Source organism: Haliotis asinina, chromosome 9 (assembly GCF_037392515.1).
Source record: "Haliotis asinina isolate JCU_RB_2024 chromosome 9, JCU_Hal_asi_v2, whole genome shotgun sequence".
Lineage (NCBI taxonomy): Eukaryota > Metazoa > Mollusca > Gastropoda > Lepetellida > Haliotidae > Haliotis > Haliotis asinina.
The window spans coordinates 45,702,085-45,774,173 of NC_090288.1; the positions used below are offsets into that span (position 1 = coordinate 45,702,085).

General features: G+C 40.6%; 4 protein-coding genes across 5 annotated transcripts; 3 read left to right on the forward strand and 1 right to left on the reverse strand.

Annotated features, from left to right (window-relative positions):
- The first annotated feature begins 266 nt into the window (after nucleotides 1-266).
- Nucleotides 267-17,632, forward strand: LOC137296758 (uncharacterized). Of its 2 annotated transcripts, XM_067828603.1 has the most exons (8): nucleotides 267-461; nucleotides 1,815-2,480; nucleotides 2,989-3,057; nucleotides 5,799-5,936; nucleotides 6,487-6,595; nucleotides 7,105-7,190; nucleotides 8,558-9,392; nucleotides 15,122-17,632. In XM_067828603.1, exons 1-8 carry the CDS (start codon nucleotides 423-425, stop codon nucleotides 15,166-15,168), a joined length of 1,989 nt encoding a protein of 662 aa, XP_067684704.1. In that variant the 5' UTR covers nucleotides 267-422; the 3' UTR covers nucleotides 15,169-17,632. The 2 variants fall into 2 exon arrangements, with proteins under 2 accessions (XP_067684704.1, XP_067684703.1); XM_067828602.1 differs by lacking the exon at nucleotides 15,122-17,632 and having other exon boundaries at nucleotides 285-461; nucleotides 8,558-10,869.
- Nucleotides 17,633-20,058: 2,426 nt separating this feature from the next.
- Nucleotides 20,059-28,066, reverse strand: LOC137296480 (mesencephalic astrocyte-derived neurotrophic factor-like). The gene is made up of 4 exons (XM_067828269.1): nucleotides 27,632-28,066; nucleotides 26,742-26,866; nucleotides 24,134-24,275; nucleotides 20,059-23,173 (listed from the first exon to the last, which is right to left on the reverse strand). Exons 1-4 carry the CDS (start codon nucleotides 27,735-27,737, stop codon nucleotides 22,983-22,985), a joined length of 564 nt encoding a protein of 187 aa, XP_067684370.1. The 5' UTR covers nucleotides 27,738-28,066; the 3' UTR covers nucleotides 20,059-22,982.
- A 37-nt stretch (nucleotides 28,067-28,103) lies between these two features.
- LOC137295754 (heat shock 70 kDa protein 14-like) lies at nucleotides 28,104-45,202 on the forward strand. The gene is made up of 14 exons (XM_067827286.1): nucleotides 28,104-28,197; nucleotides 29,371-29,451; nucleotides 30,542-30,673; nucleotides 31,229-31,334; nucleotides 31,873-31,963; nucleotides 33,277-33,381; nucleotides 34,147-34,308; nucleotides 35,171-35,326; nucleotides 35,904-36,006; nucleotides 36,600-36,728; nucleotides 40,710-40,802; nucleotides 41,251-41,424; nucleotides 42,099-42,157; nucleotides 42,882-45,202. Exons 1-14 carry the CDS (start codon nucleotides 28,141-28,143, stop codon nucleotides 42,955-42,957), a joined length of 1,524 nt encoding a protein of 507 aa, XP_067683387.1. The 5' UTR covers nucleotides 28,104-28,140; the 3' UTR covers nucleotides 42,958-45,202.
- A 3,605-nt stretch (nucleotides 45,203-48,807) lies between these two features.
- Nucleotides 48,808-54,144, forward strand: LOC137296256 (uncharacterized). Its single transcript, XM_067828004.1, has 4 exons — nucleotides 48,808-48,907; nucleotides 51,406-51,541; nucleotides 53,171-53,284; nucleotides 53,753-54,144. Exons 2-4 carry the CDS (start codon nucleotides 51,406-51,408, stop codon nucleotides 53,998-54,000), a joined length of 498 nt encoding a protein of 165 aa, XP_067684105.1. The 5' UTR covers nucleotides 48,808-48,907; the 3' UTR covers nucleotides 54,001-54,144.
- The last annotated feature ends 17,945 nt before the right edge of the window (nucleotides 54,145-72,089 follow it).

Below are 72,089 nucleotides of genomic sequence, written 5' to 3' on the forward strand. Positions count from 1 at the left end.
TTTTTTTGAGAATGTGCCTCTTCGGCTCTTCCAGCCACTATTTTGATACAAGATATCATTTAAACAGTCTTTTATCAAATAAGGTTTAAAATACCTGGACTTCACTTCATAAATTAAGTCACGAACGTTCAAACACGTGTTTGTAATGTACCTCTCGGAAGATTTGACAATTTAATAGTGAATTTTTAACTACCAGCGAGGCAAAACTGTGGAGGAAAGATTTTACGAGCGCTTTGTGTGTTAACAAGAAGACCACACAAACTGATGACGTAGTGATCAGTGTTGACGGTCCATGGCGGGTTTACGAAAGAGCAAAATTCGTGTCAGCAAGCGTCGTCAACTTCATATTACATTTCGTATCAATTAGTTGCTGCCTATGTTTGTGTTAACACGAGTGTTTACCATGAAATGATACAAAGAAGATGTTTGAAATACCTGACGACGATGACAACTTTTGGGAGGTAGGTTTACATATCGCTCGCCTGTGCAGATAAGACCCAAAACGGCAACACTCGACATCATGAAGATCATTTCGCCGTAAAACGTGGTGGAAAGTAAGCCATGACAGTGACGTATTTTCTTTTGGAAATCACGCTCTGTACTGGCTTCCGTGCTTAACATTGTGGTAATTTGAAGGAGCACTGGGCGGGGCATAGGGGACTGTGGAAGGTCACCAAACCTATTTCTGTGCGGAGGGGAGGGTCAAGCTCAGCCTCAAAGACTAACGCATAGTCCCTGAATATGTATCGTTTTGATAGTGACAGATGGACCCATTTAATTTGAAAGTGCGACCCATTGAGTCCAGAATCTAGACTTGCTTCATTTAGGGCTTTAGTTTAGCATTGGCAGTGCTTGGCATTAGGGACATGATGTGGTTCAGGGACTGTGAGTGTGAGACACAACTAGGGAGAGTCATAGAAACTAGCATTGTATCAGAGACGAGGGTGAGGAGATCCCTGTTGAAATGACGATATTGCACTTAGCCTTGTTGACGGAGCTAAGAGAATTCACTGCAAAATATATCTTGTCAATGATCATGCAGATACTTCAGGCCCCCCTAAGTAATTGTTGTAAATGTAAACAACCTCCAGGGGCATGACTTGTGACACTCTTCTGTAGTGACAGTCTTTTCCGAAAAAAATAAGCTATAGCTCCAACAACACCTCATACCTAAATGCATTCAACAAATTAAGGGTGGACAAAGATGGATAAGTATAAAAATGTAATAGCAGGAACTAAAAACAAAACTCACGGAGACGGGTGCTTCTTCGAACGATGCCATGTTTTGCTGCGTGAGTTTCCGTTCACGACCGACAAATCACGGATGTGAGCCGAAAAATCTCCGAGGACGGCCGAGTGTGTTTCAAGTATTACCAACATTGCTTCCGATATGGCCGATGTGTTTCAGTTATTACCGCTAAATTGCCGATATGGCTGCAATTGTTTCGCGACTGTCATATGTTATTATGTGTTCATGATCAGTTAACAAATAAACAAACAAACATCTTTTGCAAAATGTAATTGAATGGTGCATAAGTGAGATTACATCTTCACTACCCTTCACTGAAGATCTGAGTTAGAATTGGTCTTCAGTAACCCATGCTTCTGAGAGGCGACTAACAGGATTGGGAGGTCAGCCTCACTGACTTAGTTGACCCATGTCATCAGCTCCCAAATACGTACATCGATGCTTATGCTGTTGATCACTGGGTTCTATGGTCAAGAATCAGTTATTTACAGACTGTTTCTGGGAAATTGCTGAGTGCAGCGTTAAGCATTAAGCCAAAATTTCTTATTGCATGTTATGTCTTCAGAATCTCCCAATGGAAGATATCACGAACACCACAACAGGAAAAGTATGTGGTAGTGTGACAAATTCTACAACAAGTGGTCAAGGTCAGAAGAGGCAGTTGGAATGTGACTCAAATATATTGCATCCAGAATCATATTCCACTTCAAGTAAGAGACTGAGAATTAACACTTTCATCAAAAATGACAACCATTTGAAGTCAAGGTCAAATCAGAACCTATCTCAGACAAACCTGCACAATGCTGAGTCAAGTACTGACAACAGAGGACTACATCATGGTGCTAAGGAGACTTGCAGGACGGACTGTAACAGTAATAATACCTTTGGTAGAGAAGAGAATCTTAATGTAAAAAACAAAGTACTGAATAGAAACGCTGTGCCTGAAACAAGTATCATCACACAACGAGCTGAGTCTGGTCAAGGAGTAACCATTGTTGGGAATGACAGATTGACGAGTTCAGATACAGTTTCCAATCATGTATCACAGCAAGGGGTGTCTGGGCCTGGTGTAGCCAGTATAAGGAATGACATATCAATGAGTTCAACTACAATTTCCAATCATGTATCACCGCATGAAGTTGAGCCAGGAAGAAACAGAAGGAATGAAACAACACCCAAACAGCGTCACAAGAGAAAATTCCCTGGCCCTGCAGGCCTGTTGCCAAAGCTGGTAAGTCCTCATCCTGTAAGTCAGTCAAGTTGAAAGAATGCAAAGAGCAAAATTCTCTTGGGGTTGTCACTATATATCTCGTCACACTTCTGTGAGAAACAATATTGCATTTCTCTCATTGATGCTAACTATCTGCTCCAAGAGAGGCACATTTGATTCTCTCTGGAAAATATATGTGAAGATGACAATATAGAAGTTTGAACGAAATAATACAACATTCCATTAAATCGACTCCTGCTCCTTCTACTGACATTAATTCCAGTTGAACCTTACTCAGACAAAGTTGCCGATATCATTTCGTTATAGCTACTGACCTGGAACCAGTGAGTGGGCAAACAATGGAATATTATCATAGAAAATTTCATAATTTCACCACCTGTGTCCAGTGCCATATAAGATTTTACTCCATGATGCTCATTGTATACATTACTAGAGTCATGGTTGTAAAGTGTACCATAGTGTTGGTGCTTGTGAACATGATTATGATAAGTATGTTGACATGTTTCAGAGTCCCGGACAGAGTATTGCAAATGTCATCATCACTGGCATCGCCAGACAAAATCCCACAGAGTCGAAGGTATGTTACAGTGAGGATCTGAGCTCTGAATATTCTGCTAGATCGCCAGCACACATGTGGAAGTCACGTTGGCTGAGCGGGCTAGGCGGCTGACTTTGTGTGCTGGCGATTAGGTGCCTGACTCTGAGGGTGCAGGTTCGAATCCCAGGTGGGACTCAGCCCCGAAAAGTACTAGAATTTGTACTTTACTAAGAAAGTGAAATCCCAAATATGACATATCTTGAATAGTAAATGGTTGATGCTTTATCATGTTTATTCAACTAATGCCACTTTATTAATTTGATATATGAAGAAATATGCGGCAGGCATGAGGTTGGTATAGTGGTAAACGTTAAAGTGGTAAACATTTGTGAGTGACTCACACATGCATGTCTCATTGTCTGCACTCAATCACTAGACAGTGAACACAGTAATGCATACAAACACATCTCACCGATGATAATGTAGGACATAAAGCGTGAAAGCTCCACTTCTTCATTCATTTGATCTGCACGATATATTTTTCCTTATTCTGAGTCATGGCTTATTATGCATCCTTCTATGCGAAGATAGTGGAACATATGAAATCCCTTGAAGTTCCCTTCTAATTGAAGCGGACGTACAATACACTCACGGCACACAGCTCAGTTATCACCATGAAATCAGACTGACTGAAGTACCAGAATTGTTGGCCTTACTATGCTCATTCAAGCAGGAAGACCAACAACACAGATTTAAGGCTTCGGCTTGAGACTTGAATGTAGTCCTGCAGCACCTCAATAGTGATGTCTGCAAACCACTAGACAGGCCATCACTTGAATTATTGACACAGAAAATGCTGTGTCTACTCACCCTAGCAGCAGCAGCACCAATGTTAGAAATACATGGTCTGGACTTAAGTCACACACAATTTGACTCCAGTCATCGTGAGATAATACATCTAGGACTGAGATGGGATTTCATCACCAAAAATCAACTGCCTGGACAACCGGACAGACGATTCCACAACCTGTTATTATCTACTGTCCTCGGGCCACATGATACACAGGGTTTATCATTATGCCCAGTCAGAGTGTTGAAAGTATATCTCTAACGTACTAAGACTAGGAGACAACGTTTCAAGCACCTATTCATCCCAATATCTACTGAGACACCTACTTAAGTATCCCGCAACACTGTATCAGCATGGATAAGAGCCGTTATACTTGGCATCAACACTTGCTCTACATGGAAACTGCTCGCTATCAACTATAGTGGAGGGCTGCTTTTGGAAATCAAATAATGTGTTTGTCAATTACATCCCATGGAGGACATCACTTGCATTCACCAGTTTGGGCCACATGTGGTTGCACAACAATTAACGGTTCCTCGAAGACACAAGTTTCACTCACTCTTTTATCATTTGACTTGTAGAGACAAAAAGATGCTCTGCACATCTTGAACGGGTTAGCTTGAGTGATTATGACCCTCTGCTCGTAATGAAGATCCTTGTACTTGAAGAAAGGTTTGGTCTCGATTAGGAAATCTTGACATACAGTTGCATTAGACAATAGCAGGACACTAGGGGATCTGTATATCATCAAGTTCCAGTCAATGACTGCTTCAAGAGAAGACAAGTTCGACTGGATGTGATTCCCCCATCTCACTGATGAATATTGGAAGAACAGGACCAAACTTATATGGCAGTCAACAGAGTCCAGGCTGGCAAGATGAGGAAAAATGTGCAATTTTCTGAGTACAATTTATATTTTATACTTATCCTGACACATGGTGTAAAGCCCTTGCAACCGTCACTCACAGGCACACTGAATTCCCAGTAATTCTCGTGTCGGGCTTACGAGATTCAGAGAGAGTGGCAAGCAGGACTGGTCATGTGACTGTAAAGGCAGGATAGGGAGGCTTCCAGTGGGTGAGTGTATTGTTCATCCACTTCAGTTACAAGGGAACTTCTAGGGATTTCAAATGCATAATATTTAATAAGCCTTGAGTCAGGATAAGTATAAAATGTCCGTTGATAATATGATCAATATTGAATGCAACCATCCTTGACTCACAAGATAATGTATGCAATAATGCATTCAAACACATTTCAGTCACAAGATGATGTATTCAATAAATAATGCATGCAAGAATCTTTCATTCACAGATACTCAATAATGAATGAATGTATGCAAGCATCTTTCCCTAACTAGATAGTATATTGTACTCAATACTGAATGCAAGCACCCTTCACTCACAAGATAATGTACTCAATAATGCATGCAAGCATCTTTCCCTTACTAGATACTATACTGAATAATGAATGAATGAATGCATGCATGCAAACATCTTTCCCTCACTAGATAGTATACTCAATATTGAATGCAAGCACCCTTCACTCACAAGATAATGTACTCAATAATGCATGCAAGCATCTTTCCCTCACTAGATACTATACTGAATAATGAATGAATGCATGCAAACATCTTTCCCTCACTAGATAGTATACTCAATATTGAATACAAGCACCCTTCACTCACAAGATAATGTACTCAATAATGCATGCAAGCATCTTTCCCTCACTCGATACTATACTGAATAATGAATGCATGCATGCATGCAAACATCTTTCCCTCTCTAGATAATACACTCAACATTGAACACAAGCGCCGTCCACTCACAAGATAATGTACTCAATAATGCATGCAAGCTCCCATTACTCTTAAGGTAACAAATTCAGTAATGCATGCATACACACACACACTCTGTCGATGATGTTGCAGGATGATGGTGTCATCCTGTCTTCCCAGTCCTCAGACGATTTATTCAGTGACCAGCCCTGGTGCTCCCTGGTGGACGACCTGCAGCAGGAGTCACAGGACGTTCTCACCAAGTACTCCATTCTGTCCAGTCTGCAGAAGGTACTGGCCCATCTAGGATTTGAATCCACCCCTCAGGGTTAGGCACTTAATACACGTGGAAGTTGCAATGGCTGAGCAGGTTAGGCTGCTGGCTTCACATGCTGGTGATTAGGTGCCTGAGGGTGTGGGTTCGAATCCCGAATGAGACTCAACTGAAAAGAAGTATAGAGAAAGTGTAATCCCAAAAATAACACATTACGTTTAACCACTTCTTGAAATGGCTCTGTGTTATCAAAGTATGAAATGTATGCCAACCTCAATTCCAGTCGAGCTGTTGAAATGTTTGTTCATCAAACTGAAAACCCAGGTTCCTTTCCCCGCATGGGAACAATGTGTGAAGATGATTTCTGGTGTCCTAGAATATTGCTGAAAGCAACGTATAACTAAACTCACTCACTCACTCACTTAACATCTTTGCATTTGTGTATTGTCAACTAGTAATATGTATCTTGTTCGTATATTTACTTGGTTTATATCTATACAGATATTGTGAAATGAATAGGAATATTGAAGCATCAGGTCACAAAGAATTCATTTGTGGATTGTCTAGGCTGCCAAAAAAATGCTCCCTGAAGGCAAGGTGGCGCTGATGTTTGCAGTCCTAGAGAGTGTCGACATCCAGGGTCTTGACGCCAGTGTCACTCTTAAAGACAGAACAGGTGAGGAAGTCAGCATGTAGGTGCTGAGACTGTTCATAAAGTGATAATAGCACGACAAAGGTTTAAGTCTATATTAAAGAATGAGGTTATGATAGTTGTAGCACTATCATCACCTCGTGAAACAGGCCATCAAGTAATGTCACTGAGTGTGATTTCATTGTTTTCCACTACCTGCAACCAACTGAATAACAGTAATTAAGTAGCACATATTGTGTGTTCCATGTCTAGGGGTAAGTGCAGATTTACAGTCATGTGCATCACACTGACTAACCATCACCATATTAATTGTCTGTCTGTTTTCTGGTACATATGAATCCATGAAGTTGGACTTCTCAAAAACAAATCTGTGTAATATTGTGTTGATGTATCTGTAATTTATCCGCATGTGTATGACTTGTGGATCCAGAAGTGCTAGCAGATCCAAATTTTAATGTGTAACATTTTCCTTTGTGATGAAATCATAGAATTATTTTTTATCCAGCTTATATGGCGTTTTGAATTTTGTGTAGGCAAGATCTCTGGAACTGTTCACCGAGACGTTGTCAAGGAATTTGCTGCCGATCTCCAGCCTGGTGTGGCGCTGGTTCTCAAACAGGTGATGTTTAGATATCTTTCCTTGTGCAGGAGAACTTTACTATATGTTATGTTATAATAAAATTAAGAAGGATATAATTTCACAGCACTGAGTGACTTGCTGAAAGATCACCATAACATTTATGTTTGTGTGTGCATGCATGTGTGCATGCGCGCACACACACACAGACAACATTAATGACAGTGGTAGTGTTGGAATCGGTATGTTTTTAGTCCAGATACAAAAACAGATTTCGTAGGTGCACTCTTGAGGTTTTAATTGGAGAAAGCTCCACTGTGAAGGTGCTACATGAGAGGAGGATCGAGCACAAAGAGAAATCAGTTAATATTCTGGTACAGTCAGAAGCAGTTGGTCCGCAGATTGGAGGTTTTTAAAGGTTAGTATTTGACAAGCATCTGAAGAAAAGCAGGGGCAGTGTTGTGAAGAGACTGGTAAAATGGAGAATGAATCTTCAAGTCCTGGGGCAGTGGGGTAACCTAGTGGTTAAAGTGTTCGGTCGTCACGCTGAAGACCAAGGTTCAATTCCCCACATGTGTACAATGTGTGAAGCCCATTTTCTGGTGTACCCCGCTGTGATATTGCTGGAATATTGCTGAAAGCAGCGTAAATCTAAACTAAACTCACTCACTCACTCACTCACTCACTCAAGTCATTTCTCTCGAATTCTCGGCCAATGCAGTGACTTTGGGGGTTCTTAAAGTTATGATGGTTCTCACAGTGGTAGGTAAACTCTACCAACATCAGATTCTCCAAAAGTATGAAAAAGTCAGGCTGGGTACTGGCATTCAAGGTTTCACACGTTTCTGTGTGCACCTGCACCCCTTATGCTTCCCTGGACACAGTGATTGTGGGCTTAAGTCCAAGCTGCCCTGATGATGTTTTCATGTTTATCAGGACCATTCCCATGCTTGTAATTGTCATCAAAATAGTGACTATCAAAAACCTGGGTCACTACGCGCTTTATATATGTGGAAATCGTTTTTAGTCAATCAGCCAGTCAGTCAGCCAGTCAGTCAGTCAGTCAGTCAGGTAAGTTTGAGACTTCGGCAAGGGAGTTAACTGACTATTAAAGTTGATTTTTTGCTCTTCTTGAACACAACCATAAAGATCCAGGAAAGAACTGCTCTGCAGGAGCAAGAAGAGATAAGGATGGGGTGGTCAGACTGGCTTACTTTGTTCACACGTCATCATATCCCATTTGCATTGATCACTGGATTGACTGGTCCAGAATTTATTATTTACAGACCGCAGCCATGTAGCTATAGAATTGCTTTGTGCACAATTAAACAACAAACAGAAAATGCTCATAAAGCAAACTTTAATTTACTGCAAACATAATAAATAATAATAATAATAATTGTTTTCAGGTGAGTGTAGTCAGCCCAACATGCAGGACACATTACCTGAACATTACCTCAAAAAACATTGTCCATCTTTATCCACATCGAGCAACTACATTGCCGGACAAGGTTTGTGAATATCGAGCTTGTCTGAAAGACATCATCCAGTCAGCTAACATGATGGCACTGCAGCAACCAAGTACACCAAACTTGCACAGAGTGTCTCCTGAAAACAAAACTGTACCTAGAATGCAAGGAAGTGGCTGTTCCACACCTCAATGGTCAAGTGGACATGCCACGCCAGGGGGGACAACTCCATTCCGAACTCCATTGCATGGTCCTCCTATGAGACAGACCACCCCTTCTAGACAGTCATATGCTTCTCTAGTGAGTGTGAGTCATGGAGTTGGTGCTGTTAAGGGAAGACCGTGTGTAACTGCTAACAGTAATAGTGCTGGCTGTCCAAATAATCCAGTGACTCCAACGAGGAAATTTTCTTTTAAGAATGTCAATAAAAGTGTCACTGATTCACCAGGCCTTGGAGCAAGTCCTCAGTTAAGTCGGACAAAATCTGCTGTTAGTGATACGAGTCAAAGGAACTCTACACATGCTGGGTCTGTATTTCCCAACTGTAAGACTTCAGGCTCTGGCAATAGGGCATCTTGTTCAACGATGATGTCAAGTGGGACAGCTAACAACATCCACGACCCTGGTAGTGGGGTAGGTTCAGTTACATCTAAGACAGTGACAGCTCAAAATTCTTCTGTTCGAGGGAAGAAAAGTAATGGTTCCAATGGAGTTACCTCCCTTGGTGCTGTTGGCAACCCTGTGAAAGTGGATGGTTCTGATTTGTGGGGTGAAGGTAAGTATCCTTCAATGACCACAAACCAGTGTGTCTTTATGTACTATATATTGAATGCGTATTGTTCATTTGTTCATGGTGTCTTTTAGGTAAGATCTAGGGTTGGCTAAAATGGTCAACAATCAGAAATATCGTCGACAAATAAAATTACTAATGACTACCAACATGAAAATTGTGTCATCAGTGTTGTACATTAACTTTTTATGGTAAAACAAAAGTTTTCCTTTCTAACACAAAATTCAAGTTTAGGACTTCATTCATGGTCTGTATGGTAACCTAGTGGTTATAGTGTTCACTTGTCACCTGGAAACATGGGTTTCTATTTCTGGTGTCCCCCGCAGTTGCTTGAATATTGCTAAGCTCAGAGCAAAACCATACTCACTCACCAGTTGCGCAGATCAATTCTCATGATGATTGTCACTGGATTTTCTGATCCAGACTTGTTTATTGACAGACCCAGTGTTCAAAATTAACTTTTTTTAGCTTGTAGTGCTTGAATTTTTTACAGTTAATCATGTTTATGTTGTTAATATCTGTATGTTGCATCATACATGCATTGTGCTAACTCTGCAACATTTTCAGAAATTAATGCATCTTACTGAGGTTACTGCTGTTTAATCTTAATAATGTGGAAACAACAAATGATTTTTGCCTTCATTATTGCTTTTGTTAATGTTTGTCCCCTGCCACAACATGGAACATGGGACTATGTATTCAGCGTCATGTGTGCGTATGTACGTACTTATGTTCCGATTCTTGTTAACGCAGTATCTCATTTGGTGTACCCAATATCTTCAAAATTGTTGACAGCCTACATTGGGGGATTACGTAGACACCATTCAGTTTGGATGGCCTTGACCTTATTTTCAAGGTCACCATCACCCTTTGGCCACTTTCCAGGTTCTTGTTACTGCGATATCTCATGAACTATTCTACCCAATATCTTCAAATTTCAAAGCCTACATTGGGGGATTACGCAGACACAAGTCAGTTTTGGTGACCTTGAACCTATTTTCAAGGTCAGTGTTATTAGTATTTTATTGTTCTTTAGCAGCGGGGGACATTGCCATATTTGTAGCAAATACTTGTTTTTTCAAAATAAACTGCTGATACATTTTAGCATATGAAAATCAATACAGGTGACGTGTTAAATTAGTGGTGGCTTTTTGTGGAAACTTGCAAGAATTTACTGAGAGTGACACTCTGATGTTTTGATAAGGACCCGTAGCAGCTGTTGACATGGAGAGAATTCTAAGACATGTTTATCATGTTTACATTGCAAGCTTCTGAATCATGTGCATATATTGACTGCCCCAGCCTGCCCATGTAACTCATTCCCTTATTGCGACACATTCTGTTACTAAACACCATAGAGGGAAAACCTCCCTGAATTTGAAGAAAATAGATTTGGCATTTTTCTGTTATCATTCAAGAATTCTGTCACATTATCATGATTATGGACAAATGAAAATGCAAAGTTTGTCATTTTTCTTCACTTGATCCACACAATAATGACTGCCACAGCAAGTGCAAGGGTACTGCCACAGTACCAGGTGAGCAAGTGTAGGGACCTGTCTTCCTTTGATTTTCACTCCTACCTGTGTAGATGTGAGAGGAGGAATAGTTGCAGACGGTTTAAATCAAGGTCCCCAAAAAGTGGTCCACTGTCTGTCTGGAAGCCTGAGAGATGTGTCATCTTCCATGCCAAAGTACAGCTACTGCTAAAGCACCGCCATCTGTTCCTATTTGGATGAGGCTTCGACTGCTTTCCTTAAAGATGATTTAATGCCGAGAGGTTCATCCAGGCAAATGTTCCTGGTTGTTGTAGCATCCCTAAAATCCTCTGTTGCTGCTGGAGAGTGAATGAGTGAGTGAGTTTAGTTTTACGCCGCACTCAGCAATATTGCTACTGGAGATAAAAGTTTTGTCATATCATTGGAGACTGCAACAACTACACAGGCTGATGTCTATGATGACAAGCATAAATGTTCTCGATCTGCAATAGTGGAACCTATGCATCAGCAGACTGCAGAAGATCAAACATTAGAAATGATCTTCATTCCCTTTAGTTATCTTAACGCTCAAAGGGACAGAACTTTTGACCACAGATCATCCAGCTTAGAGTATCATTACTCAAGAGACAAGGAGCCTACTCACCGATCATGTAGATGCTCCCATCATGACTTCACTGTGAGACAGGAAAATAAAGATTGTGATCATGGAACCCCTTGATGATCCCCTTATGTTGAGAACAGACTTGGAAATAGAGATCGAGGTCAGAATTCTCAAAGGTTGTCCAACAAAAAGGATCAGAGGAATCTTTTTTGTCCTTATTGATTGTCCTTCACAAATCTTGGAAAGTGGAAGTCTCAACGACTTTCCACCCACCAAGAGGATTTCAGATGGTCGTTTCGCTTGGAACAGGATCAGTGTTCACCATACAGATTGTTAGAGACACCTTTTACACACAAAGAACACGACAGCCCTAGAGTCAGTTACCAATACTATCGCCAGGACCAGCATCAAAGGCACAACGAGCCTTCTACAGTCTGCCTCACAGAATCCGAAGGATCATACATTTCATTATCACAACTGAATGATCCTACCAAGGTAGGTTTCAGGTTTCAATTGTCTCATCTATCTTCCCACAAAATACAATCTCAAGTCTCACCTGTATAATGAAAGAACATTGCAGGATCGAAGGCTATTTCCAAAAAAATCTATCCTCTTGACTGATATCACTCCTACTGCTAGATCACTCTCCACAATGAACATCTGGAGTCAAATCTGTATGCATAGCAAAGGATGAAGATGGACTTAAGAATCAGAAAGTCTACTCCAAGAATACCAGCATCCTTGGGTTGGACCTCAGTGGCTTTTCTGGACTAGATGTGTAGACTCTCATACTTTTCATTCATCATCATCATGGTTAAATGCACCACTTTGACTTCACCCTTTTGATCTGCCATTCTGTCAACTTTGGAAGTGAACACCATTGCTGTTGTGTATTCCTACATCCACTGTTAGATGAAGAGGAGATCTTATTTCCCCTTGGAAGGCTAATTAATGGTTCAACTGTAACAGCATCTCAAGTTCCTCTTTGCCATCCAGATCCACTCATGGCGGATGTCCTTGTATTGATCATGTTGATACAGATCTCTGTTGAATGGCATGGACCAACCTGGAGGACCAATAGTGCCTCAGGAATAACTTTTTATATACTCAGTTCAATTATATTCAGCTGCTGAGAATGTAATTTTGCATGTGGCAGAGGAAAGAAGACCAGAAATAAAAAATCTAACAAATGAAGATTGGTGAATCAGCATGGCTCACTGAGACCTCTACCATGTGACAGTACAGACCTTCACTTTGTACAGACATCCACTTTGTACAGACATACATAGCAGAAGGTTACTCACTACCTGTATTAGCAATGCCTTCACTTACCTCAACTAAGTGGACCCGGGACAATTTTGTCAGCCATGGGAAGTACAGTACTGGGTCTACAGCATTGCTAAGTCCCAATTTCAGTTTCCAGCCTTTGGTTGCTGCAATAATCAAATGTTTGCAAAGGAGTTTCCTCAATACCATTGTCCCAACATATTCTTTCATCAATGCTTCAATAAACAGTATTTGCAGCATTACTGAAGATTTGGTCAGCGGACACACAATATCTTCACATGAGCAATTCTAGCTGTTGAGTGAGTGAGCACTCAGCAATATTCCAGCTATATGGCGGCTGTCTGTAAATAATCGAGTCTGGACCAGACAATCCAGTGATCAGCAACATGAGCATCGATCTGCGCAATTGGGAACCGATGACATGTGCCAACCAAGTCAGCGAGTCTGACCACCCGATCCAGTTAGTCGCCTCTTAGGACAAGCTGAGTCGCCTTTTATGGCAAGCATGGGTTACTGAAGGCCTATTCTACCCCGGGACCTTCACGGGTCTCTAGCTGTTAAACGTGGCCCACAAATTCTGATAGCATGTCAACTGATAATGTCCCAATGCTTTGTGAAATTATGGCAAATGTTCTCTCTCGCTTCCTGATCACTCATCCCCAGTGGAGTTGGTTGCAACTTAACCCTCTAGCTCTGATGAATCACCATGATATGGTATCTTGCAGCAGTTGTTACTGGAGCATGTACATGGTGAAATAATGTGAACTCTAGACTCTCATCATCTTGTTTCTTCTGCTGTTATGTACCTAGTCAACTCATCTATGATTACTTTGGTAATTGTTCAACATCATCGAACTGTAAGACTGTCAGGAATGTGCAAAATTGGTATCTCAAGACCAAGACATTGTTATGGATATGAAGATATTGCTAGAATATTGCTAAAAGCGGCATAAAACTAAACTCTCACTCACTGCTTGTTGTGACGTCAACAGCTGATAGTGCTCTAGAAGCAAAAAATAGACACAGTGCTCCCTTACCTTGCATCAGGAAATGTATTGTGGATCGGACTGTTCAGGTATCATACTTGCCAGAACTAAATGTCCAAGCATGGATTATAGGTTGTAATCTAGTCTCACCTATTTCATGATCATGTGGTTGTTTTAAGACAAAAGTGATGACAGAAATATTAGGTCTATGGTGTCTTAGGATATTGTTCAATCTTGATCCAATCATATCCAATCATGAGTTTTCTTGATAGTGTGATATTCTAGACCTGATCTGGAATCAGCTTCCTCATGGCTTTCAAAAAATGCACAATGAGAATTAGAGTGAGGTTGGGGATTTTGTTCTTCACATCTTGAGCACTTTGCAGTGAATTGTGTTTTTATGCATTCTTTTCCCACACACTGCAGAATCATACCCTTCTATCCCAATTTCGCTGTACTCAAGCTTTACGCTTTGAAAGAGTGAGGGAGCTGAGTTTTATGCAACTTTTACCAATATCCCAGAAATATCACCAGAAATGGGGTTCACACATTGTGCTGATGTGGGTAATCAAACCCGGGCCTTCGACATGATGAGCAAACGGTTTATCTGCTAGGCAACTCACCACCCCAACTTCAAAAGAGAATAAGTTGCAGAACCAGGCCAAAGAGACTGTAGGCACATTTGATTCAGGAACTTACTTAGTTTCCAGTATGTTTTAAGCTGAAAACAGTTCTGGCTGAGTTTCTAATCAGGGATCACAAAAAGAAAATACATTGGTTGAGAATGGGATATATACTAATGAATGCACAGTTTATTGTAATTTTCATGCTAAATTTTATGACAAAGACATTTGCAACACCTTTCATAAAACCAATCCGAAGACTTACAATGGTAGTGCCTGTACTGAAACAATAGCTTGTTGTAGTTATGGTGCTAAGATCTTAGTAGGACAGCACTGCAAACAAGTTTTATTTGATTTGTTTTGAATGAAGATTGCATGATTTCTGTAAAACTAAGTTAAGTACTTATTTATGTAATATACATGTCAGACATTAGTTTGGGACATTTTAGAAATCATGAGGGCCGAAGGGTCCAAGTGCCTTGGTCCTGGCCTTATGTTAAAAGGTAACGATTAAGACAGATCATAAGCCCAAAACCACTCAGTTTTCATTGCTGATTTTGATGTCCACTGTTGATGTCCCGCGCGAAAATGTAAATGTTGTTTCTTCCTTTTTGGTTTAGGTGATTGGATGGCCTTCCTGCTGAAGTGTGAAACCTCACTCACTCACTCACTCACTCACTCACTCACTCACTCACTCATTTTGTCTTTTGTCTTTCAGACTTGAGTGATGAACTTCTGTCCCAGCTGTCAGAGGAAATGTTCTGATGTACACAAAGGAAGGATCACCCATTTATTAAACACGTTGCCATTACCTTTGGTGATAAAACACAGCCATTCGCCAGCCAGCTCCTGATCAGTGGAAAATGAAACTGCAATCCTGCTCAAATCAGATCTTAGTTCTCACTTCCACTTACAGGGCCTTCTACAACATACATCATGGATCACCTTCCTTTGACCAAATCAAAGCTATCCTCACTGGTCCAGCCTGCTGAAAGTACTTGTCAGCATTGTAGCACTTTCGTCTGATCAGTTTCCAAATTGTTAAGTGATGTTTTTGAAGGCTTAGTCAAAGTGAGTGTCATAAAACGTTTCTGATTGGAGATCTACATGAGTTTGAAAGGTCAGGAAAGTCAGCGTTATGACTGTCTTCTTTTTCTCTATTCATATGTGAACTACAAAAAGCAGTTGTGTGTTTGATTGATTAGTCTGAATAGATATCTGGAAACTTCAAATTTATCACATTTTGTCCTGGAAACTGAATTTCCCAGATTTTTAGAATCTAATTCTTTACTCTGTCATCAAACATACACCTTTGAATACATACAGTGTGCAAGTAGTTTCCAGGTTTTGCTAACCTGAGCAATAAATTACAAAAATAGATGAGGCATGACACAGGTTTCATCATTAAATATATACATTAAATACTTTTTTATCAGGCCATAATCTTGCATGATCTTTAAGTGTACCAAGGAGAGAGAGTGATATATTTACAAAATGACCCTATGAAAATTTATTACCTTGTGACTGGGGAGAGTTACTGGTCCAACTGGATTTTCACTTGCTGCTGGCTTGCGACCCAGTGACCATTTCATGCTCTGATATGTCATGCATCTGTTACATATTCACTTGAGAAGAAAGCAGTGTTAAAATTTTATCTGAATCCTGACTGACTTGTGAACATGATTAAATGATTTAGAGTACTTCTAGCACAAATTGCTGATGTTTACTCAGACCTTTGTAGCATGTTGATGTCACAGCTTGGATCAATCAATAACACAATTACTTGTCTCTGTCGGTGAATGGATTTTACAGGGCTCCAGTAATTACGTATACAGTATGTTAAATTAGTTTTAAAACAATTTTGCAACTTTCAGCATGGGCTGATCCCTGCATTATTGCAGTAAAATCTGTCTCAGAAGTTGAAAAAAAGTATAACTTATAGGTCACACGTTTTATTTGGGATTGCACTTTCTCAATAGAGTTTCAAGTACTTTTGTTGGGTTGAGTCTCATCCGTAATTTGGCCACCACACCTTTACAGTCAGGCACCTAATTTGTTAGCACACAAAGTCAGCTGCCTATTTTACTGCTGGATATAGAAAGAAACTGTATTTTTTAGTTTATCTCTACAGTCTATGTAGTTGATATGTGAAAGTGTGAAATATCTGTTAAAATATGTTCTACCTAAGTACACTTCCAGTGGTAGGGAGATGTGATATTGTATTACAAGGGCACTTTTCAAATGCACATTTTAAAATTAGACTTAGCATCTTTATAAGTGATAGCTGTGATAATAATAGTAATAACTTTCATGCTGAAACTATTAAGGATGTAGCTACCATGGAGTGTCACAATCACTGTAAAGAGAGACGGGTAGGAGGGGTTATCTCAAAAGTGAAACCAGGACATGTGGAGCAGCCGATGGTTGAGGTCGGGCTGGGCGACAGAGATATCAGGTATGATATGATAATCTGTTGTCACCCTGGGGCTCCTTTTCAGTTTAAATGGGTTCGTTACCGTCACAATTATGTATCTTCAGAGACTAAGCATTGGCTTATGGTCACCAGTATTCCATGATTGTGAGTTCCTCAAATCAGGACCTGCAGTGAGGGTTGATGTGGTTGAAATCATGTCCCGACTATCTTGGTAGACGTTCATCATAACTCCCACTTGTTTTCTTGGCCCAGACTTAATTATCAACACTGGGATTGGGTGGAATATTTCTGAATGGGTAATAGAACTAGTTAAACAATATTCATTCATTTTTTGCATGTTTTAGCATAGTCTGAATACTTTTCCTATCTCATTTTGGGGGTTAAGTCTTTCTTACGTCAATGAAAGCAATGAATTACGATTTTTTTTAAATGGAAAGTAATTATATGATGTTTAGTTATTGCCATATAACAGTACTCTGTTTGAAATAATGTACTGAAGAGCATGTTGAGTTTGATGACATGTTGAATTTTGCTTGTCATCCTTTAAAATTCAAAATATATATGTTATATTCTGATTCCAAATGTGCACCGCAAACTAAGCATGATTGTTATTTTTGTATCCAGTTAAATTGTGCTCAGCATCACTCGTCTGAGGTGTTACCAAACACATTCATGTTTGATCAGGTGCTTGATGTTGACATTCATGTCCATTATTTTGATTAGGTAGAGTTACTTCCTCTATGTATATTACATGCTTGAATAATCTGTGTTACAAATAAACCCAATATGTCCAAACACAGTTGGTGATGAATGAGTTCCCACAAATATCTCCACATATTATATATAAATTATTCTGATAGGGCAAATTATATCTTCTCCTTTGGATTTAACTCATTTTGGTGAAAAGGAGTGAGGTTTAGATCATGCAGCGCTCAGCAATATTACAGCTGCATGTATATGGCGGCAGTCTGTAAATAATCAAATCTGGACCAGAGAATCCAGTGATCAACTGCATGAACATTGATCTACGCAGTTGGGATACGATTACATGCCAACCCAGTGAGCAAGTCTGACCACCCGATCCCGTCAGTCGCCTCTTACGACAAGCATGGCTTACAAGCAAGATCAGTTCTAACCCAGACCATCATGGGTTGGTGAAAACATGAGAGTTGAGTTTTAATCTCCATTGAACATTTTTTTCACTTAGCTGAGCAAATATAAATATGGAGTTGACTGACAATTCATCATAAACTGTTTGATGCCGTGAGACTGGAACTGCTGAGGATTGAATATATGGCCCAGTGGACTGTGTGTGTGTCTGCCTGCCTGCCTGCCTGCCTGAGAACATTCTCGATAATCTCAGGGGTTCCAAAATTGAGTTGTGATTGGTACACTCAACTTCCCAGCATAGACACTTATTGGATAAAAAGCCAACCAAGGGAGGTAATAAAATCATCAGGCCGAGCTGTAGATTCATCCATGGCATAGTGCAGAGTTATCGAACATTTACCCTGGAGATTATCAAGAATGGCCAGAGAAGGGAATGGATCCTGAATCATCACAAATCATGATAGGTGTTGTTTCTCTGCTGGTACAATACTCTTTTCAACTTCAGTATACTGCAGTGGCTATTCTTAGTAAAATTCATTAATTCCTGGTGTCTCAGAGAGCTTGCACAATGAAAGCAGCATATTTTTTCACTAGTGCACACATGTATGTGCAGTCACACTGAATCTCATTTCACCTCTCATGTTGAATTATTTGATGGGCATTTAGAAGTTAAGGTGAAGAATTATGATAATTTCATGGATAAACAACTTTTTCGTTCTGTACAGGGCAACATTTCAGCAGATCCTAATGTCATCACTTACTTCACAGCATTTCTATCTACGTCAAAACATCCCTTTTCACAGAATAAAGAAGTTGTATGTCCATAAAATTATCATCATTCTTCTCATATTGAAGTTAGTGATTTTTCATGTTAAATATTAGAAAATCAACCCCCAACACTAACTGCAAGAATTTTATTTGAATTAATAGATTTAAGAGGATTTTTAATAGAAATGCTCATCATGGTTTTGTGAGTGAATGAGAGACTTGGCGTCAACGGTCTCTTGAACATTATTACAGTTGAACTTTATCTCAGAGGAATGCAAGTAGTGACGGTGTCTCAGAAGTTTACCCATTTGGTGAAACAGATAAATGTGGGTATGACAAACCGTCAAGAATATTATGCGCAAACATGGATTTGAACCCACATTCTGTCACATCTAAAACATGAAAGTCAGCACAGCAAAATGCAGCTTCATATGTCAATGTTTCTAACCACCATTTGCAAATTACCAGTGTGTTACCAACATTTTTGCTTCCAAGTGAGTGGACCCATGAAGGTCTGGCGTTGATAGGCCTTCAGCAACCCATGCTTGCCATAAAAGACAACTGTGCTTGTCATAAGAGGCAACTCACGGCATCAAGTGGTCAGACTCACTGACTTGGTTGACACTTGTCATTGGTTCCCAATTGCACATATCGATGCTCGTGATGTTGATCACTGGAATGTCTGGTCCAGACTCGATTCTTTACAGTCCCTTGCCATATTGCTGAGTATGGCATAAAACTAAACTCACTCTAAGTAACTGTGCATGGTTTAATGCTGATTCAAGCAATATCACAGCAGGGGACATCAGAAATACGCTTCACACATTTTACCCATGTGGGGAATCAAACACCAGACATGCAGTACTTGAAAATGCCAGTATGACTTGGCTACCCAACCCACCCTTAAACTAAATCATACAATCCATGAAACTGGGATCCAGTGACATGTCACCAAGTCAAAGAGCCTGACCACCCAATCCTGTCAGTCACCTCATTTTCTTTGACTTTGTCAAAGAGAATATACTTCCGTTTCTGGCAGCATTGTGAATAAATAACACCTGAATTTTTACACAAGGGCCTTATTCCAGTCATCCAATTTGTAGACCCATCACAGGACAGTATCAAATATTTTCTGTCTTACTCTTGGTTGACTGATGTCATCATACACTCAGAGAAACAAATAAGGCAACATATGAAAGTACAAGTGTCTGGATTGTTTACAGACTGCCACCATAAAGCTGGAATATTGCTGAGTGTGGCATACAACCAGCCAGCCAGCCAGCCAGCCAGCCAGCCAACCAACCAACCCTGCACATGATTAACAAAACCTGAGACACACCAATGTTGTTAACAAGTTTAATGTCCCAAAATAAGTTGTTTTCTTTCACTTGTGCTTGTCTTACACTCAGTTACATGCAGCGTAATATTTCCAGTTCTATAAACACATTTACACCAGTACACAAGACAATGTACACGTGTACTCATTCAGGAACATGGACGACATGAATTCATAGAATGTCAACAATATTGCCAACATTCTTAATGAAGTAGTTCTCTAAGAGAATGAAAAAATGATCCAACAGCAATGAAAATCATGAATAAATAATAACATCAAAGGAAGAAAAATTCAAGAGGTATTTGGTATCAAACCTTTCCTAAATATTGAATATTCTTGTAACCATGGCAACAGACATTCAGAAGACATAACCTTCATATCAAGTATGCATGTCTCATGAAATATGCATATATGGGTCTTAAGTCATGAAAGCTGAAAATCAATCTCACGAAAAGCCTCATCCAAAAGTAAAGAAGAGATATTCAACGTTTACATTTAATATTTTTTAATCACACTCTCAACACCTGTACTGTTAAACAACTCAGCTGCTATGGTCAAACCATATTTTCCTTCCTAATATTTCCTTAAACTTTAATGTTTTGAGAAAAAAATATTGAAATCCCTTAGAAATCTGAGGAAGAATTTGTCTATAGGTAACCAGTGAATTTAGTTTTCACTGCTTTCAGCAAAATTCAAGGAAATTCATGGGGCACACCATAAATGGTCTCCACACTTTGTATCCATGTGGGGCATCTAACCCGGGTCTTTGGAATGATGGGCTAACACTGTAAACTCAAGGCTACCCCACCACTACCCTCCAGATATCCAGAAATGCCCAACAACATTTGTAGTACTGCAATAGAAAATAGTGATCCTTTCAATATTTTAGGTATACACTGACACTGCATGGAGCCAACTGACATAACGTTACAGTTTTTCACGGGATAATGTATGTTGAAGCGCTACAAGCATTATGTGAATCGGGGATCCAAGAGACTTGATCTGGATTTGAACCAATAACCAGCCTATCATGGCAAGTCAAAGTCCAACCACTCAGCTCCCACTTCTGTGCTACATAGAGTGACCAATACATCCAGATGTATCTTGTCAATGGTGTTCAGAAAAGTCCATAAATAGAACAAGTGGTCTACCATGAAGTCAACATGGACAATACACTTCCTGTGATGTAACACTTGAGGTATAGCTGACAACACAGTGCCTTGTGACGTGAGTCTTGCAACAGGTTTGGATATACATCACCTTCAGTGATTGAGTGAGAGAGGATGTTCTTAATTTATGTTGCTTTTGAGAATATTCAGCAATATCACGTTGGGGGGACACCAGAAGTGAGTGAGCGAGTATGTTGTAATGCCGCTTTTAGCAATATTCCAGCAAGAACACAGCAGGGGACACCAGAAATGGGCTTAAAATATTGTACACGATCTTTAAGATGCTTTGGATAAAAGGAAAATTTTAGTTGTTCTCTGACATAATGTATGAAATGATTAAAGCATATGTTCTTCCCTAAACTTAACTAAAGCGTGAGACTTGACAGGTTTGGTTTATTATTTTTACATCACAGAATAGAATATATTAAGTAAGTTAATATATTATGGTATCTAGAATTAGAAATTTGACAAATCAGATGAATTCTTTGCATTTTTCTACCCTTTCACCCCTCGAAAACAGTTGAACCCTTCCTGATGACTGATGCCCAATGATATGTCATGCCAGTGTACTATAATGAAGGGCTAATGGCCTTTGTTGTGTTGAAACAGCTCTAGTCATCATAATCATGAGTAACTGAATTTGTGGAAATGGTAAACTAACTCCTAATTCTGAACTGGTCTCAAACTGCAACGTTTCAGTTTTGACAGATGGTTCAAATCTGGAGGGCATCTATATCACTGGTTTTAATCTGACTCTCGCAAGGTTTCATTTCAAATTTGGACCAGGTCAAATGAACATGGCTAGTGGTGTAACAATAGGCAACACAGCACTGTATCATGATACAAGATTCACGATACAATATATCGATTTACAACTCATGTGTTGCAATACACATGATTCATAAAAATTTTAAGTAAAATTAACATGAATAACAGAAACTGTCAAAAGATGAAGTTTATGCAGATTAAAGTATTTCCTGGCTGGACATAAACATCAAAACTTGTACAATGCCCCCAAATTATATCTTTTTCAACCATAATATCTCATCAGTGCTGTCTGAAATTTGAAAATACATGATTTAGGGTTGTGATTCACCTGCAGAAAGGGAGGTGATATGTACTCATGGCACAAAAGTATTGTACAAATCATATCTCACCACATAATCAAAATATGCATTGTATCACTTCTTGCCATATTGTTACACCTATATTTACCACAGCTGATAAGAACACAATGAAAACGATTATGTACAGTATTAACATGTATGCTCCATGTTCACAAGGTCATCACAAAATAACTTAGGTGACGTGCATGTGCATACATTTGAATAATACAACATGTAAGAAATTAAAAAATTCGAAACAAACATCCATTACCATAATCATTGGACCACAAAGAATTTTTAGGAACTGTCCGTTGTCAGGTTTCAAACCCAGACCTTCACGAAAATAATAAATACATGTACCACAACACAACCCCAAAAATGTCTGAAAAAATCTTATCTAGAAAATGTTTGATTTCTTGTGCATGGGAACTTAACAAAAACTTACTCATAAACTTTGTCCTTCGTAAATTGAAATTATCAGCTGTCAAGATACTACAAAATGATAAAAAAATTGTTCTTCTGTATTCATAAAACGTTCAATTTCAACAAAAAAACTAAGCTATTTATGTTGTATCATTTAGACATATGCAAATCTGTGTTATACATGAATTGAAATGACCCTTTCATGAAATTCAAGTTCTAAAACAACACAATGATCAAAGCTCTTCTCTCTGCTTGGCAGCTTCTTCTGCATATATGGGCATCAGTTCTTTGATGACACGTACATAGTCTGATTTTTCAGCACATCCTTTGCAGGCAGATGATTGACCCCACCCTTCCAAAATCTTCTTCAGGTCCTTGACCTTGAGTTTCTTCAAGTCAACCTTGGCGAGGTCAATCTGCTTATCTGAGGAAAGAAAATGTTATTGTTACAATTTTTAAGCGATGAATGAGTTTAATTTTATGCTGCCTCTAGCAAATATTCCAACAGTATCACCATAAATCAGCTTTACATGTGGAAATCAACTTGTGTCTTCAGCATGACAAGTGAATATTTTAACCATTAGGCTATCAAAAAATTCAATCTCAGAAAATAACAAGTGAGTGAGCTGCCTTTTGTGCTGCCTCAGCAATATTCTAGCTATATGGCGGCAGTCTGTAAATTAGTGTAAATAATCAACTCTGGATCTGACAATCCAGTGATCAACAGCACAATTGGGAAATGATGACAAGTGTCAACCAAGTCAGCAAGCCTGACCACCCGATTACGTTAGTCGCCTCTTACAGCAAGCATAGTCGTCTGTTATGGCAAGCATGGGTTGCTGAAGGTCTATTCTACCTTAGAACCTCACGTGTCAGTCTCAGAAAATAAGGTTCACCATTTACGGCAATTCTGTTCTTCATAAAAAAATATCTTGCTAGACATGAGAAAGATGTAAAAAATCAGACAGAAAAAATATATTGAACTTCATTCAAGCTGGTGGCAGTCATCCTTAGGCTAAAAAAATATAGAAGTTGAGTTTCCATCCTTCATGGACATACCCATGAAGATCCGTGTTAGAATTGCTATTCAGCAATTCATGATTGTCAAAAGGGACGTCTAACAGGAATGGGTGGTCAGACTCACTTGTTTCTTCGACATTTATCAATTGCATAGATCAATGCTCTTGGACTTGATTATTTACAGAGCGCCCCCATACAGCTGGAATGTGGCCGAGTGTGGTGTTAAACAAGCAACCAACAAACAACAGTTCCAAAGAGCCAGGTCCCTCACAGAAACCATCTAATCCTCATCAGCAATAAGCAAAAGCATATCAAGAACTTTTACTGTCGCTGCAGAATCCCTAAATTATGATTGAAAACTCACCATATTTCAGTTCACAGATCTGGTTATCCTTCTTCTTGAGGTCCTCACAGATCTTCTCATTGGGCTTGAAGTAGCTTATTGGCTTTGAGATAGCCTGGATGATTGTAGTTGCTGAAGTCTCCAAGCCCCCGACATAATAGCACTGGAACAAAACAGCACATATTGCAGTGATCAAAATAATGCAGAGTGCCAAGGCACAATAGACAGATAGAGAGTGAAGTTTTATGCTGCTTTTAGCTATATTCCAGCAACATAATGGTGGGGAACACCAGAAATGGGTTTCGAATTAGTACTCATATGGGGAACCAAACCTGTATCTTTGGCCTGATAAACAAATGCTGTAACAGAGATGCCAACCAATAATCTAATGAAAGCGGAGTCTGAGCACCAAAAATGCGAGTTGGGAGTGAGCACATTGTTGGCTCCAATTTTGCTTCAGTTGCTTTGTGAAACACTCAATACGTAAAATCGAAACCCAAAAGATCACATGCTATGCTTCCAATGCATTAACAGTTGTCAACTCAAATAAATCACCAAGGACTTATGAAATTGTATGCTGTAAAAAACATTTCAGATTTTCTTGCAAAACACCAGAAATGGGCTTCATACACAGTACCCATGTCAGGAATTGAACCTGGGCCTTAGATGGGATGAGCAGATGTCTTAAAAACAAGGCTACCCCATCACTTGTAGAAAGTGATGAATATTTGGCTTATTATAGTTTTCTTGTGCTTTTGAGTTCAACTGGTTCAGGGATTGGAACACAATGGGTCATTTTCTGGATTATTGGCCATTTTCTATATTTAAAATGGGTCTTTTATCAAGAGTAAACTTCAATAATTTAAAGGGACATTTTTTCATTCAAATGCGCAAAATGGCCCATGGCCTCTGCCTTTCCCAGTCTGGGCTGGTTCATGAAAATGTATTGGCATACTTATTTTCAATTTCATGCTCTTACCACAGTATGGGACATATTGCTGTACAAGGCCTTTGATTTGGTCTGTTTCTGTTTGGAATATTATCATAAGCAGAAAACTGACAACGAGAAACCTTACATTGTTTAATAACATATAGAGACATTTGCAAAGTCTTTTTTTAATTTGAATGGGCAAAACAGTTATTTTATGAATAGATTGAAGAAGGTGCCAAAATGAAATTACTGAATGTTTGGATTACATTACGGTATACCCAGCTGAAGGCAAAATATTGCAGTTATCACTGCCATTGATAGTGCAGTGTTGCATCTAAGAATTAACAAATGCGGGTTATACAACTCATCAACTTTTCAAATGTGGGTATCTAGGGAGTTGTAAGAATCTTAACGAAAACTGACTTGCAGCATTTACTACCTCGCAATCTTTTAGACTTCTATTTTCGATCGGAACATGCCGGCAATTCAATTTTACATTATCTTTTGTGAAAGAGTCAGTAATGCATCGTTTCTAAGACTCACACATCATTGCTATTGAGAAAACATTCAGTCTCACTTATTGAAACATTCTGTAATATTTTTAACTATGCTGCCCCTGTTACAGTCTTTCATTTCAAATATTTGATACTAAATTTAACCATATTTCTTGGTGATAACATAAATATAAAGTTTACACTTAATTAGTCCTAAACTTCATACATGATATTAATTTTGCGTGACATGTAAGGCATCAAAAATTAAAATAGCGTTTTGTTTAACTGAAACTGAGTAAATTACACAATTACACAGTCCAGATGAAACACTGATAGTGTCACCATAGTCCACAATATCACTGCCATTGATAGTGTTCCCCTGTCCTCAATATCACTGCCATTTACAGTGTAACCACAGTCCTCAATATCACTGCCATTTATCATTTATAGTGTCACTTCCATTGATGGTGTCCCCACAGTCCTCAATATCACTGCCATTTACAGAGTCACTACAGTCTTCAAAGTCACTGCTATTTTTATTTTCACTGAACTCCTCAATATCACATACATAAATATTGTTAATTCTCATATCACAATCCTCGATATATCCAGCGTATGCATTCCAGTGAATACCCTGGATGCATCTACAGCAAGAACACCTTCTACCTCTTTCAGAGAACCTCTTCATGGTTTGCATTGCCAAGTTTAATTGGTTAGATAATTTAAAAAGCGTGAGTTGTGATTGGTACTTCCAAGCGTAGATACCTTACTGAATAAAAAGCCAGACAAGGGAGGTAATTAATTCCTTGGGCTGAGCCATAGGTGCATAAAGGGTATGGCAGAGACTCATCGGAACATATTCCCTGGAGATATCAAGGATGCAACACCACTGACATTTATATTATGGCCAAAATCACCACAATTGTAGGAGGCTTTACAAGGCAATAACAACTGACATGAATTGTGATGTTGGATACCTCTGTACCTAGGTATGATTGATTAACTGGGGTATGTGAGAATGGGGTAGCGATGTCTATATAGTGTGATGTAATGCTAAAAAGTGTACTTAATCACAGATAAACTACTGTCATCGCCTTTGAGCCTTTAGCAACGCATCTCAGAATCTGAAATAATATCGCCACTATCACAATACTACTGCTTGCACTGTCTACACACAAAGCATGATTGATCAAGAGTCCCTTACAAATCTTTCTTCTTTCAAATGAAGGTCCTTGCAGAATTTCTTGAACTTGGTTTCAATTGTACCAGTTGATTTAATATCCTCGTCTGATAGCGTCTTGGTGAACTTGTTCAGAACTTTGATACAAACTGAAAAAAGAAATGATGCCAGTCAGGAATACAGTTCACAACACACAAATCCTAATGATGTACACAAAAGATATTTCTGGCTAATGAACAGTTATCACCATATTTTATGCAGTAACTGTTTACTTGCCAGTAGCTTTTTGGCCAAAACTGATAATGGGATCGAAACTACAATTAGTACAAAGGCTTTGGTCATAATTCAATTTCAAATTATAACAATTTTATAATAACCAGAAAAACATATTTAGCTTTCTTTTTTGTTTCAGTTTTAGTGAGGGAGTTTAGTTTCAGACCACTCATAGCAATATTCAAGCAATTTTGTTGCAGCGGACACCAAAAATGGGATCTACGGTGTACTTAACAACAGAACACTTTACGGTTAAACTTCAATTAGTCCGAGACATGTTTTCACTTCAAGCTTTTCTAAGCCTGGATTTTCACACATGTAGATTCATGGCAATACCTTGAAAGAATGATACAGACTATCTAAATTACAATTATCTAGTTTTAGTAGTCTTAATACCTATCTGTTATTATATTTGAATAGTTTAAAGAATTCCGTAACTACTGTAAGTGTTTTGTGAATTCAAAGAAACCAATTTCGAAGACATTTTACACAACTAATAGGATAATCTGAAAAAAATAGCTCTACCTTACGCTACATATGATTGATACTCAAATTTGTAAAACGGATTTTATAAAGTTGAACTAGATGATATAGACTTTCCATTTACCACTTGAACAATCCTGCTTCAAATCATACCTTACCTTCACAATCTCCTTCTTTCAAAGCTGCTCTTGCTGTTGAAATGATACCGTAAATCACAAACAGCGACAATGCTTGAGCAATCCCAACTTTTACCGAAGGAAGCATTTCTGAATCTTTCGGTCTGTTACAATCTTACTCCCTAAAAAATTTTCTAAACGTCACTTCAGTAACAGCTTTAGTCACTCTACACGCTGATTTAAATTTGTCTTCGGTCACTCCGGTCTAAAGAAACGGAGTCTTTCCGGATATACTGGAACCGACAGTTGGAGCTGGTCTTCTCATACAATCAAGAAACTTCTACACAAGTGCTTGAACACGTCAATGACTTTCTACAAGAACGCGTGTACCCGGTAGATCCAGACAACTCGCGTGCAGTCGACGTGTTTCCCAAACCCGTAGTCCAGTTGGCGAAATTTGATTGGTTCTCTTCCATCTAAATTTGGATACTCGCGCGTAGCGGAAATGAATTACTTTCCCCATACTCAACCGGAACTGTTATAAAACTGTCATGGCGGCATTTGGTGTACATTTTGGCACGTGTTCTGCTTGCCTTGCTGTATACAAGGTTTAACAAGATATATTCAGTGAAATATAGAATGGCAATAATAATTTGTTGTATAATCTATTGTGCCGTAAGCACAGCACAGAGTATTACCGACATATCCTCTTATAACTGTCCTATTCTGCATCGTGTTTTCACCGGCAAGATGATGATTAATCGTTATATTCGTTGTATCATGTATCCATGAAACATGGACTTCAAAACTAGCCTCGTCTTATTGCGTCCATAGAATTTTTGTTCTGGGAATGAAACCAACCCTAATTTGCAATTTCAAAAGAGACTGCTGTTTACAGATATATTAAAAAGATCTAATCCAAACTAGTTTACGGAATGTATGAATTCTTACTCCATTGTAGCTTGTGTATAGGCACTTTGTCCGAATGTCATGGCATATGAGCAGGTGGCCAAATTTTGCAGGACAATAACCTCTGATTTCTTTATTAAAGACTTCCACTTGTATGCCACCCACTGATTTTGATTCTGTTACTAGTCAAATCATATTACCTGAATATTTTTTCTTTACTTAAACTAATTAGGATGTGTTTTAACGTGTTTCTTTAATTGTATCTGAATATACTGAAAAATGTTTCCAACTTCTAAATATGCCCCTCAAAGAGATTTTTCCTCATCATTCAATATAAGAGGGATACAAGAGATGTTTTACGAAAAATGTTAACCCTAACCCAGAAGCTGAACTTTCAAACAGTATTCTTAATAAAAAGAATACATTTCAATTGGGGGTTACAGGTGGACCTCTTGCCAGTTTTGCTTACAAAAGTTTCTTCACATTTAGCAATAATGTGGTACGGATCATTAAGGCATATGAACAATGAGTTTTCTACAGACTGTATTAGTTTATAGAACTAAAGTGGAATATTGGTATTACTCAAAGTGACTACAGATATTAGTTTGTTACAACTATAGTTCCTTTTGTGCAAAACAAGAAAGTTTGTTTAACTGTCAATTGGCTACAAGCATGTTCATTATAACCATGGATAACTGCATATTGATATATGTAGGAGAGAGATATTTCCAATGAAGATGAGGTAGTGTTATAATGTGACAATTCAATAATGCAAGAATACAGTAGATTTTCTGTTTATCCTGCATGAGGTATTGCATTAAGTTCAACAAGTGACTGAAGTATTGTAGCTCAAATACTTCATACTGTTTCAGGATGGGAAGCCAGATGTTGTGGCTAACGATCTCGGAGACCGAGTTACACCCTGTGTTGTTGCTTTCACCGATCATGATCAGGTAACTACCAGGTCATGATTAGAAAATGTGTATTCCTACTGATGTATGGAACTTTGCCCACACGGTAACAATGTTCGAAGTGGCATACCGGCAGTTATGCTTCGAAGATTAAGAATGGGTTGAAAGCAAAGGAAATATCTTTGACAGAACAAAATAACAATAAAGCCTACCTCAGTACAGCAGACTTAAACACTTTATTATTTCTAATTGTAAAAGTGAGCAGGATGCAATTTTAAATGACTGCAGATAAATTGGGGTGCAATTTTATAGTAATTGATGCAAGAAAATCGTGATGTGGTGGCCCAAGTCAATCCCTGTGTCACAGTTGTAAACTCTCAAAATTCCAGCCAGACAACTTCTCTGGTAACTCTCAAAAGTTACCAGACCGGTTTGAAAGTTGCAATTCCAGAAATTCTGGACTAAGAAAAATAATAAGAAGGTAAATAAGAGGAGGGAATTCTGTTTCAAAGTCAGATTCATCCAAGACCATCAGACGTGCAACTTTTAAACCTGACCGGTCATCAAACAAACTGGGCCAACCAGGCGGAAGTTTGCAATGCTGCTTGTGTGCTGTTGTTACCTCTCCTTTCCCTCTCATGCATAAAGATTTTGGTTAGAATTTGTCTTCAGCAACCCATGCTTGTTGAAAGAGGTGACTAGTGAGATCGGAAGGTCAGGCCTGGGGTGACTTGTTTACATGTGACTTCATATCTTGATAGCTTAGATCATGATCATGATCATCAGTCTCTTGATTGTCTGTTTACAGACTGCCACCATATGCCTGGAAAGTTGCTGAGTGTTGCGTCAAACAGCAAATAAAGAAACATATCATTCTTGTATTCATTAAAACAAGGCGACACATTGGGAGATTAAATCATCCCACTTTAATCTGTGACGTTTTTCTACATTTTCCCTCTCCTAGCCAGTATTACTTTCATTTAACTTCAAAGTACATCTTTACCAACATAATGCATTTTACCATTCTGGCTGTGAGTTAATTCTTCTCTGCAAACAAAATGTACACACAAAGTCCAGTTTGGATTCCTATACAGAGTAGTGTTAAACATCACTCACTTACCCTTTATTACAGTCAGTTGGAGCTGCGGCAAAGCAGGGCATTATTAGGAATGCAACCAACACCATCAGTAATGTCAAACAAATTCTTGGACGGAAGATGGATGACCCAGTTGTTGAGAGCTTTGGTGCCAAGTCTACAGCAAAGGTAACAGGTCATGAACAGATGAGATGATGTTAAATATCACAATGTTGTTTAATTTTGTTAGCTCAATAGTTAGATCTATTTTTTCCAAAGGCTGGAATGGATCACTGGATTGTCGAGTCCAGACTCAATTATTTACAGACCACCACCATATAGCTGGAATATCGCTGAGTGCATCATAATACTAAATTCACCTCAAAGACAGGAAGCAACAGGGTTTGGTCAAAATCCAGTTTAAACCCACAGAGTTGAGACTCTGACATGATTCTTCTGTGTATGAACATTTAGACAAGAACACATCCTTACATGTAAAGTAATATTAACCATCAGAGATTAAAAAAAATATATTAACAGAAACAGGACCCATGTATCTGACTTCTGAATGTGCTGTCTCTAATCTAATGTAGGTAATGTAGGCCAAGACTTTTTCCCTGTCAACATAACCCTGTCAGTGCTGAGTGACATTTGCATCAATACACAGTTAGAAGCACCTGTAAAGGAACATTTGCTTTGTGTGCGAAAAAGGACAAGTCAGTTATTCTGTTTGCTTCTCTACAGGTTGTAGAGAAGAATGGGATACCACAGTTTGAAGTTAGCCACAAGGGAAAGACTTGTCAGTATTCCGCCAGCCAGGTGGCAGAGATTATCTACAGGAAGATGCTAGGTATGATACAGAGATTATCTCTCAGGAGATACTAGGTAGGCGATACAGGGGTTATCTCCCATGAGATACCAAGTAGGAGACACAGAGATTATCTCTCAGGAAGTACTAGGTAGGGGATACAGGGGTTATCTCCCAGGAGATACCAAGTAGGAGATACAGAGATTATCTCTCAGGAGATACTAGGTCGGTGATACAGAGATTATCTCCCCCTGGAGATACTAGGTAGGAGATATAGCGATTATCTCCTAGGAGATGATTGTAGCCTCTTCTTCTCTATGTGGTCTTGTTGTCTGTGAAGTGTACACCATTTCTGAAAGCCATCACACAAACTGCACTGTAACAACATAATATGAAAACTTGTTTAGTTTTATTGTAGAAGCTCATCAAATTGATGCAATCTACAGCCAGCACTGCAACCTAAGATAAACTCATAGAAACTCTCTAAACTTAACACTATGTTTGTGACAGAGAACCCTTGATATATATTCCTAATTTCCTAAAGTCTGGCATTCTGACGAGTCTGTGTGTGCTTCTCCAGAAACAGCCCAGAGTCACGGAGGAAGTGGAATTCAGGATGCAGTTCTCACTGTTCCTTTTGGCTTTGGTCCTGAGCACAGGAACGCCTTCAGGTGAGTATACAGTATTACTGTCATTCTTGTGCCTGATCTACAAACCAGTCATAGGTTTATGAGCTACCATAACTGGAGATTTTGTGTCATATAATTACCATAGCGCCACAAACATTCTGGTCTCTGTTGTTGGGCACCATTAATATTCCGAAGTATATTGTCCATGTGTTGTTTTAAGAGTCCACAACTGAAAATAAGTGAATATGATTATGAATGAGTACTTTCAACCTGGATGGCCAAGTTGCCTAAGGCACTGCAATTCACTGTACAGAGTTCCCTTAGGAACCCTAGGAACCTGTCTGTGATCATGGAATCAGTTTCCGGTTCACCAGGATAGTGTTTAAAGGGTTGCCACCATCATAACCATGCTAATGAGTTACTGTGGACTCACTCACTCACTCACTCACAGCATTGGGTGGTCAGGCTTGCTGACTTGGTTGACACATGTGATCGGTTTCCAATTGTGCAGATCGATGCTCATGTTGTTGGTCACTGGATCGTCTGGTCCAGACTTGATTATTTACAGACCGCTGCCATATAGCTGGAATATTGCTGAGTGCTCTGTAAAACTAAACTCACTCACTCACTCACCCACCCACTCACTCACTCACTCACTCACTCACTCACTCAGCTTCCATGTTTTATTGCATCCCAGTGGCATGTGAATGTTCAAACACTGACTGGAGCGTGCTTCAAACTTTACTGACTCAAGAAGAATATTGCTGATTATCTTACCTCACTCATAAATGTCACTTTCTGATTGGCTGAACACTCTTGAGTTATTTTCATTGTACCCTGCTTACAAGTGTGCAACATTTCTCTATATACTCCGTTGGGAATGTTGAACTCATTTGGTACTTTGTGGTAGTAATTCTTTATCTCAGATATCATTGAATCACATAAAGATGAACAGAAATTACCAATGTTTTGCAAATGCAAATCGATGGAAGGGATGTAACACTAAATCTGTTTTCCTTGTCATTTGCCAAATGCAAAAAGTTTTGTACCCATGCTTCAAGCAATTCAAAATCTACATTGAGGTGCTGGGTTAGAAAATTCACTGTTCACTTGTCCCTCGGGGCCCATTGGGTGTTGGAGCGCAGGGGACATAAACAAACTTTGAGGGTACATCAACTCATGTTCCAGTGTGACCAGGGTACAACTTATATTGTACTTTGTAAGTGAATTCTTTTCGTTAACTTTTTATATCATTGTTGACTAGATTTTCAGTGTTATTTATGTGTGTCAATTGATATGGAGCATGCAGTATTTTGTCATGTTGTCAACATGTAATGTGATATATCTTTTGACAGCGAGGCAGCAACCAAAGCTGGCTTCAACATCCTCAGATTAATCAACGAAGCATCTGCTGCAGCACTGGCCTATGATCTTGGACAGATGGACAATACAGAGAGCAGGTAAACTTATTTATGATGATCTGTGATAGTGACCTTGACCTATGACCTTGCACAGATGGACGACACAGACAGCTGGTTAATTCATCAGTGTTGATGAGGAGCAAATACTTTGGCAGATAAACCATGCATTTGATGTACAATCTATAATCTCTGCCACAGGCAAATTCCATGTGTTACTTCATACCTTCTTGCACAGTCAGTTCAAGATATTTTATATATTCTTCATCTGTTTCACTTTTGACAGATCTATACATCTATGTAAACATATGTGGAACACATTTCTCTTTGTTCAGGTGTCCATTGAAAAGCTTTTGTCATTCCAGTATGTTCTGCTTCAAAGGAAAGATCTTTATTGATAAACAAGCAAAAGCTCTGGTCATGTTATATGCAAAACAGCCTGGGCCAGAATTTTGGTAATCTCATCATTGATGAGGTGGACACACTATAATGACCTTGACCTTCGACAGCTTGAGTGAATAAATCCCAGCTGTGATTATGATAACTTTATTCTCCAGACATTCCATGTTTTAGTCCTGCTGAAGAAAAAGATGCAATTATAATACAGGCAAAAACTATATTCTCTTAGACTGTTGCTCAAATGACGGATAATGTGGGAGCTCACTCTTGTCTGGTGATGGTGCATCACAACGCAATATTATCTCTCTACAAGTCCTACATGATTTATATGTGTTTGCATGACATGAATATTTATAGCTATCAACACCATGAACATGATAATAATTCTTCTCATGATTTTGCTTCTAGCTATGCCCTGGTGTATCGGCTAGGTGGCACATCAAGTGATGCAACAGTGCTGAAGATAGAAAACGGCATGTACCGAGTGTGTTCGTCTACCGCAGACAATCAGTTTGGAGGCAATCAGTTCACTGAAGTCCTGCTCAAGTATCTTGCTATGGAATTTAAGAGGTGAGGAAAGGAAGGCACTTTCTCACGTCCTTCTAACAACAGATGTGGATTATAGTTCATAATGTAAATCACTGGATTGTTGGGTCCAGACTCGATTATATACATACACACACGCGCAGGTGTCTAGACCTCAGATGTCCATATTAATCCAATCTAATGAAAATCAGACATTTATTATATTCTTGTTACTGCCAAATGGGGTTGTGGGGTAGCCGAGTGGTTAAAGCATTCGCTTGTCACGCCGAAGACCCAGGTTCGATTCCCCACTTGGGATCAATGTGTGAAGTCCATTTCTGGTGTCCCCAGTCGTGATGTTGCTGGAATATTGCTAAAAGTGGCATAAAAGTATACTCACTCCTTACTGCTTAACAAAGATCTGAGGACATTCTAGTCTAGGTCACTTCACTCTTTATTTTACCCATGAAAATCTTGGTAAGAATTGATCTTCAGAAACCCATGCTTGTTGTCAGAGACTTCTAACGGGATGGGATGGGATAGTCAGACTCCGGGTAGCCTAGTGGCTAAAGCGTTTGCTAGTCACATGAAGACCTGGATTTGATGCCAAACATGGGTACAATGTCTTAGTCTATTTCTGTTTTCCCCCACCATGAAATTGCAGGAATATTTGCTAAAAGTGATGTAAAACCAAACTCACGCACACGCATGCATACACACATGCACTCACTCACTCTAATGAGATCATTTTATATTACCTTGTAAAATTTCATCACATCAGCAGTAGCAATCACTGTCTGTCTAGTGATCAGTCACAGGCTCAATGCTCCAAGCCAGTGCCTCATCAGGCTGTTTTCATCAAATTTCACTTTACTTACTGTTTAGATGTGGTTCCGTAACATTGCAGACAATACAAAGCTGATGTGACTGAAAACAAGCGCTCTGTTACCAAGCTACGCCTTGCTGCCGAAACCTGCAAACATGCTCTGTCCACTCTGGGTAATGCCAAGTGTGCTGTTGAATCTCTCTACGATGGCATGGATTTCCATCATGGAGTTTCAAGGTGAGAGGAGTAGATAATCCTGATTGGTAGTTCACTTTAGCTTTGTGGCGTCAGGAGAGACTCCTGAGCACTTGTTTGCTATATAGTATAAACTCCATAATGTATAGACTGAACTGATCTATTGTTTTTACAACAACACTCCAGGGGTTAAAAAAATCCAATCGCCTAAGACAATTCAGTTTACAATTTCCTTTCAGTCAAATAATGGTATCTTACTTGTTCTTTGGGTTACTAGATAATTTCTGCTTACGGTTTCGAACTTCAAATAAACTTGGAAATCTTTTCATATCTACATAAAATGTAGCTATCAGATTTCACAATGATAATAAAGTATAGTTACCTTTCTGTGCTATTTGATCACTTCTCAGTGAGTAGGCCACTTACAAGTACCATGTTGATTTATTCTTTCATAATTACATCATCGTGCTTATGTCATAACAACCAGGGCAAGTGGAAAATTAGTTAGGACAAGGTGCTTTCTTAAAGTCACTTGCCCAGTGGCAAGTGGTTTTTAAAACTCTAGGATTTGAAGCAGTTGTACATCCTGTGTTGTAACCATAGTGTGTGTTTGTTCCAGGGCTCGGTTTGAGAGTCTGTGTACCAACCTCCTGCAACAGAGCAACAGCCTCATTGAGAAGTGCCTGAATGAGGCAGGGCTGAACAAGACAGACATTAGTAAAGTAGGTCCACCTTGCATCAAAAACATTGTCAATTTGCTGCAGACAATTAATGTGTTACTGGTTTCAATACTTGCTTGAATACTTTGGTCATCTCCCTTGTTAAATCATGTTGTTTAACTGTTTAAGAGTTATCCCCCTTTGTCCAGTTTGTCATGTCTGATGCTATCTTCTCTTTTGCTTCTAAATCAGCATGTATGTTTGCACCAATGATGGTCACTGAATTTGTGTTTGAGTCCAGTTTGTGTAGGTAGCGTCTTAGTACCATTGCTCAAACATTTTGTTTCAAAATATAATCAGTTTCAGGGTTTTGATGTAGTTCTTCTTATCCTGACTCATATTATTGCTACTCTACCCTTTCTGCCTGAGGTACATTGGAAACCTTTATAAAATCATCGTGGCTTAGTGTTAGTTTTTAATCAGTACTGTTTTCTTAATTGAACTTTTGTTATGTGGTTGTCTTTGTTGATGTTTATGTTATCTTATAACATTTCAGATGTTTGAGTTCTGTCGTTTTGCCAGGGTAACATTAATACTAACAATTTGACTGGCTAACAGGTACGTATGTTACCATGGCATCTGACCACTTCTTTCAGGTAATTCTGTGTGGGGGCGGGGCCAAGGTGCCAATTGTGCAGAAATCTGTTGCTGACACTGTGAAAGGTGCAGAGGTACTGACCTCCATATCTCCTGATGAGGTCATCGCCATGGGAGCAGCTAAAGAGGTCAGATTTTTACCAAATACATCCTGTAATATTTTACATGAAAGTCAGAGGGTAAAGAAGGAGTAAATTTGATAACACTTGGTTCACTTCTGAAACCCAGAGCTAAATTTGCACATTTTATTTAGGAAATACAGCTTGCTCTACACCAGTGCACATTATCGTCTGATAAAGTACCATCGGCGCCTTTGAGCTTTCACCAAAGCATCTCAGAAATGGAGCATATACAGGCATCCCTCCCTCTTCAATACAGCGGTTTCAGTAAACTGACGGGTAATCTGTAGCTCCCATGAACAAATTGCCCAGCAAGCACATATTTTCACTTTGGAAATAGCATGTCAACAAGTCTGCTGTTGTGCTCAAGTTAGTCATTTTGTAAACTAGTGAAATTCAGTGTGGATTCCGAAAAACAGTGTTCATCACACATATCCTTGTATGATGGTTTGGATGTTTCCATAGCAAATGGTGGCATCATCACCTGTAAAAAGCTCTTTATCAATTGTTAACATGTATGCCTGTAAGTTGAAACTAATTAAACCCAACAAATACTTCATTAGCATTTTGTCATATGTGAGGTGCAGTGTTTGGCCTTAAAAGCAATTTTTCTTGAATAATCAGATGAACAGCAAAACATCATATTAACTTATATAAGACAAATTTATCATAAAGACATACCATCAGCCAAGTACTTATTGTGTTTGTGTTTGCGGCATAAACATTGCCATCTGAAAATGTTTGATGTCAGAACACAATCTTCCTTGATTTCATTTGATGGGATCAAATTTAATCCCTCTATTCGTGGTATAATAAAAGGTCTTGTCTTACCTCACACATCATTATCGCTTTCTGATTGGCTGAGCACTCTATTATTTTCAATGTACCCTGCTCACCATTCTCTTCCCACAAAGGTAACTTGTTATATCTTCCTATGAACTTCTGTTCCAGTATGGCCATTAAATGGTGTGAGTGTTCCGCGTTTGTGATTTGTTGTAATCAGATTTAGTGGTGCTGTCAGGAACTTTGTTTCAAGAGTGGTCAGTCGTAAGGCCTCGGTAATTTCTGTTTGCTTCAGGAAAACTAAACCCTCTTTCCCAGCACGATGCACAATTGTTTCTTCTAGACAGAATGCAGTCATGTAATGGCAAATCAGTGGCATCTCCATAGCCCTCGTTGTCAACCGACAAGCTAGGCATTATATGTCTGTGTGTCACATCAATATGTCTGTGTGTCACATCAACACAAGTCTCCAGCAGAGGAGGGATATTTGTGGTCCCGCATTTGCTTGTATAAGTCAAGGTGGATCTAAGTTGATGTAACATTTGTTATGTAATGCTGGAGGATATAGGCATTGCCTCGTCTGTCTGTCCGACTTTCCATCCATAATCATTTTGTTTTCGGAGCATAACTCAAAACCAATCCAAATATTTCTAGACCAAAATTGGCAGACATAACAAACTGAAGCTAAGGTTGCGCATTTTGCTACTTACAGATTTTGGCATTTATATTTTTCTTGGTTTCCATGGAAACGTTTGGACTTCAGAGAAATGTGCTTTGTTTCTGGAGCATAACTCAAAAAATGTTCAATATATTTCTGCAAAACTTGGTAGATATATCAATCAGTACCTAAAGTGGTGCCTTTTGCTATCTACAGGCTTTTTTTATTTATTATTTCCTCTGTTTCCATGGAAACAGACCTGTGAAGGTGAAGGGTGGAATAGACTTTTATCAACCCATGCTTGTCATAAAGGCGACAATGCTTGTCGTAAGAGGCAACTAAGGGGATTTGGTGGTCAGACTTGCTGACTTGGATGACACGTTATCGGTTCACAATTGAGCAGATCGATGCTCATGCTGTTCATAACTGGATTGTCTGGTCGAGACTTGATTATTTACAGACCGCCGCCATATAGCTGGAATATTGCGGCGTAAAACTTAGCTCACTCACTCACTCCATGGAAACAATTCAGACTTAGTCTCAAAAGGGAGGTGTGTGATTCATTTCTGGAGCACAACCTAAAACTTCTTGATATCTTTCAGCAAAACTTGGCATATATGTTAAGCAGATCTCAAAGTGGTGCCTTTTGCTATTTACAGATTTTTGTGATTTGGGTTTCCATGGAAACAATTCGGCCTTGGTCTCAAAAGGGAGGGAAGGGCTTTCAGCAAAACTTGACAGATATGTTAGGCAAACCCCAAAGTGGTGCCATTTACAGATTTTTGTGATTTGGGTTTCCATGGAAACAATTCGGCCTTGGTCTCAAAAGGGAGGGAAGGGCTTTCAGCAAAACTTGACAGATATGTTAGGCAAACCCCAAAGTGGTGCCTTTTGCTATTTGCTGATTTTTGGTACTTTATTTTTCCCTTTTTTCATGTAAACATTTGAGACTTAGTCTCAAATGGGAGGGATGGGCTTTGTTTCCTGAGCACAACTCTAAAACCATTGATATCTTTCAACAGAACTTAACAGATATATCAGGCAGGTCTTGAAGTGGTGCCTGTTGCTGCTTACAGATATTTGACATTTATACTTTTCATTATTTCCATGGAAACAACTCAGTCTAAAGGAGCGTCAAGTAACTGTCAGATGATTTCTTCTTTCAAATATGAAGGGGCGGGGTGATATGTTATCTTCTAATGACTCCTGTTCTGATTGGATTGAAGGAAGGTAGATGATTCGTGTTGTGATTTCTTGCTGTTTGGTGATTTTATGAAAACTGGGAAATATGGCTGTATTGGAACAGAGGTTCATAGGAGGACATGACAAGTAACCTATGTGGGGAGAGAATGCCCACTTACAAGCAAGTAAACATATCTACCCTGCTGGGAATGCCAAACTCATTTGACATTTCATAGTAATAATTCTTTATCTCAAATGACAATCAGACCCGTGAAGGTCCTGGGGTAGAATAGGCCTTCAGCAACCCATTCTTGCCATAAAAGCGACTACCGAGATCGGGTGGTCAGGCTAGCTGACTTGGTTGGCACATGTCATCGGTTCCCAATTGCGTAGATCGATGCTCATCTCACTCACTCACTCACTCACTCACTCACTCACTCACTCACTCACTCACTCACTCAAATGACAATCAAGTCACGGAGGACAAGTGGAAATTACCAATGTTCTGTGAATGCAAGTTGATGGAAAGGAGATTTAACTCAATCTGTTTGTCATATGGAATATCTAGCGATGGCTGCAAAAACATTTATACCCATGCCTCAAACAATTCAAAATTAACATTGCCGTGTTCAGTAAGGTGGATGTATTGTTCACTGGTCCCTCGGGACTTGATGCTTGTTGAAGTTTGCCTTTTGTACTCAGGGAACATAAAAAAAAATGGCATTGAGGGTACAAAACTGATGTTCCCTGGGGGACCATTGATTAAGTTAATGGGAGTATATTGTACCACACAGATATTCTTGGATGATGTCTTGTGCCTAAGATAAGGTTGTCATCTATAAGTTAGTGAGATGTTTTATGGTGGTTTATGTTAACAGAAAGATAACAAATATGTCTCAGGTGTCCAAAAAGACCATGATATGAGGATATGATGAAAGTAATGTTTTGACTATATATGGTAAAACATTATATAAAGTTCGATACTTTCAACTATACTAAGTATACACTTATATTATTTCCAATATGCTGCTATAGTGAACTGTTAACATGTAGTGCTGGATCGATTGATTCAATCACCAATCAATGGTCATGTTGTTGATGACTGGATTGCTTGGTCCAGACTCGATTAATCACAGACCGCCACCATATAGCTGGAATATTGCTGAGAGCAGAGTAAAACTAAACTCACTCACTCACTCACTCACTCACTCACTCACTCACTCATAAAACTGCAATTTGAAAAACATATTTGTATATAGATGTTTCAGCAGGAAGCATTCTGAGTCATCTTTATGGTACTGTTGAATTATTTAGATATTTAGGTATTTCAAGACCTTTATTATAGTAGTTTGTGTTTTGAATTGCAGGCAGCATTTCTGGTTGGGAAAGACATTGAAGCTTTGAAAGATCATGAAGAACACACTCAAGCCAAATGTCTCTCACACTGTGTCTGTGTGAAGGTGGGTGTGGGTGAAGGTTGATCAGTGATGTCTGTGCGAAGGTGAATCATAGATAGCTGGTTGAAGGTGGATTTGTGATGCCTGTGTGAAAGTGTGTGTGTGTGATGGTGGATAAGTGATGTCTATGTGAAGATGAGTCAGTGATATCTGTGTGAAGGTGGACCAGTGATTTCTCTGTGAATTTGGGTCTGGGTGAAGATTGATCAGAGATACCTGTGTGAAGGTGGATTTGTGATGTCTGGATGAAAGTGTGTCTGGGTGCAGATGGATCAGTGATGTCTGTTTGAAGGTGGATCAGTGATGTTTCTGTAAAGTTGGATTAGTGATGTTTCACGAAGCTGTTCAAATGCACTATATTTGCACATGCGTTTCCGCAATTTGATGCATGATCCTTATGAAGTACACCATGATGTAAAAATGTAACAACGATGCTTGACTGACGCTGCAGGTGTCTGATGATCCCGAAGCAGACAACCTGATCACAGCATTGCCAAAGCTAAGCCTCATCCCGTCCAGGAATCAGCACACTTTCACACTTGCTGATGTCCAGGACAATTTCAGCATGGAGGTGTACGAGGCCAGTGATCCACCCACACTACAAAACTCATCCCTACTTGCCAGGGTGAGTAATTTTTGACACACTGACATCAGCTGATAGACATTGCTATGTCAAGGCTTGATCAGTGCAGGTAAAAATGTTCATCTGATTGCACTTAAGTGCAGGTAAGTTTTCCACCAAAAGAGCATGACAGTGGTTTTATTGGTATAAATTACTGTATATCCTTCTGTTCTCTGAATCAATTACGGAGTCTGATTTCAGTATATCCAGTCTGTACCAGTGCAGGTATAATGTTGCTAGCGCAGATTTCTTTTCACTACAACAGGTTGCACCCAGTGCAAGTGGACTTTTCCATAAAAGTGCATGTTAGCAGTTTAGTGATATATGTTGTCTTTATTAAACAGTCTTCTCTTACCCTGTGTATCATGTGAGTCAATTTCCCGAGGCCAAAAATATAAGCAAGCCTGTTTTGATTTCATGAATCAATTACATTACATTTTCATTCATTCAAATGAATTGTGTTCACAATTTGTGTGACATCACATGGAAAAATGAATGAAAATAAAGTGCAACACCCACTCAGTCATTAACCCTCTCAACCCCAACACCTGCCCCACTCACCCACCCACTCACTCACTCACTCATCCACTCACTCATCCACTCACTCACCCACTCAAAAACCCATTCTGTAACTAATTTTGAGTATATGTAAAGACTTGTAATTATCACCTCCACAGATAGTGATGCGAGATCTTCCTACACCCAGCAGTATACAAGCAAACTTCCATCTTAGAAGGTAAAATTCATGGTCCTCATTGTACCAGCATTCCTGACACTGTGCTTATTGTAATTGTCATTTTTGAAAGACAGAAGAATATTACACAGAAAGTATGTAGCCTGAAAGTACATTATTTGAGAACAGTTATGCAAACAAAAATGAGATTGTGTTTGAATTTAAGGTCTTTGTAATTGCTGTTTGTAAAATACTGTCTATAAAAATAGATGTAGTTTTCAAAGGGAAAGTTTTCTAAAGGCTTAAGAATGTACAATGCTTCACTGTCGAAGTGAACATATGTACAATCTGTAGAGGTGAAACAATACAGTAAGGAATGATATGACATGCGTCTCGATGATGTGGGTGCATTGAGATTCCTATCCCAGTGCACCACTTTAAATTTATAAATTTTGAAATTCATATTCTCTCCCTCTCTTCAGGTCACAATCCTGAATCATTTGTTTTCAATTTTTACATGGCGAAAATGCAATATTGTAGGGAAATAACATAAAAGCTAAGGGGGCAAATTTGATGAGCATTATCGTGTCTCAATTGATCTATCAATACTTATGGTGTTGATCACTGAATTGTCTGATGCAGACTCCATTAACTACAAGCTGCTGTATGGCTGAAATATTACAGACAGTGGCATAAAAAAACGAGAATAAAAATACACTAGTATAAGCACATTGATATAAAGATTTGAATATGTAATTATTTCGGAACATTCCATCTATCATTTCAGAGAAGGGACGCTCCACGTGACATGCCATGAGCTGACTTCAAATAGGGAAGAGAGTGTCACAATTGGTATCAGCTGATGTCACGGCAAATGTTCTAGCATTTTGTGACAAATACTTCCTGTGCCAGTGAATCAAGTATGAAAATGTGGTCATGTTGGATGTGTCATCTGCCATGCAGAATGGAGAGACCTCATATTATGTTATTAACATTTCATTTCAGACATTGTTCATGAGACAGTTGTTTGTCATGGCTTTGCAGCATGATGTGGTGAGTTATCTCCCTTAGGTTATTTTGAAAGTTATACTGTTGTTGGTGGATTACCGATTCCACAAAATCTCCTTAAATGTTTGACTCCATTGTGATACAGCTCTGTATGAAGTTCTGGTCATGCCATGATCAGGTAAATGTCCCACCAGTGGTCGTGTTGCCAAATTTTTGGTGATTTGTGAAGAAAGCCTTCAGACAAGCATATCTCTGAAGTCTGATTTCTGAAGTGTGAAATTGAATACTGTATATACTGTGCAGTTCCAAATAGAGAAAAGGAAAGCTATTCAAAACCGATGTGGATTTTTTCTACATCCTGTATTGTTCCACATCACATCTCTTCCTGTGGTCTTTTTTATTCAAAATTGGACCGATGAATTTCAATCTTACTCGAAAACTATTGAACATATCATACTCAATGAAACACTGATCATATTCAAAATATCATGCCAGCTGTTTGAGGTTTTTGCTGAATTTTTGTATTGAAAATAAAAAAAATTACAAACTATCATTAGAATATTGACATAGTTCACTGTTTGTTATGAGGGAGTTGTGCAGAGAAAGGCACAGCCAGGTGTTCGAGAAACGTGCATAAGTGCCAAGAAAGTTATTTTTGCCATTAACCTGTGCTGTAGGATCTCCATCCTTTCACACACCTGGCTGTCCCTTTCTCTTCACTCCTGTATATATGGACGAGATCGTAAATAGATCTCATCTTTGGGATGTATGTAAAGATCTGTTATCTTAGGTGAGGTTTATTGTTTTGCAAAAGACCATGTTGATCGCTTTGTGTTTCAACTGTACAAATTTCTGAACAGAGGATGATTATTCGTTTGTAACATTTATCATCTCTTTTTATTCATAACAATCATATGTAGCTGTCTGAGTTTCCTCCCTTAGGTATGCCAGTATCATGGGTTTCATCCCATATTTCACCTGATTATGAATCACAACTTTTTTCAATTATTGCCATGGTGTTTACAAAGCTGTATATTGTAACACCCATTCATTTTTCTTTTTACTGTCGCTGTACAGCTATGTGAGATAGGGTGAACAATTTACACAGTCAGGTGGAGAATAGCAAGGAAGGAGGCACAGTCACGCTGACATCTTGGCAGCAGATGTGCTGGACTGGCTTGTCAGTGTCGTACCTCTGTGTCCCTGGCTTGCCATCTGCTAGCGGTCTATGCTCTTCCTGCTGTCAACCAGCTCCCAGCTTGATTATTTACAGGGTCTACCTTTAAAGGGAGATGAACAACTATCAATCCATTTAGGTCACAATTGTCATGGACATAATCAGCTTATCTGGTTGTGTTTTGACTAGTTGGAAATATCTCTCACAGGTTAATGTTTCTAAGTGGTTTAAGACTTGAATCACTAAGGGCTGCCTTCCCACATAAAGCTAAAATGGTACAGCTGAAATACTTTTCAGAGTTCACAGTAATAATAGTTGATTTATCATCCGTATTTCTCCATGCACAATGCATGATCAAAGTACCCAAACAATCTGATAATTACTACCCCAGATGACCCAGGCTACCTGTGAAGCGCTAGAAGTTGAATTGTTACATGACTTATCCCACTGGGTACCCATATTCTGCTGGGTGAACACACGTGTCTTCTGTGCTTCATTGTGGGACAGGACTGAAGTCCTAGGACTCTCAGAAGTCAAGCTGCCAAACATGGTCACCTATGGGAGAAATTGCTGCAGCCATGCATGCTCAACTTCAATTTATTTGTGACCTGAGCTCTATTCACAGGACCACACATTGTTATGTTGAACCCATCCAATATGTTTGAAAATGGTATGGAATGGATATGTGAGTGCTTTTGCTCTGATATGATTTAATAGTTATGTTAAAGCTTTCAACATATTCTCACAAGCGCAAAGAACAGGTGCTTCATGTCATATTTATTATGAACGAGAGTTATATTTAATGACTCCTTACAGTAGAGGTTTACATGAAGATGCCAAGGGTGGTTTCCTCAACGTATGTTTTGCATGTTGTAAGAATGCTGAATATAATATGTATATTTGAATAAACAAAGTTCGTTCAGTATAAGTATAGTGTTATTTGTAAAACTTCCATGTATTTTACCAAAACCAATAGGAAACAATTGTGAGTCACTCGTGTTATTCCGGGACAAACCGGATAGTGATCAAGAAGGTTACGGGATGACTGAGTGATGAGGAAAGAACCGAGCGTAGCATTTCTCGCAAGAATAGTTTTGACAGCATTTCAAGGTGGGTTGGAACAAGTGGAGATCCGGGTTAGAATTGGTTTTCAGCAGGGAGACTACATATAAATTCCGACAGATACAATAAACTGGCTGAAGTTCTGTTACACACAACTGCAGTTGTACTGGGAACGAGCCAAGTCACTGTGGAACACATGGGAAAGACAGTAAGCGAGTGGCCTGTCCCTGTTGTAGATTATCACTGTTTTCAGTAACCCACGACTAACGGCATCTGGTGGTCAGGCTCCGTGAATTGGTTGATACATGTCATCATATCCCAAATGCGTAGACAGGTGCTCATGTTATTGCAGGATTTTCTGGTCCAGACTCGCTCCTGCTAAACTGTTGCAGACAAGGGCGTAAAGCAAAACTCAGTATTCATGTTGTCCCGGAATAATATGCTTTTTTAATTTTTTTTTAACAAGCTGTGCAATACAAAGATCGTGAATAAACCTGGAAAAACATAAGGACCGCATTGGTCCCGTCATGTGATCCCTTATTATTTCCCTCAGTATAGGAGCTGGTTGCCAAGGGTTCTATATGTGAGTTGTGTCCCAATGGCATGCTATAACCCTATGTTAAACCACTGCGGTAAGTTATCATTGTTCTTGGATGTGTTTAGCGGCATAACTTGATTACTGACCAACGGCAACTTTTTGCGAAAATATATTATTTAGAACAATAAAATTGTGCTTATTTTGATAATCTTCATCATGCCTAATACATAGCACGCTTATTGAAAAGCATGCCCACGTGGTGCAGGTCGTTTTAATCACCCGGTAACTAGTTATTTCAATAACTACCATGTAAAAGTGATTAACCTACTTATCATAACTTTGAACCCCGAATCGTGATTTATCCTCTCTATACGTATGTCAAATTTAAGATACTGAATCCCCCACCTAAAATACGTTCGTAACGTTACAGCCTGTCGTAACTAGGTAGTTTATATACCCGTAAAGGTCCCGGGGTAGACTAGGCCTTCAGCCACCCTTGCTTGCCATGAAAGGCGACTAACGGTATCGGGTGATCAGGCTCGCTGACTTGGCTTGATGACACATGTCATCGGTTCCCAGTTGCGTAGATCGATGCTCATATTGTTTATCACTGGATTGTCTGGTCCAGACTCGATTATTTACAGACCGCCGCCATGTAGCTGGAATATTGCTGAGTGCGGCGTAAAATAAACTCACTCACTCTCTGGTCTATCATTGGCTTCCAAACGCCGCGCCGATACGAACGTTTGGTGGATCAGGCCCTCAGTTGATCCAATATGCTAGTATCATAACTGGCAGGAGACATGCCGAGAGATGATCGAGCATTTCAACGGAGGACGTTCTTGGAAAACTGCGTCGTTTTTCTCTGCTGCAATTTCCGACAACAACAGTGTGTAAGATTCCTGTCTGCAGATGTTTTTTCCCTTCCTTTCACGGGCCACTTTTGATACTACATGATCTTACATTAATATCATTATACTTGTTTGCCCGTCACAAATGTTTGGATACAGAATTTCAGCGATGTATAGTTTTTTGTAAGCCTTTTTTTGTAACCCCTCATGACGCTCAAGACCTGGGTTCGATTCCCTATAATGGTACAATGTATTAAAATCATTTCTGGTGTCCCCCCGCATCGAATGTTGCTAACAACGGCGAAAAACCATATACACTCTCTCACTCGCCTTAAAAACCAAAACAAAACTCGTGAAGATACGGGTTGAATTTGATCATCAGTAACCTGTGCTTGTCGTGAGAATCGACTAAGGGGATTGGGTGGTCAGGCTCGTTACGTAGTTGACACGTCATCGTATCCCAACAAAACAGCATAGATCGATGCTCACAATATGACACTGGTCACTCAACCTTTACTAAGTTTAACCTAAGTCTAAAGTAACCTTAGTGCAGTGTTAAAGAATGGGAGTTAAGGTTAACCTTAGCATACGTTGCTTTGTGAAAGGAGACCCTGGTCTAAATCTCGCCCCTCGCTCGGAATCATATACAACCTAAATATACCGAGAATAATAAGTTAACGATGTGACGATAAGGAAATAGTAGGCTAAAATAACTGGGATGACCAATCCATATTTAGTGGATGTTCATCTGGTAACTGTTTTTGGGAGATCATAATCGTTTGTATTTCCAACTAAACATAATATTGTTAACGATATGATGACACTGATTTTAGAGCAAAATAACTATTGCCATCCTGCTTATACATCAGTATTAACCTTAGGTTGCACTTGTAAAAACTGACAGTGAAATGACAATATAACAGTCATTTCTGACTCAGTCCATCACAGAATTGTGGTTTCAATAACATGCAGTAGATATATGCTGTTAAGAGCTGAGTAGGTTGTTACGAGTTGAAGTCCAAACTGAAAAGAATCGGGAATCAGTCTTTAAAATATATTGGAGTGAAACAAACAAACAAACAAACAAAATCCAGTATGTTACAATCAACAATTGTATTCTAAAATCAACAATGTTCACACTTCTATACAAAATACAAACACCAGTGCTTCGCTGTGTAGACAATAGGACTTCGTGGCAATACAAAGTCAAAGTTATAATACAAGATAGTGAGTGAGTTGTGAGTTTTCCACCTCTTTTTAGCAATATTGCAGCAATTATAATCCGGTGTTAATGTATTTTTTTATTTATTTATATATTTTTCGTCAGATAGCTGTCATATACAACACTAAAGCCATATGATATAATGATCAAATATAATAATATCAGATGACATGCAACAGACTATTCATTACGGCCCCTATGCATTGCTTTACCCGGCGCCAATAACGTTGTTAAGACGACCCTGATAATTGAATGTAATAGAATATTGTTAAAGTAGACATTGTTAAATCGTCATCAGATTATTACATAAGTTTTTTTCGTCCTGGCCGACTCTTTCCTCGGCACTAATTTAACAAACCGATCTTTGCGCCGAGATAATGGTACCTCCGGTGAATTAGTGACTGAGTTTAGGTTTACGCCGCTTTAGCAATATTTCAGGAGTATTACGACAGAGGACACCGAAACTGGTCTCTACACATTGCACCAATCGATCCATGGTCAACGCTTTAACCACTAGGCTACTCCGCCGGGAAGGCTTTAGCCACCGGGCTACCCTACGCCCCGTCCCGTAGATTAGATTATTATAGTGAATATATGTTACGGAAAAAAAGTCTTTTCTGAGTATATCTTTACTCCTTCATCGATGAATTCACCTGATGGAGAAATAAGAACATACTCCGAAACCCTGTGTTCCTGAAGATATAGGGGATGGCATTCATAAAAAACACCATCTCGCCCTTGTGTGTATCGCTTCTAAATGTCATTCAAAGACGTAATTACATTACAATCATCACGACCTTCAAAGATATTTCCTGGTCTACACTCACGTGACCGCTGCGTTACTATACACAGCTTGTGTACTTCCTGTTTGACAATTCCCTGAGCAGACGTCAACTACAAACGTCAACACAAGCTGAATCGCTACGGTTGCATCACCTCGGATCGTGATACTAAGGTAAGGCAGTAAGGTAGAGTACAGCGAATTCTTAGTTTTACAGAGAACTTAGTTTTAACACTACAGTCTAGCTTGGGGACATGTTAATGTTACGTTTACAGTTGCCTGTTGAATTTTGTTAACTGAAGTTTCTATGGATAACAAGCGCCAATTGTGAATGTTGGTTATACTAAAATTTATTTTCAGCTAACATGTTTCGTTATCAATTGTGTGAACGTTCATTGTGTAAAAAATACGAGTCTTTAATGTCTGTCATTAAATCTACTCATAATATCTATTTAGGAGTTAAGTGTATTACAACGATTCCACCTTTCTGTACCATTCATGCATATCTGTTGTACAGATATGTTGGGGCTACTGACATGCTGCATGCTGCTAGGCCGTCATGCTCAATAAGAAAAATCTGCTTTTCAAATCGGTCTTTGTAATAATTATACCTAGGCGTGTAACTCGAGGACTTACGTCACTTCTATTCTAAGAGTACACCTGGGGATCAATGTCTGTCATATATAGATCACTGTACGAGCCTTTATGTCATAAAGACTTTTACTAGACAAAAAACTGAATGCAGTAGCTGAATATGTGGGTACATCGCGGTTACGATCTAACACGGTCACAAATATCTCCACAAATTATTGAAGTGACAACTGGTTGTCAAGATCGCGCACTTTGTATACACCCCAGCCAGGACGAGTATAATCGGTATGACATACATGCATGCGAGTGTAATAGTTACGTTACTGCCCAATATTTTCTTTATCTCATTGAGCTCCTCTTTAGCAACAGGCTACCACAGCCGTCGTCCTTAAAAAACAAATCCCAATCTTTGACGTCATTTCGACAACGAGATGTGAATGGCGCCAATAATGCTGTCAGAAGGAAGGGAAGATATTAAGTTCCACGAAAATCGTAATATTTTCATGAGAGACGAGATAACAGATGGATCATGTTTCACCAGCCACATTAAATATTCTATCTTTTATATGCATCCAAATTTATCAAATCCTATTTAACGTCTTAATCACAAAAGGCCGTACCTCAAACGTTTTGAAAACGGTCAACTCGATCGAGGACTGACAGTGCGTTGAAATAGTTGACCTGTCCATGTTGGTCGTCTGGGACTCCTTTCACGAAGCAACCTTCATTAAGGTTAACCATTAACTCCCATTCTTTAACACTGCACTAAGGTTAGGTAACCTTGGTGCAGTGTTAAAGAATGGGAGTTAAGGTTAACCTTAGTTAAGGTAGCTTTGTGAAAGGAGTCCCAGGTTGGTCATAGTGCTTATAGTTATGTATAATGTAGTCATGCATGTATTTTATGTTGTGTAACTATATTCTGGATACGAAACTGCAAAAGGTAGTTCCGGCAAGGTGATATTTTCACTGTAGTCAACATATGAAACATGTCACTGCAAAGAAAGTATCACATTTCTCAAATTCTGAAATCTCAGTTTGGCACTTAAGTATATATTTGCACAAGTGCTTCTACGATATTTATGAAGTCGGTTATATACAGGTGTCTGGATACATGCTGACTGTCTTGAACTAAAAGAACCTTTAAGATTTCGGGTTGTATTTGAGCTCATGAACCTTTGCTGTTCCCAGCCCGTGAAGAGCCCAGCACTAACTGCTTCAGTGAAACGTGCTTGTCTAAAGAGCAGACTACGGCGGTCAGGCTTGCTGACTTGGCTGACACATGTCATCGGTTCTCACCTGCGAAGATCGATGTTGTCTGGATTGTCTGGTCCAGACTCGGTTATTTGCAGACCGCCGCCAAAAAGCTGGAATATTGCTGGGAGCGGCGTTAAACAACAAACTAACATCTTTGTTTTCTTTGTTATACCACCTTGTTTCAAGAAACTACTAGCATATGTTCATGTGCATCTATTGCTTGCTCCTTTGTTTGTTTGTATGCGGTCAGCAATATTGCCAAAGCCTATAAAGTATAAACTTTGTGTATGTTTATCTCATTCTCAGTTACGAGAGACTCTTTGACTCAGTAAATAGACCTTGAGACTCAGTAAATAGAGCGATGACTTTTATTTCTATTCCAAAACGTAAATCAATAATTTGAACGGCAAAACTGCAATTTTTTCTTGCAGATTCTTTTCGGTTTTAAAGTTGTCAACATATGAAGACTTACACCCAAAAAATGAACGCCATAAAGCTGGAATATTGCTGAGTGCGGCGTGAAACAACAAACAAACACCCTTGCTTTCTTTGTTATACCAACTTGTTTGAAGAAACCACTACAAACGTTACAGAAATGTTTCGTGAACGCGTATCCGACAGTCATTAAAGAACAAGACAGCTAAGATGGTAATATTCTCTCCTGGCATAGTAGTAAGTGCCACTTATCTATAATTGTACTGCATAACCTGTTGTGTCAATAATAAACCAGTTGTAATCATTCATATGTGTCTGTTTTAAGTATCTGAAAGAAGGTAAATAGATGTGAGTGAATCGCCACGCTTTCATTAATTTTCTATTTTTGACAGATGTGGCTATCGAACATGCTCCGACCTCCTGAACGGACGCTTATCTTGTTGGCCGCCCTTTCCTTCCTGGCGGGGAACTACGTCACAACTCCTACTGAGGACCTGATACAGACTCAAAATGACCGAGACAACTCATGTATGTATTATATTTGACAGTTATTTGACGCCACACTCAGTAATAGTCCAGCTATATGACGACAGTCTGTAAATAATTAAGTATTGTTTTACGCCGCTTTTTAGCAGTATTCCCGCAATATCGCGGCGGGAGACACCAGATATGGGCTTCACACATGGTGCCTATATGGGGAATCGAACTCGGGTCTTCGCCGTGACTAGCGAACGTTTTAACCACTCGGCTCCCTCACCTGTAAATAACTGAGTTTGGACAGTCTAGTGAATGACATTATGAACATCGATCTATGCAACTGATGCGTCAACAAAGTCAGGAAGTCTGACTGTCTCACCCCATTAGCTCAACGTCCCATTAGTCATACGTCTTGAAAAAACATATTTCATGATTGATTCCTCCACCCTTAGTACCTCTGTAGCTAAATGGAATGACCCATACGAAATGAAACAAAAGGGATTTCGCAAATGTTTATTGATCATATAACAAGTCAAAATGTGAAAAAAGCTGTCACCATAAAAGTCGACCATGCTTGTGGTAAGAGGCGACTAGCGGGATCGGGTGGTCAGGATCGCTGACGTCAGTTGACACGTCATCGGCTCCCCATTGCGCAGATCGATGCTCATGCTGGATTGTCTGGCCCAGACTCGTTTATTTACAGACCGCCGCTATATAGCTGGCCGGAAGGTCCCAAATAAGGTTATAGGTTTGCAGGCATCAAACAGTGATCGTGTGTGTCCCTAACCGAACTCACTCAACTGGTGCCATGTGTGAAGCGTGTAGCGGGAATATTGGTATCGGACCTGATAGGATATTATGATTGTTTCCACTTACACTGGAATACGATGACATGTGTCAACCAAGTCAGCAAGTCTTACTACGGCCTCCTTTCACACACCAAAAAGGTGATGGTAAGTCTCTAAGGTACCTGTAGTGAAATATTAAAACTATGGGAGTTAAGGTTAAACTTTAGAAAAGGTTGCCTCGAGAAAGGACCCCAAGATTATGTCCGTAGCCTCTTGCGACTTGCATGGGCTGCCCAAGACGGGAGACGATTATGTATCTAAAATGAAAATATGTGATGCGTTTATCTTAGCCTTACTCCATGTCTCTGACATAGGTATTTTTTTATAGGAGAAAACGGTATTCATAATTTAAAAACTACATAATAAGAATTTAAACAGAGACTTTCCATATTTTGCAGCTCTACGACTGTTTAAAATTTCAAAACCCAAATAAGATTCCCACTACTGATGTGGGTACCCCTAAAATCAAACAATAGTGAGTGATCGAATTTAGTTTTACGCCGGTTTTGTTTTTGTTTTTGTTGTTTGTTGTTGTTGTTGTTTGTCTTTCTTTTTGCAATATTTCAGCAGTATCACGGTCAGGACACCAGGAATAGGCTTCATACATTCTTTCCATGTGGGGAATCGAACCCGGGTCTTCGGACTGACGAGTGAACGTCTTAACCACTAGGGTACCCTACTGCCCTATCAATCATTACAAATCGCCCAGTGAAACAATTGTTATTGTCGACTTGCCACAGGGTCTAGGCTTGTAGGGTCTAGACTGGGTATATTTGGTTCAGGCGCCTGGATGACAGACTATATTCATGTTCCAATAAAACTGCATGTACAGGTGCTGTCAAAGATTATGGACAACTCCTCCCGAGCGTGAAGTCGGTGGAAACGTGGGTCAAGTCAACGTTCTCGACCACATGGCCTTGGACAATGGGTGACGGCAAGCATTATGGTAAGAAATGTTTTACTCTTGGCCTTAGTTGTGGAAATGGGGTCAGGCATTAACAGTTCTCTCACGCAATCGCCTGTGTAGAGTTGCGTCCCTTGGACACACTAGGATCCTGTGATTGTGGGTTCGAATCCTGGTTCACCCTTGTTTTGTCGTAGGTACGGGAGTTAACAATCGCTTTGCTATCACGATCCTAGGTCACGCTACGATAGCATCACGATGCATAGGTTGTTATGTTTCGCGTCAACATATTCTTGCTACATTGAGTGAAGACTTGTTGGGTATCAATATTTCGCTAACAAAGGCATTGAAAGGCATGAAGTCTTGTATCGAGGCATAAAAACTCCATTCTAGTGTATCGTATCGTTGCCCAAATGTTCAGACTACGCCGGTGCAAATATGTGTCGTTTCACGCCCAATTCAAGGCACAGCTACAGTCTAACGAGTAAACTTCCTGCTTTATATCCCCAGGCATGCCCGTCTATGAAGATGGACGCCGCCAATGGACATCCAAACAACTCCTTCTCCACGAGCTGCTCATTGCGTCCATCTTGCCATGGTCACTGGTGAAGTTCGGGCACGCAGTGTTTCTCCGACCTCGAAGGCCGTGTGGCTGTCCAGAGGATGAGCCAAGACGCGGTGACCTTGAGGTCGACCCGAGTGCCTCAGCAGTCATAGCAACAAGTGTTTCTCGGGGACAAGACTTCAGTTCCATATGAGGCTGGGGGCTTATGTTATGCTTTTTATTTAAGTTTAAAAGTGATAAATATTAGATGTGCTTAAAAAAATAACCATTAATGTCTTGCTTTGAATGTTTTATGCTGCTTGATGTACGATATCTAATAAAGCAACCTTTCAAGATGTATCTTATCACTCTTATCATTTGATTAGAGGGGTGCGGTAGCCCAGGGGGGCTTGTCACGCCGAAGGCACGGGTTCGATTTCCCACACTGGTACACTGTGTGAAGTCCAGTTCAGGTGTTTTTTGCTGAGAGAGCCGTAAAACCATACTCACTCACCCACTCACCGATGGATACCAGCAAAACAGTTTCTCACAATGTGCCCATGTGGGGAACCGAACCCGGGCCTCCGGCATGACGATTGATTACGTTAACTAGAATCGAGTGTCTTTCACCCATGATGGGGCGGTGGGGTAGCCTAGTGGTTAAAGCGTTCGCTCGTCACGCCGAAGACCCGGGTTCGATTCCCCACATGGGTACAATGTGTGAAGCCCATTTTCTGGTGTCCCCCGCCGTGATATTGCTGGAATATTGCCAAAAAGCGGCGTAAAACTAAACCCACTCACTCACTCATTCACACATGACACTAGTAACAAACCCTAGTTCTGTGATACCTTGCAAATGTTTGACCTGCCGTGTACTTGAGATAACTCTGCCGTATATACAAGAAATATATTTAAAGTTCGTTTGAAGCCGAAGGTTGCACTTGGGTATATTAGTCTACACTGACAGGACTCTTGTCTTCGGAATGCTGTTTAAAGAGGATAGCCCGGTAGTAAGCAAACATCGGAGACCAAAAATGCCGTATGCCATTGTGACATAAGAAATACTTGCCATGATAAAACAACGAAAGCCAAAATAAAACAAGCAAAGGCGAAACGTCCCTAGGCGACTTTATAACTGCCAGTTGGTTACACACCGACAAGGAAACATAAAAATTTTAAAAAAAAACCATCATTTACCTCACATGTGTTGTGACCCAGTTTTAACTCAAAGATAAACAAAATAAACAGACGATCTGACGGTACGTCACACTGTCGATAACGTTACATGCCTACAACAACCTCGCACCGTCCATTTAGCTCCGGCAGTTTGGGGTCGATCACCGATATTCCGGATGGGTCAAAATCCAACATGGCAGGCACTCTGCGACTACCTCCCGTTCTTTTTCCTCAGGGAGTTTAATAAGGTTTTGTTCTTAATGCTAACTAATGCCAGATATTGGTTTCTCAAAGTAAATAGATTAACTGAATGAAAATGTCAAATGTTGCATATGTTATAGGCATAACATCTTGACAATCCAGTGGACACTAATTATAAGGCAAGTTGAAAAACATCTAGAGGAACATACTTTCACTCATTTGGCGCAACATATGAAACATATGAAATCACTTGATTCAAATTTTACTCTCTGGAATTGCATGATATTTTTCCAGTTTTTAAGATCTGAATATCTGCAACCCCGAGTTTATCAACGATCGCATGTACTACAATGCTTAGGCATATTTTGGGGACAGTCAATCTCCTGGGAAGATTCATCCAAGGCTCCATAGCAGCTGCACTATTACAACAGAAAAAGGAAACACTAACCCCTTAATGAACAATTTTCAATGATCTACCTTTATACTTTTTCAGGATATTTTGAATGTGACAAGTCTGGATTCACTGTCAGACATCAAGGGAAACTACTCTTGTAATAATTTCATATACTTTTATTGAATGGCAACACAGTCCAGTGTTTTAACCTTATACCGTCAAATGGTCGACCACCTCTCTGCTTAAAAATGTGACCAATCCGTGTACTCAAGTGAACTGAACTGAACTTTATTTACACTCAGGCCGCGGTGGCTGTCTGCGGCATAAGAGGTAGATGGTTACACACCATGTACTACTTAAATACAGTTGTAAAACAGAAAACGGCCATATATATGTAAGACCTGGTGAATTGCTCTGATTGCGTAACAATTACGTCTCACGATGAAAAGGGATGGGCAAGTGTGCCTACTGCGCTAAGTCCTCCAGTCAAAGATGACACAACACAAAAGGACAGCAATAACATGTATTAAAACAAAGGCGTGGCTCGGATCTGCAAATTCTGACTGCACAGTCCAGGTGAAACCTAAAACACAATCCAGAGGGCTTGTTGTCACCTAGACAGTACAGGCAGAAAGAGCCACAAAACAGTTATACAGATATAAAGCATGTACATAGGATCCCCACCTGAGGTGGGATGAAAGTCACATTCACAGGACCAACGGGGAGGATAAAAGTATACATATATATGCACAAAGTGGGGCAATGTGTATGCCGAACACATTTGTGATATATATAAACCGGTTTTAATTTGTACGTCACAATAACCACGACAGGACACCTGGCCTGTACAATGTATGCGGCTAAGGGAGATGGGGTATGACAGCCTGTTGGATGATCGAACTAGTCCATACGAGGCTAGCTCCAACAGCACGTCGATACACCCAGTAGGTAAGCCACTAGTGGTTACCCAGGAAGAACACCTAATTGTAATTAATAAATTAATAAGATGTAATAAATGGATATTACATTATTTATATTGCTACAATTTGCAGGTGTATTATTGGCCATATAATATGATACATCATATTATTATTGAATAAACAGTGACTTCACTTTCACCTCAAGTGGGGAAACATCCTAAAATGATTGACATAACGGTATGTAGAAATACTATATAATTCCAAAGAAATATCTGCGATTGGTATTTCGCACAATAAATTGAGAGGGCTGCCTGGTAGTTAATGCTAAGACTTTTGGCAACATCAGATTGCATAACGCCAGACGCGAAGAGAACGAGAAAATAGTCTTGTGTAGAAAAGTAAACACAGTTTTGAGATGAGAAGAAATGATTCCATAACTCAAAATAGGGATAAGTGCACAAAGCATCTATAAATCACATGGTGCTGAAACCTTGACTCAATAATATTCAGATGCTGAATGATCATGTAACAAATATGCCATTACACATCAGTAGTAATATACAGATATACTGGATAAGGTTACATGAGACTGTCCTAGGCTTCTACTTTGTTAAGATAAACATGAAGCAGACGATGGGCCCTGGTTTGTTTACATCTGGTGCAGCCATTTTGTAATGCAGCCGGAAGGGAGCCGAGGAATGCCGAGGAGAGCCGAACACTACCAAAGTTCTCTGCTGCTCAGTGGAGAGGTCAGCACTGGTCAGTGCATGATAATGATCGCCACTAATTACCTCCAGATGACACAGTGATACTTTAACTGGGCGCAGTGGAAAACAATGGAAACCGGGACAATGGTACAGCCGCTTTTTACTGTAGCATAAAATGGCTGAAAAGTTCTGCTGTTAACGCAACAAGTATTAAATAAAATGGAATTTTGAATTTAGCAATGAGCTAGAGCAATTTTAACAAGCAGATCAAATAAACAATGTACAATTCTAAACACACAACGTGCTTTGCTCAAATTAATTCCCTGAGGGAAGTGTTTTACAAGGAGTACATGTCATTTGTTCTTGCCATCGAGTGCACATTTGGACAGTCACCGATGAGTGACATTTTGCCACATTGGCACAACAAGAACAATTGATTACAGTGACCACAACACTTGTTTTTAAATTTTGATTTATCAGAATTAAATAATAATGTATTAATTTGGAAACTGCTCACAATTACTTTTCTTGTTAACAGCATAACTATACATTGGAACCTAATACAGAAGACATAGTAGCAATTTGGAGATAAACCGGGATTCTTACCTAAAACACAATCCAGAGGGCTTGTTGTCACCTAGACAGTACAGGCAGAAAGAGGAAGATTTCGAGGTTGGGGGTCCCACGCTCCCTCTCGCCCCTGTCACGCGACAACATACCCCCTGGGGATTGGCTGAAAAAACTGTTGCTATGGGACCCATGGCACCAGTGCCTTGAGCCCCCAAACCTTATCAGATATTTGGTAAAGAGAGGGATATTGGGTTACTAGTGCAAGGGCCAGAGACAAAATATCCAGCCTTTACACTCTCCCCCCCTTTAAGGAAATTTCATAACCCGGAGTGAAATTTAGAAAATCTGAATACGAGTGGGCAGCCATGAAGTATTGTGCATATAAAAAACCCTGTCAAGTCAGTTAAAAGCGTCTGCGTTTTACGTCCCATGTGTCAGGCTCTTCTCTTTCAGAGTCAGAATTGTCCACTGTGATCCGTAAGGACGCACCGGTCCCCTGACCTAGTGTTGCTGGACGGTGGTGCTGACACAATTCCTTACGGCGGTTGATCTCAGTGTCCATTTCTGAGTCTGACCTGTGGTGATAGAGCCTGGGATCAGATATCTCTGGCCGTGTGACTGGGTATCCACACAACAGCTGAGACAGGCAAATCTCAGTTGCAATGATGCCGTTCACTGTTGGATGCACTGTGTCCTTCAAGTACCAGCCAGGTGATTTTCCTCCCTTCCTGTCCAAGAAGATCTTGGTCATGTCTAGCACCGAGAACTTGTGTTGTGTGGCAAGACACATGAGGTCCCAGTTGAACTTGAGCCGCTTTTCGTCAATGGCCGACTTCTTGTGCTTGGCTTTACAGTGTCGCCGCCAACCCGCTTCATAGACTGTTGTCATGATTAGCGACGACGTAAGACGCTGAGCAAGGGCAATAATTTTCTGGACGTCCTGTCTGATGGCCTCTGTACTGGAGCGGTCTCCCAGGATATTGTTGAGGCCAACACACAGGACAAGCTTATCTACCTTTACGCCCTCCACAGCTGCCTTGAACAGGATCGGGATCAAGTCTTGGGTTGCCATCCCACCAAAACACCTGATGTCTGCCTTGATTCCTGGGTGGAAATCAGGATCCATCATCCGCAATACCGAGTCGGATACTATTAGAAGTGGTGACGTCTGGGGCAGCTGGACATTTAACCAGCCACGTTGTTCCGCTCTTCTTGGACGCTCATCAGTTGGGTCCATGATGAGGAGTTCTGGATCCAGCCCCACTTCTTTTCCCAGCTGCATCAGGGATCCTATGTCTTGGTGGGCTGTGGAGACAATCCGCATCCTCTTTGAGGGTCTGACTCGTCCCTTGGACAACAGTTCCATCTCCGGGTCCACACGTGGACCTGAGGATAATGGTCCTGTGTTTTGGGGTTTGTCTTCCCGAGGTGCTGATGTCATTCTGCCACTTTCTACGGTGCCTGAATTGGAGGGTAACTCCCTGGGTGAACGGCTGCTGTCTGGAGCACTAGACCGATTGAGGGAAGCCATGACATCCGAGAGAAGGTCCTCTGTCATTTTGAGACTTGCCCTGGCCTGGTCTCTTTGCATGCGGAAGAGGTCTCTTTCTCTCCGTACAATTTCAAGTTCTTGAAGGAGAGATGGGCTGGATTCCATGATGATATGATGATAACTGAAAACACATAATGAGAGAAACCAGAGCAACAACAACCAGGTGGCCCATGAGGCAAAGCATTAACACATATAATTAATGAGAAAGATTTGGTATGCTCAACTAATGTAAACAGTTAATTCATAAACTTATTGATACTTTTCTGTTAAGATTACACATGTATGACCTGACTGTATTTCTTCGCCCATGGATCCCAGGAGAAAAACCTGGTACTTCGTCGCTGGCGCTGGGATCGACGAGGAGGTTCTGCCTGTGTTGTAGTAACAGTCTCCTCACTGGGGAGAGACTGGAGTGGCTCATCAGCGGCAACTGGGCTGCTTGTTGGAGTTACTTCCACAGTGTTCACGGAGGTCACAGGTAAGTTTGGCTCACCAGCAGATGATTCTACCAGATCACAGGGAATGATGAAGGACGTCTCTTCATTTTCCGGATCTTCAGGCAGTCCATCTTCTCTGTGATGTGGTTCTCTGGAGCCCTCTCTTTCCATGGACTGTGATGGAGCAGCTTCAGCTTCCACTGCAGTCGTTTCCCGGGGTAGGGGTTCTGCAGTGGTCACCTCATTTTGCGCACAAGGAACCGTTTGGCTAGCAGGGACCTCGTCCTCTATGGGCTTTGTGTATGGCACAGTCGGCTCTTGTGGCTCGAAGGGTTGAGCCTCAGGATTCAAGCTGCTTGTGGGTGCAGCTTTAATGGTTTCAGACTCTGGATACCATACATTGACTGCGTGAAGTTCATCTTCAGAGGATTCCACGATATCCTCTGGTGGTTGATCTCGGGCTCTCGATCTGGTGACAGGCCGCCTCTGACGTTGGTTTTTATCTGGTTCATCCATGTCTAGGGGCAATGAACCAACAGGAAGTAACAGGTTCCGATGGTAGGTCTTTGAGGGTCCATCTCCATTTTCTGGACGAACAACATAGACGGGTAGTTCACTTTGTTGTCGTTCCACTATGAAGACACCTGACTTCCATCTGTCCGCAATCTTATGTTTCCCTTTGACCCCAATGTTGCGGACAAGCACACGGTCACCTGGTTCCAATGCTGCTGCATGAGCCTTTCTATCGTAGTAGCCCTTGTTACGAATCGCTGACTTTTGGGCATTTTCCCTGGCCACTTGGAATGCGAACTGGAGTCGGTCCCGCAGATCTTTGACATACTGTTGAGGTCCTTTTGAAGTCCTTCTGTCAGGATCTGTTCCAAACACCATGTCTACTGGCAGGCGTGCATGACGGCCAAACATGAGGTAGTATGGTGAGTAGCCTGTTGTGTCGTGTACAATGCAATTGTACGCATGGGCCAGAGGTCCAACATATTTTCTCCAGTCTTTCTTTTGGCTGAGGTTGAGGGTGCCGAGCATATCCAAGAGAGTACGATTCATTCTCTCAGTTACACCATTGCAGCGAGGGTTATATGGTGATGTCCTTATTTTCTTGATGCCTGCCATATCACACAACTTCTTGATGACTCTTGACTCAAAGTCCCTTCCTTGATCAGACAGCAAGTGCTGGGGATAACCATAGTGACAAATGAGGTTTTCCCATAAAGCTTTGGCTACAGTAGTAGCTTTCTGATCCTTTGTTGGAATGGCCATCGCATACTTTGTGAAGTGATCAGTGATCACCAGTACATTTTCAAAACCACCCTTGTCTGGTTCGATGGATAAGTAGTCAATGCAGACTAGTTCAAGCGGCACAGACGGTAAGATGGCTTCCAGTGGTGCAGTTTCCTTCCTGGCTTTCCTCCGGATGCATCTTTCACAGTTTGCACAATAAGTTTGAATGGAGGTAGCCATGAATGGCCAGAAGAACCTCTGGCGAGCAAGGGATAAGGTGCTGTTGCTGCAGGGATGTCCAACTTGATCATGAACCCCATGAATTGCCTCTTTGCGATATTGGTTGGGGATGACCAGTTGTTGTCGTTCTATACCCTTGGAATCAGTGACCATTCTATAGAGGATGTTATCTTTAATGATGAGCTTCTCAAATTCTCGCAAGTAGACATGCATGTCAGGATGGGTTTTAGATGTCTCTGTTCTGCATGGTCCCTGCTTTGATTTGATCACTGATATGATTTGACTGATTTCTGGATCCAGGCCTTGTGCTTTTTTCCAATCCACTGTGGACTGAGCACGATCCAGGACTGTAGGTGGCTCGGCCAAACTGTCAGGAACTGCTTTCTTGCAACAGGACAGTGCTTCCACTAAAGCAGGTTCTTCTGTGCTGGAGACAGTAACATTTTGAGAATATGCCATGCACTTCTTTTCTTGCCTGGTTATTTCCTTGAGACTCCCTTGCTTCCTACCCTCTGAATTGGTGTAAATGCCATGACACTGAAGAATGGCCCGGATTGAGCATGAGGAACACTCCACCACTCCAGGTTCTGGAGCATCGAGGGGTGTGCTCCGAGCAATCAGCCAGTCTATTCTTTCAGTGTCCTGTTTAAACTCCAGATCTTCTTCTTGAGCTTCCTGTGGCATGCGGCTTAGAGCATCTGCATCAGTCATCTGCGCTCCTGGCCGATACTTGATGTTAAAATTGTAGGCTGCTAGGGCTGCTAACCATCGGTATCCCATGGCATCTACTTTGGCAGACTTCAGGACATATGTAAGGGGATTATTGTCTGTTACAACTGTGAATTCCGTGCCATAGAGGTAGTCATGGAACTTGTCAGTAACGGCCCACTTCAATGCTAGAAATTCACGCTTGTGTGCTGGATAATTTGCCTCACTTTTGGAAAGACCTCGGCTTGCATAGGCAATGACTTTCAGGCTCCCGTCCTGTTGTTGGTAGAGGACAGCTCCAAGTCCAGTGCCACTGGCATCAGTGTGGAGTTCAAAAGGGGCAGACAGGTCAGCATAACCCAACACAGGAGGAGTGGTTAGTTTTTCCTTGATCTTCTCAAAAGCTGTTTGGCACTCCCCTGTCCACTTATCCCCGAAAGGAGTCTTCAGGGTGATGTTGTTGTTTCCAGGAATTCTTCCGAGTTTGAGCATGGTCTTCCTTGGAGTGTAGCCAGCTGTCAGTGCGTTTAATGGTTTGCAAAGACGACTGAATCCTTCAACAAAGCGGCGGTAGTATCCAGCGAATCCAAGGAAGCTTTTCAGTTCACCAATGTTGGTTGGGACAGACCATCCTCTTACAGCTTTGATTTTGTTAGGGTCTGGTGATATTCCTTCTTTGGAACATACATGGCCAAGGTGGGTGACAGTTGTTTGGAAGAACTTGCACTTTTCAGGGTCCAGCTTGAGGCCAAACTTACGAAGTCGAGCAAGAGTCTGGAACAGTCGATCTTCATGAGTGGGGATGTCTTCTGCGAAGACAATGAGATCATCCATATAGACAACCAGCTCCTTTAGATTCATGTCCCCTACACACCGGTCCATCAGGCGTTGAAATGTCAAGGGGCTGTTCACAAGACCCATGCTCATTCTCTTGTATTCAAACAGTCCAAATGGACACACAAAGGCAGTGTACTTTGCTGATTCCTCATCCATCGGGACAGCATAGAAGGCCGATTTAACGTCCAGCTGGGTGAACCATGCCGACCCATGTAGAGCTGCGAAGAGATCTTCTACTTTCGGAATAGGATATGAATCCCGAATTGTCCTAGAATTCAACTTCCGGTAGTCCACACATAGCCTTAGCTTTCCTGATTTCTTGCGAATGAGGACTATCGGACTCGCAAAGGGACTTGATGAAGGCTGAATGATGTCCGCATCTATTGACTGTTGTATGTGACGGCGACAGTCTTCAAAGTCCTGAGGTCGTATTGGGCGGGCTCTCTCCCTGAATGGCGAGTCGTCTGTCAGTCTAATGGCATGAGTGGCCTGCTCCGTCTTCCCAATGTCATAATCATGAGTGGAAAACACATCTCTCATAGCCTGTAGCCTCCTGATGATCCTTTGCTTGTCTTCCTTTGGCAAAGGTGAGTCACCAAAGTCGAAGTTCAGTTCTGGTGGTGACTTCTCTGTGGACATCTGGATAGCATTGCAGTGAACAGGCGACTTGGCTGTGTCTCCCTTCTTCAGGCTGTTATACACCCAGTCAAGGGGGGTGACATCATGTGGGAGGTACAAGTCAGCCAGTGCTTTCCGAGGAGAGATGGTTACATCACAGGGTGAGACATTGTGAACCAATACTTTTATTCTTGGGGAACTCCCTGTGACTGACACAACCGCATTCATGACTTGAAGACTGTCTCCATACAACTGTTGATGATTGATGCCTTCCTGAATCAGAACTGTTTGTGCAGTAGTTGGAATATTGACCTTTCTTGCTATGCCATTAATCTCCATAGTCTGTCCTGCTGGTATGTTTATGATCTTCCTTCCAGTTAGCCGGACAGTTCCTAGGCGTCCGGAAGGATCAGAAACAATACTGCTGAAGATGTGTGCCACTTCACTCCTTATTGGCAGGGTGCATAAATAGGGCTGATGTCTTCGCTTCTGGCATTTTTCCGCTATCCTCCGGAACGTGTTGGTGCCAACCACGATGGGGATTTCCGAGGAGAAGGGGGTATCTGGACACACCAAGGCGATGGTATGTACCTCCTCATTCGTACCAGCGACTTCCTTTGGCAGTGACATAGCAAGACGAATAAAACCATCATATGGAACAGGTTGACCTCCGGCACCATCTACTTTCAGTGGAATGTCCTTTAAACTTTCTACTGGCAGATGGGACAGATGTTTCTTGTAAAAGGACCGGCAAATGGTGGTTACTTGAGACCCACTGTCCAGCAGTCCAGTACAAGGTTTTCGTTCAACCCTAAGTCTTGACTCACAAGCGGGGCCAACGAGTGAGCCAATGAGGTCATGCGATGTTTCACTCTGAAGGTCGGATTTGACCCGGGTGTAACACCTAGCTAGTACTTGATCTGATCCAATGGTTATGATTTTCTTTCCACGATTATGAATTTTGATAATTACGCCGCCAGAATTGTCCACTCCTGTTGAAATAATGTCAAGTTTTGCAGGTAGTTGATGGGGTTCAGGTTTTTGAAGCTCAACTTCCCCTAGGTATGGGGAAATATTTTTGCCCCTGAGCTCCATAGTCTTCTCAGGCAGCAACTCGACCTTACAATTCTGGCGCAGACATACAGGCCCAACAAGTCTCTTGTGGTCATTGGATGTCTTGGGACGAGTTGGTGTCATTTGGGCCTCTGGTCCCTTTACTGTTTCAGAGGCCCGGTGGAGTTTAAATCCCCCTTTCTGGATGAGCGTTTGTGTCTCTCGTCGTCCCTGGCCTTCATTCGTTCCCAAACCAAAGCAGGGTTCGCTGGATTCTGGCATTCCTGTCTCTGATGATTGTAGTCCCCACAATTATGGCAAAAACGCCAGACTTTATTTCTCCTACCGCCCTTGGCACGTGTGTCCCTGGGATTTGAGGTTGGAACGTTTGAAGTCTTCGAGTCAGATGTTATGCAGGACTTAGACATCATGGATTGTAATGCCTTGAGTTCACCTTTGAGGCTTTCATATTCTGAGGAGCCCAGAGCAGGTGATGCATTCTGGACATGACTCCGAACCTTACTCGCCGTGAACATGGCATCATCCATCTCGACCTCTTTGACAGCATCGATGAGATCTGGGAGGTCTGGGGATGATCCTCTCGGAAACTTCAAGTTCAGCAGGCCATAGACGCTTTGGTTCCTGTTGGTAGAGCGGAACTGATGGAGGCGTGTGCTGTTAGCATCCTCTCTTCTAACCCCTCCATGGGCCAAAACCTTCTGCAGCTCAAGCTCTAGGCGGATTAGATACTCCGATGGTCTCTCTACAGGCCTGGGTGTCATGGCAAAGAACTCTTTCAGTGTTGTCATTCCATCATTGTACCCTAGATACAGCTTCCCTAAGTAAGTGACAAGTTCAACTGCTGTCTTGTCCTCTCCTATTCCTAAAGCCATGTCGAAGGCTGGAGACTGGAGGCTGCCAAGGAGTCTCTGTCGCTTCCCAGTCTCGGAGAGGGCATTATCTTCCGTCATGATCTTGGCTTGTTTGGCCCATTCTTCAAAGGATACCTCTCCGGCTTTGATGGGTCTTGTACCAGAGAAGGTCTTTAGTCTAAAGAAGCTTGAAGAGGGGCGGTCCCAATTCACCAGCACCTGCTGTGGGTCTGGGCGTACAGTGCTACCGCTACCCACAACCCCAGCACCCGAGCTTGCAGCATTAGAGTTGCTAGCGGCTGGGGGCTCTGAGTGAGCAGCAGTAACCTTGTTTGCCGCCAGAACAGGTGAGGCAGTTAAAGGGTCCGGTTGTCTGGACCCCATGCTGGTTGTAGCTGATGGTAGTTGTTTAAGTAATAGCTGGAACTGTTCCAGCATCTGAGTCTTCATCACCTCCATCATCAGGATTGTCTTCTTGTCCAGGGCCTGGTCTACTGCTCTGGCCACAACGTCTTCTAGAGGTGATTCTTCCTGAGCAAGGTTACCCTTCATAATACGATACTCCTCCTCTCTGATGAGTATACTGTCCCCAAGCTTCAGAGGGACTTGAGGGCTTGTGAACTCCACTAGGTGCAGCTGATAAATGGAATCAAGCACCTGGAGAACCCGCACCTTCCCATAGCAAGGGGACAACTCATCCCCAACCGACTCCGCTTTGGTTCCCTCCGGGAGCCCAATTATTCCAATTGACCGCTTGGGGTCAATTTTCATTGACAACATAGTTTCCACGAGCTCAGCGTTTGTGAGTGAGGACATGTTGACTGAAGCTTTGGAGATGAGGTTGAGGTATTGAGAATTCTTAGTTGGCTGAGGTAACTAAGGGTAGGAGTATAGATACAAAATGATGTCCTATGTGCCAGTGAGTGTATATCTTTGACCACTGAGGAGTACTATGAGCGCTTGCGACACTTGGCCCCACGTTGGGCGCCAATGTAAGACCTGGTGAATTGCTCTGATTGCGTAACAATTACGTCTCACGATGAAAAGGGATGGGCAAGTGTGCCTACTGCGCTAAGTCCTCCAGTCAAAGATGACACAACACAAAAGGACAGCAATAACATGTATTAAAACAAAGGCGTGGCTCGGATCTGCAAATTCTGACTGCACAGTCCAGGTGAAACCTAAAACACAATCCAGAGGGCTTGTTGTCACCTAGACAGTACAGGCAGAAAGAGCCACAAAACAGTTATACAGATATAAAGCATGTACATAGGATCCCCACCTGAGGTGGGATGAAAGTCACATTCACAGGACCAACGGGGAGGATAAAAGTATACATATATATGCACAAAGTGGGGCAATGTGTATGCCGAACACATTTGTGATATATATAAACCGGTTTTAATTTGTACGTCACAATAACCACGACAGGACACCTGGCCTGTACAATGTATGCGGCTAAGGGAGATGGGGTATGACAGCCTGTTGGATGATCGAACTAGTCCATACGAGGCTAGCTCCAACAGCACGTCGATACACCCAGTAGGTAAGCCACTAGTGGTTACCCAGGAAGAACACCTAATTGTAATTAATAAATTAATAAGATGTAATAAATGGATATTACATTATTTATATTGCTACAATTTGCAGGTGTATTATTGGCCATATAATATGATACATCATATTATTATTGAATAAACAGTGACTTCACTTTCACCTCAAGTGGGGAAACATCCTAAAATGATTGACATAACGGTATGTAGAAATACTATATAATTCCAAAGAAATATCTGCGATTGGTATTTCGCACAATAAATTGAGAGGGCTGCCTGGTAGTTAATGCTAAGACTTTTGGCAACATCAGATTGCATAACGCCAGACGCGAAGAGAACGAGAAAATAGTCTTGTGTAGAAAAGTAAACACAGTTTTGAGATGAGAAGAAATGATTCCATAACTCAAAATAGGGATAAGTGCACAAAGCATCTATAAATCACATGGTGCTGAAACCTTGACTCAATAATATTCAGATGCTGAATGATCATGTAACAAATATGCCATTACACATCAGTAGTAATATACAGATATACTGGATAAGGTTACATGAGACTGTCCTAGGCTTCTACTTTGTTAAGATAAACATGAAGCAGACGATGGGCCCTGGTTTGTTTACATCTGGTGCAGCCATTTTGTAATGCAGCCGGAAGGGAGCCGAGGAATGCCGAGGAGAGCCGAACACTACCAAAGTTCTCTGCTGCTCAGTGGAGAGGTCAGCACTGGTCAGTGCATGATAATGATCGCCACTAATTACCTCCAGATGACACAGTGATACTTTAACTGGGCGCAGTGGAAAACAATGGAAACCGGGACAATGGTACAGCCGCTTTTTACTGTAGCATAAAATGGCTGAAAAGTTCTGCTGTTAACGCAACAAGTATTAAATAAAATGGAATTTTGAATTTAGCAATGAGCTAGAGCAATTTTAACAAGCAGATCAAATAAACAATGTACAATTCTAAACACACAACGTGCTTTGCTCAAATTAATTCCCTGAGGGAAGTGTTTTACAAGGAGTACATGTCATTTGTTCTTGCCATCGAGTGCACATTTGGACAGTCACCGATGAGTGACATTTTGCCACATTGGCACAACAAGAACAATTGATTACAGTGACCACAACACTTGTTTTTAAATTTTGATTTATCAGAATTAAATAATAATGTATTAATTTGGAAACTGCTCACAATTACTTTTCTTGTTAACAGCATAACTATACATTGGAACCTAATACAGAAGACATAGTAGCAATTTGGAGATAAACCGGGATTCTTACCTAAAACACAATCCAGAGGGCTTGTTGTCACCTAGACAGTACAGGCAGAAAGAGGAAGATTTCGAGGTTGGGGGTCCCACGCTCCCTCTCGCCCCTGTCACGCGACAACATACCCCCTGGGGATTGGCTGAAAAAACTGTTGCTATGGGACCCATGGCACCAGTGCCTTGAGCCCCCAAACCTTATCAGATATTTGGTAAAGAGAGGGATATTGGGTTACTAGTGCAAGGGCCAGAGACAAAATATCCAGCCTTTACATATACATATCGCTTGATTTCAGACATGAGCCGTGCCTTCATTTTACTAGTTAATAAACAATTTTACACTCGTGTGTTATCGGTTATCTTTTGCGGTGGCATTGCTTATAATGAGACATTATTATTTTGCAGAATATTGCTAATTTCCTGATTGTTCCTAGTTTGTTTGAGCGAAACATAATCTTTTCCGACCCGTCTCATGACCTACATTCTTGTTTTAAGCTTTTACCTTCTGGACGTAGATTCCTTGTCCCTAAAGTGCGCACAAAGAGATCCCAAACATCTTTTATACCCGCTAGCATTACACTTTTAAATGAAGGTTAGACCTAGCCACAACGTTAAAGGCATTTGCCTACCAGTCTCTTACAATATACACTGGTTATCTTTCTCATGCCGTTTATTCATTTGTGTTTTTTAATGTGATCGAGTCTCTTTGCTTGAATTGTTTTTACCATGCTGTATGCCTCACTGTTGTGAAAGGAATTCCCTTGTCGGGCAATAAAGTATTATTTTTATTTATTATTATTATTATTATTATTATTTTACCATCTAACGTGTCAATCCATCAACTACCAACATTGCTGCTACTTTCGGCTGTAATTTATTAACGGTCACATGGGGGCACTAAAAACGTGATCAATAATCATGTCCAAAACTATGGTCACACAGACAATGTCTGTGGTACAACGTACACTAAGTTCTCAAAAACTTTCACTGTTCAATCCTAAGCCAACAGCAACGGTGACATCAGTATTTGGTGTATACTTGCCTGGCACGGATAACTGCTGCAACCCTCCTTCTCATGCTGGAAATCAAACGCCGAATGCGCATCATTGGAATCCTCTGCCATTCCTCATGAAGAGCCCGGGCTAAGTCCTGTAGAGTTTGAACAGGTAGATCCCTTACTTGAACTTGACGCCCCAGATGGCCCCATAAATGCTCAGTTGGGTTGAGATAAGGGCTTCTCGCAGGCCAAGGTAATCTGTCAACTGCGTTGTTCTGCAAGTATGCGATAACAGCTCTGGAACGATTGGGCCTAGCATTGTCCTCCATAAATAGTGGCCGACTGGCGAGGGGAAGGTTCTCAAAATACTTGACAAAAGCAGCTTTCACTACTTCCTGTTGGTATCTCTGACCATTGAGTGTCCCTTGAATGGTGATGAGATTCAGCTTACAGTCATAGGAGACACATCCCCACACCATTACAGAGCCACCGCCAAAGGGTTCAGCTGCATTGATCATCCGCTGTTGATAAGCCTCATTACTCCTTTTCCAAGAAGAAAACGGCGTTCATGGCACCAATGGATCCTGCGCCATGTCCTCTTGAAACTTTTTCAATTCTGCAGTTTTTTTGTACACATTGATTGGCTGAAGGTAGACAAGTTTTTCCATTTGAGGTATTTTGCAGGTGGAGGAATATATTTTAGTTTAGTGTCGTTAAAGTAACTACATCGCAGTAAATAATGAAGTTCATCGGCCATTGCTGGAGAGTCGCATAACTTACATGTTCTATGTTCTCTTGTTATACCCTCCCAGTGGCCGGTCTCAATGGGTAGATGATGGTTAGTTGTCCTGAATTTCAGAATTGGCATATAAACACTGGTTGGGAGAACAAAAGTAACGTTCTAATGTAAGGGAGTCTTTTATAGTCCTGTAATAAAGAGCCTTGGATCTTTTATTCATCAAAGACAACCAGCTCTGAGTAAACTGATCTTTTAAAACAAGTTCTACCTTTAAGGCATTAACACATTCTGGGTTTCTGAAAATTTTACTAAGCCCACATTTTTGTAGGGTAACAAGGTTGTATAAAGTGTGGGATAATTTAACGCTTAATATTTTAGGTACTGCAAGGGTGTGCCAATATTTAATCAATCGCTTTACCATCTTAATTTTCAGAGGATACCTTCCCGTTTCTCCGTTCACCATGTAAGTTTTGGTAGATACTTTAAGATTACAGATGATTTTCAGAAACTTCAGATGAACTTTTTCGATAATGTCCAATGATTCATATCCCCAGATTTCACACCCATAGCAGAGAATGGGAACAACCATTACATCAAAAGCCCGGATTAAACAGTCTATCGGAAGATTAATATTTCTGGCCTTTTTCAAGAGACAAAACATAGCCTTGGTTCCTGAGTCCACTAAGGTTTTGATGGCCTGCATCAACCTACCGGATCTATGTAATTTTAAACCCAAATAAATATGAAAGTTAACAATCTCGAGTACTTGTGTTCCGAAATAAAACATGTGTTTACTTTTAGAAGGTTCTCTACCATCAAATATGACGATTTTAGTTTTGCATATATTGACGTCAAGTTTCCACTGCTTACAATACATACGAAACGATTTTAATAATCTCTGGAGTCCAATTAGACTTGATTAACAAGTGCTGCGTCATGTGCGTATAAGAGAATAAAAAGGTGTAAAACAGCATTCACATCTAGACTCTCTATATAGACACCATCACAGTTATCATTAGAGATGTATACCTCAAGATCATTTAAGAACAGTGACAATAAGAGTGGTGATAGGTTTTCACCTTGTTTTACACCACACTCACTCGGGAAGTAGTCTGAATAATTGTTATTTGCATATACGCATGGTTTAATGTTTTTGTACATATTTTTATTAAGTCGAAAAAACGCCCACTTATGCCTTTCTTCAGTAACACGTCAGCAATTTCATTGGCTATTGTATCTACCGCATCGCAGTCACCTTGACCTTGCAAGGCTCTCTCCCCTACACCTTTCCAGAAGTTGATACGTTCATTGTCCAGTTAAATTACATACTCGGAAGCTTTACTTTGATCGTAACGTTTTGGCCGGCGCAATATAGGATAATGGGTTTCTGTGTAAATGATCGTAGTTCGTGTAGCAGTATCACTTTGGGAGGCACTGGAGTCACTTGATTGGATACTAAATGAGTCTGGACGATGGACATCTGAGTATAGTGGGGAAAATGGTATGACTTTCAAATTAATAAATAAGGGTAAACAGGAAGGGGATGATATGACATCAACAAGACTTTTGTCTTTACACGTAGGGCTACCAACACCTTCATCTTCACCAACTCGGCCATTACATTAAAGTAAATTGAGACTTTTGCATAAATCTGTGAGCTTTGTACGAAACTTTTTCCTGTATCTTGTGTTATTCGTTCCATAGGCTTCTTAAGATCCAACAGAGTATGTTTGGGGTTAAAGCATGTACTTTCATCTATGTCTAATTCATCAAGAATGGTTTGAACAATACAACAGTAATCCATTAAAGTTCCTGGTCTAGCGTTAAAGTCGCCAGTAAGCACAACATTTTCACTAAATGTTAGCCATTTAAGTACATCTGCTTCAATTTCTTCAAACACTTGTACATCACAATATTTGGACCCTTCGTGGGGTATATAAACAATTCCCATGGCTGCACAGATTGTAAAACATTGTCGATGTAGAGTTTATCAACCACAATTGTTGCTCGTTTACCTTGCCGATTCGGATCCCTTAGGAGCGGCATCAACACATCCCGTCTGTAGTTGCTGATATCATCAGGGAACTGTTCTATAATGCCATAAGGCTTACCTTTCAACTCTTTTCCTGCACGTTTCACGGAATCCCCCTCTCTCTCAAATTTGGCTATGATAGGACGTGGTCGGGATCTTTCAGATTGTGGTTTTTGCCGTTGATTACGCCACGCCGAAC

Excerpts from the sequence above, each read along its gene's own strand:
- LOC137296256 (XM_067828004.1), top strand. The coding sequence starts at position 51,406 with ATGTGGCTATCGAACATGCTCCGACCTCCTGAACGGACGCTTATCTTG. Across the intron at positions 51,542-53,170 it reads AAATGACCGAGACAACTCAT|GTGCTGTCAAAGATTATGGA; the intron begins GTATGTATTATA and ends CTGCATGTACAG. Across the intron at positions 53,285-53,752 it reads GGGTGACGGCAAGCATTATG|GCATGCCCGTCTATGAAGAT; the intron begins GTAAGAAATGTT and ends TTATATCCCCAG.
- LOC137296480 (XM_067828269.1), bottom strand. The coding sequence starts at position 27,737 with ATGCTTCCTTCGGTAAAAGTTGGGATTGCTCAAGCATTGTCGCTGTTT. Across the intron at positions 26,867-27,631 it reads GAAAGAAGGAGATTGTGAAG|TTTGTATCAAAGTTCTGAAC; the intron begins GTAAGGTATGAT and ends TTCTTTTTTCAG. Across the intron at positions 23,174-24,133 it reads GATCTGTGAACTGAAATATG|ATAAGCAGATTGACCTCGCC; the intron begins GTGAGTTTTCAA and ends TTCTTTCCTCAG.
- LOC137295754 (XM_067827286.1), top strand. The coding sequence starts at position 28,141 with ATGGCGGCATTTGGTGTACATTTTGGCACGTGTTCTGCTTGCCTTGCT. Across the intron at positions 28,198-29,370 it reads CTTGCCTTGCTGTATACAAG|GATGGGAAGCCAGATGTTGT; the intron begins GTTTAACAAGAT and ends ATACTGTTTCAG. Across the intron at positions 36,729-40,709 it reads CCATGGGAGCAGCTAAAGAG|GCAGCATTTCTGGTTGGGAA; the intron begins GTCAGATTTTTA and ends TTTGAATTGCAG.
- LOC137296758 (XM_067828602.1), top strand. The coding sequence starts at position 423 with ATGTTTGAAATACCTGACGACGATGACAACTTTTGGGAG. Across the intron at positions 462-1,814 it reads ACGATGACAACTTTTGGGAG|AATCTCCCAATGGAAGATAT; the intron begins GTAGGTTTACAT and ends TTATGTCTTCAG. Across the intron at positions 6,596-7,104 it reads CACTCTTAAAGACAGAACAG|GCAAGATCTCTGGAACTGTT; the intron begins GTGAGGAAGTCA and ends AATTTTGTGTAG.